The sequence below is a fragment of the Terrapene carolina genome, unplaced genomic scaffold, assembly GCF_002925995.2.
Source record: "Terrapene carolina triunguis isolate 2854851 unplaced genomic scaffold, T_m_triunguis-2.0 Scaffold18, whole genome shotgun sequence".
In the NCBI taxonomy this organism is placed as follows: domain Eukaryota; kingdom Metazoa; phylum Chordata; order Testudines; family Emydidae; genus Terrapene; species Terrapene triunguis.
Window position 1 is genome coordinate 15,193,556 of NW_020664369.1, and position 72,089 is coordinate 15,265,644.

Sequence of the window (72,089 nt, forward strand, 5' to 3'; positions counted from 1 at the left end):
GGGGTAACTGCCCCCACCCCAAAGGCATCCATCTCTCTCTCTCTCTCTCACCTAAGAAGACAAAGGAACCAGCCCTTTTATTTTGAGGGAGATAACATGATAATTTAGTCACCCCTCTGTCTGGGAACATGTGGTAAGGATTCTACCTTCAACCAAGTCTAGCTTGTTAAGTTTTAGCTGCTAGACAACATTCCATAACCATTTCCGACTTTAATACATTGTATTTACTTAAAATCTATCTCGTCGTAATTCAGAACACATGTTTTGGGGAAAATTCAGGACTGGGAATGTGTTGGAGCCACCCTGCAAGTAGTAACCAAAGGTGCTGGAAGCCAGAGTGTGACTGGAGTGTTGCTGACAGGCTGCTGGAAACAGAGCTCTGGGACTAGGGATGTAGCTGTATACAGACACTCAAGGTGTATGACCTGCATGCTGTTAGGCTGTTTGTGAGCAGCCCAGGTTGGGAGCTACAGCAGCAAAGCATTGTGAGGCACACAGAGTTATGGGGCAGGTAGTGACACAACCTCTCACTGGTCTGGATTGTATCCTGGAATGTGACAGACCCGATAAGAGTCTTCGTGTATGTTAAGGGCTGGTGGTCAATTGTTTTCCATGTATAATGAAGGTAGAGGAAGAAGTAATTGGCTTAATCTGCAGCACGGGAAATTTAGGTTAGATATTAGGAATAACTTTCTAAGTATAAGGATTGTTAAAGACTGGAATAGCTTCCACCGGAATTCCTGTCACTCGAGGTTTTTAAGAACAGGTTAGACACGCGTCCTTTGGGGATGGTCTAGGTGTATTTGATCCTGTCTCAGTGCAAGCGATGAACAAGATGACCTCTTGAGGTCCCTTCCAGCCCTATATATTTATGAGTCTATGATTATGATAGATGCAATAAGTGGGGGACAAAGTAACAGTCAGTATATTTTCATATTAAGGTACCCTCAGAAGTCTTATTATAATAAATAATAATAATCAAATGTTCTCTAGCTGTACATGTGTTATATATACTTATAAATCACTGTTATAGCAGGAGTCTCCAGATGGTGCTGGTACACATGGTTTTATAAGCTTTTTCCTAGCATGCAGGCATTGTTCAGTCTCAGAAGAAATGCTGAATTGTTGTTAGTTTTGTGATGTAGTCTATTTTTAGGGGTAGCTGTTGCAAGCAGCAAAGGTGTTTACTCTCCACCATAATCTCTCTAACTAGAGTGAATTCTTGAAGGAGTGTTGCTCCTGGGAAATCAGGCATTGCTATGTGGGATGAGATTCTGGAAAGAGGATTTTGCCTGTTTTCTGCTTGACTACCTCTGTTCACAGACTGGTATAAAATAAACAGTTTTCTCTAAAGAATAGACCCATACTCTGTGTCAATGATTTATCTTCCAATGGGAAGTCGACTTGCAAGGTCCCAGTGTTTGTTACTACTTGGCGGAAGATCAGTGATATATTAAAATGTAGCCTTCTCTCTCCTATGATTATTTACAGAAGAAGGAAAAGTTTCCTTACTGTGGTGCTTTTAAGCTGACTCACTTAGGCCTTAAATGGATGCCAATGAAATAGTGAACCCCAGGACTGAAATGGCACAGGTATGAAATTTTGTGTGGCACTTCATATATTTAAACAGTGAATTCAGATGCATTGAAACATATTATGAGGACATATGGATTTCTAGTGCATTTTTCATCTAAAATGTCTCTCATTATAGACATTTATCAGTTATCAAATACAATTGGGATTATTGTGTTGCTGTTGGTGTTCTCATTTTGTACTACCTGCCTGCTTCCTCCTTTCCTTTCACACATTTTGAAGGGCCCATGAGTTTACATTTAAACACTGAACAAAAGCTTCCCAGATAGACAGAAATTTGACCAGGTCACTGACCCTGGAACACTACTATCCTGCTGTCTAGAGTGGCTCAGAACCATGAGTGCCTATATCAGGGAAGACTTTCAGAAAACAGGGCAGACACCCCCAAACTGGTGGTGTGTTCTATAATTAGATTTCACCAAGCCAATAACAAATGTGAAGTCCTGGATCAATATACCAGTCTTACCATGGAGTCACAGACAGTCTTCTTGGACTCTCCAGTCTATCTTGCCACCCAAACAAACTAGACTTTGTGATAAAGGTCATTTACACTAAAAATCAATCACATTTAGGTTTCTCCCAGTCCCAAGAGACCAGTCAGTTACCCCAGATCAATGGGTACCTTACACGTAGAGCAAGGCTGGCAGACAATTCTATAGTAAACTAACTAAAGGATTATTAGGTAAGAAAAGGAAATGAGAGTTATTGAGAAGTTAAAACAGATAAAATATATGTACAGGTGAGTCACAGTCTATAATTCTATATGGTAGCAGAGATGTAGTAATCGGTCAATTTCCAAAAGTCTCTCAGGGCTTCCCAGAATACTTCTGGGGATCTCCATCTTCTCATTCAGTTATTACATCCTGTTAGAATCCAAACAGTCCAGAGATGAAGGGTCTTTCCCTGAATCCATACTTATAGCTTCTTTTCATAGAAAACTCAGGCTGACAGGGTCACTACCCGTGTGGGCTTTTCCTTTGATGAGGGAGAGTGAGGAATGCATTTTGAGTCTTTGACCTCTGATCATCACAAACAATGACCACTTGCTTTGAAATTAGCACTTTTCTCTTAAAGTTCTTCATTTGCATTCCACAATGCTTCTCTCTCATTTGATGGGTTATTTAGTTACAGGGATATATACAATGTAAATGTTTGCTACAACAGGATACAAGTGAAAACAATGCATACAACATCCCATTCACTTTCATGAAGTTTAAACACCAAATATTCTCTTATACATTTAACAATCACTTTGATCTATACTAATACACTAGTGAATTGGCCTGGCGCTTTGGCATGAGCTGGCACCTGGTCTGCCAGAATCACAACTACTTCTGGCTGTCTTCCCCTCAAAGTCAGCCTGGAAGATGAGCTTGCCAACAGTTGTCTACTTCCAGCATCCCTCCTGAAACTCTCTCAGAGATCCATTCCATCTCCTCCCCTCCCACAGCTCTCCAGTGGTTAAAGTAGATTGAAATAGGGTTGGGAAGGCAGTTGTGGGGGAGCACTGCTTACCCAAATTAAAGAGAAGAGGGAGAGCCCCCCTCATTTTAGCTGCATTTCCTTGCTCTTATTTGAACCCTTGCTTTCCTCCAATCACCCTAACATTCATTATCCTCTCTCCTCCTACTCTGCTCCTGCCCACTGTGCCTTACCCCTTTTTCTAGCAGCCAGAATGTGGAGGAGTGGAGACCCCTTCTCTCTTTCCAGCAACCAGGAGGGTATACAGATCTTTTCCAAATACTCTGCTTCAAGCAGTTGAATATAAATGTGGATGAATCCCCCACCCCATCCCTTCCCAACTGCTAGAAGCAGAATATGGGGCACTCTCCAAAACTTATGCAGCAAGGTCCCCTGACTTTTGTTGCATGCCAAGATTAGACCTGCACTAAATTGGAAAATAGACAATAATCTGAAATGTGTGGGGAAAATATATGCAGTAGTTTTCACTATAGTAAGTCTTAGAATGAATATAGTATGCGGCGATACTGCAAATAATGCATTTTTATAGCTTGTTTTCAGAATGACATTCTGTTAGTCTAATGCTGCCACAGAATTCCTGGTTTGCCTGAGAATTCAGCATCAGCATGCCACTTAATCAGGGACCACTTCACTGAATTTAGGTCCAGTCTGTTGCAATGTCTATAGTCTTTGCATATGTGTGTGGCTTAAACCTCCTTCCCCCTGCCCCAACTTACATTTAAAGAACATTATTAAGGCTGCTAAATCAGGCATTCAAAATTAGAAACACCAGAATTTAGACTAATAGATTCATGGGAGTTTTGTCATTGACTTCAATGGAATCGGGATTTCACACAATATTTTAAGGCCAGAAGGAACCATTACGAGATTCTAGTGGGGAGTCCTGCATAACACAGGCCATAGTATTTCATCTAGTAATTCCTGCATCCAGCCCATAATTTTTAGCTGAGCTAGTGCAAGTATTTTAGAAAGACATCCAGTCTTGATGACTTCAACTAATGGAGGATATATCTTTTCCATTGGTAAGTTGTTCCAATGCCTTCTTACCATTATTGTTAAAAAGATGTTTGCCTTATTTCTAGTCTAAATTCGCCTAGCTTCAGCTTCCAGCCATTGGATCTCATTAAGGTTGCCTGGTGATTAATGAATATATAAATAGACAAAAAAATCAAATAAAAATAAACAAATAACTAAATAAAATGTGTGCCCTGGAACCCCACGGTCAGTTTTCTAGTTAGGTTTAACAGCTTCTAAAATTCTTCTAACTCCATAAGCATAGTCATCCTCATCAATTCTGCAGAAATTTTGCACAAAATTAATTGTCTCAAAATGGATAGTTTTGGGTTCACCTTATTGTAATAGAGTGTTGCATTTTTCCCAAAAGGTAACACTCACATTGGCAAAGACATCTAATCTGCACTAATGAGATCTAACAAGGATAAGGCATATTTCTCTTTAGTTATTGTTTTGGCATTAGGCTGTTGTATTTATGTGACAAGCACAGATGCTTTTTGTTAATCAGTATGAAGGGTTAGTTCCATTAGAACACTGACACCCACTTATCACATGACTTATGGATGAAATAGCCATCTGTACATATCGGAAAGATAGAGATATTATTCCTTGTAAAATGCAGAACTATTAATTCATATATTTACAAGGGTCTGTTTTTATCCCTTTCCCCTGCATAATACCCTCCCCTCCAACCATAGATGGAACTATATTAATGCACTTACAGCTTCATCCTTTAGAAAATTCAAACACTAGTTTTTATTTGGTGGGAGGGATAGTAGGTTGGATTTCAATCAACCAGTCATTAGCATTAGAGTTGGTAAACTACATAATTTCATACTTATTTTTAAATTTTCAATCTAAAAGCATTACTGCTGAAGCCAAAATTGTATATTTCACTAGGGTCCTGAGATATGAGGATATTTTTTTACTAATTGTTGGTTTCTCCTGTAGTTTTAAGCCTGAACTGGTTTCTCAACCAAATCATGCAGGTGAATCAATTAAGAAATAATTTGAAGAGGTAAAACTTGATGAACAATATGTAGCATTAATTCATGAAGAACAGATCATGACATGCGAGCCCAAAGCCCAAACCTTTAATGCATATAGAATCCTAGTAGACAAGGAGGGAGGCAGTAGATTTAATATATTTAACATTTAGTAAATAGTATCTTTATGTGTGAGATTCTATTAGAGATTTTGAATGTGTTATTTGAGTATGAATCTGGTTGTAGAGATACAAAATCATCTAATGGCATAAAAAATCTCATTGAACATAAATAATTGTATTAAGGAGAATTATCAATCAGGGTACCAGAAGATCAGTCACAGAGGTCAGTAGTGGCCTCATTCACCAGACTAATATCATTAATTAATTTGAAGTTGAGGTACATTGTGCATTGATACAATTTGTTGATAGGTATATTGAGACCACAACTCAGTATAAATATCTAGGGAGATGACACCAAATTAGGACTGATTGTAATGGGAATAGAAGACAGCCAAAGATTGCAGAAAGATCCTTACAAACCTTACCAACTTATATATAGCGGGAAGTGGTGTTTAATATAAAGGAGTTTTTTGGTTGATCACCTCATTCTATCTCCTTCTTTTGATTGAAGAAGCAAAATTTGATTTTTATTCCTACTCTGAATCAAGAATAACCATGCTTAAATTGGCAGTATGGAGCTGGAAAGGTACAGTACGATTTGCCCCCTCCCCCAGAAAAAAACAAAAAACAAAAAACCAGAAGCAAACAAAAAACCAGAAGCAAACAATCTGAATGAGTCTGGACACTGAATTGCAGAAGTCTGGCTTGACATGCAAAATAATTACAACTGGCATGTAATTGATCAATTGATTTTGTTATAAGATGGGGCCCTCAGAGCACATGAATTAATTTAGATAAATACAAGGTAATAAATACACTTAGGAAAATATAATATCAAACAGAAGTACAAAATTAGCAAATGTGTAAGTTCTAATATGGAGAATAACTAATAGCATACCAGATCTCAGAGCATGATGCTGTTGCAAAATATGTGATTGCTGTATTGTGATGTGTATAAACAGTGGTACCATGCATAAGATCAAGGAATACAGCCTTGCTAACATTAAATATAGAGTGCTGTGCAAACTTTTGTGGTTCTCATTATAAAATAACATAAGCAAGAGAGAAAAGGGGTAACAAAAATGATAAAAGAAATGAAGTGTGTAACCTAAGCAAGCGATTGTAGCCCTTCCAGTATATACAACCTAGATAAAAGATGACAAACAAGAAAATATGTTGTATGTGTGTGGGGATACCATAAGTGTCTGTAAACTCTCAAAAGGAGGAAGGAATTATCTGAGGGATCAGATGTCAACGAGAAACCGCCTGAAATGAAAAGATGGTAAAAATGTAACCTAGAGATTTGGAATGATTCTCTAATTGTGAAGTCAATTAGACAATGGAGTAATTTGCCACTGCACTGGGGAACAACTCTAGAAATGTTCAAAATTAGATTGAAGGTATAAGAGAAAGTGACATCCTTAAGTCTACATGTGACCAATATGCTTAAATTGTTCCATCATTTTTGTTGAGTTTCACAGAAATCCCTCCAGTTTGTCACTACCAACTGGGTAATGCTGTGCTCTGACCCAAATAGAGTACTCCAGTTTTAATTGCACCAGAGCCATAGTCAGTCGAGAGGAGGGATGGTCTCATGGTTAAAACAATGACCTGGGACTAAGGAGAATGGGGTGTTCAGTTTCAGGCTCTACCTCTGATTACATGTGTGACCGAGGGCAAATCACGTAGTCTCTTTGTGCTTCAGTTCCTCATGTATAAAGTGGTGATCATAGTATTTCTTTTCTGCCACACTTTGTCTATCTATTCTATTTAGATTGTAAGCTCATTAGGCCAGGCAGTGTCTCTTCCTATGTATTTGTAAAATGTCTAGCACAATGGGTCCTCAATTGTTATCTAGAAGATGTTATAATGCAAATGAAATAATAGCATAGAAGGAGGGACTATTGCCTTTCTGTTTCATGACTTGATACCTTCATAAATACAATCCAAAATCAAGTGGAAAGCACTTACTAGCCACTGTTACTCTATTACTTCTTTCAGCATTAGTGCTGCCCAGATTTCTCCTTCCTATTAAGTACATGTGTTCTGAATGATTTTCCTCTGGATGTAGTTGGCTGCAGTTTTCTAAGTTGAATCCTCTTTTATTATTTTTTGCACTAACTGCTGGCAACAGCAAACACCAGTAATGACTATCAAAACAAATATATTATAGAGTCATAGATTCATAGAGTTTATGGCCAGAAGGGATCATTAGACCATCGACTTTGACTTCTTATATACCATGGCACATTAAATTTCACACATTTAACCCTGTAATGAATCCAATAATTTGTGTTTGACTAAAGCATAACTTCCAGAAAGGCATCCAATCTTGATATGAAGACAGAAAGAGATGAAGACACCACCACTTCCTTTGGTTGTTCTAATGGTTAATCACCCTCGCTATTAACATTTTTGCCTAATTTCTAATTTGAATTTATCTGGCTTCAGCTTCCAGTCATTGGAAAAAAATACAAAAAAAGAAATGTTACAAAACAAAAATATAATAATTATATATGTCTTCAATAATAAATATCTATAAAATAGTATTCTAGCCAGTATATGTACCAGGGGCATGCACAGATGCCAGAATGACTGAAAATAATGTGTCCTCTGTTTTATGGAAAAATACAAAAGCAATGGATCTATGCTTACGTAAAGCTGGAGTATGTAGTAGTGTATCAAGCCAAAAGAGCCATATCTGCTTACTTTGGTGAGAAAAAATAACTTGTACTGGAAGTTTCTCTTGCTGGCACTGCAAAGCCAGCACAGCTACAGAAGTGGCATTCTGTTCTGCGTCACTCGTTAAGAAAATTATTCTAGTTACAGAATGTTTATTATTCGTGTTTCTTGTTATACAGTCATTGACCACCAATGATCATTGGATTCTATCATGCCATTTTTAGAGTCACTAAACCTCCCTCTGGTTCAATTACCTTCAGAAATTCTCTTCTATTTATTCCCTTCATCATTTGGTATCTCATTCTCCATTTAACACTGCACAGTTTCCCTATTAGGCTAATAAACATATGACATCTGAAGGGGAAAAAAAAAACATTTTCTCCGTTCAGGGACATGATGTAAGCAAGGTGACTTGACTGTCTTCATTAAAATTGTACCCACTAACACAAAGACATCTGTATTTGGCCACAGATATTTATTTCCTTTCCTAAACCAGGACCATATTTCACATTTGCCTGGCAAAACCAATGTTATGGGAACAAATTGCTTAGGAAACTTTTCAATGTTCACTGGTGTTTCTGTGAAACACTTCTATATCTCTAGGGCCTGGTCCAAATCCTTTGAAGACAGTGTAAAAACTTTCATTGAGTTCAATGGTCTTTTTACCAATTGCATCTTTTAAAGCCCTATTTGTGTGTACATTCGTGTTAACTGCAAGCAGAAATTAGGAAAGTGTATGCCTATGTGTGTGTTTGTCTTTGTGTGTCTGAAGGCACTTGTTAGAAGAAGATCCAGTTAAACTACAAAAAAGGAGTTGGAACTGAGGGACCTGACTTGCCATTCCAAATCATATCATTGGTCCATCAAATGCAGTATCTTGCCTCTAGCAGCCATCAATATCTGAAGCTTCAGAGAAAGATAAAAACCCTCCAAAATGCAGCTGGCCAATTATGCACAGCTGTACATATGACAGAGAAATCCTTCCAGAGCCCTGCAAGGGCCTGTTTATCTCCTGGAATATGGTATTGTATTCACTGTATCTTAACACCCATAAATGCATATATTTCTGCTAGTTATAAAATTATCCAATTGTCTTGCAAACTGAGCTTCAGTATTTCATTGCATTAAATTCTATGATAATAATAGCTACTTTTTAGATAACACTTTTCATCAGTAGATCCCAAAGTGCCTTACAAAGGAGATCAGTATTGTTACTCCCATTTTACAGAAGGGAAAACTGAGGTACACTGATTTCCCAAAGTTACCTAGCAAGCCAGTATCAGAGCCAGGAGCAGAACTCAGGTCTCATTTCAATGTCCTAGTTTGGGACTGAGTCCCAGGCCTGTGTTCAATGTGCTACAACACATCAGTATTTCCATTTAGTTCTCCTAAATTTATGTATCAATTTATCAAGGCAATGGATCAGCATCCTCATTGTGCCACCTGCCAGTACCTGTCAGCACTCAGGGAAGCTAATGATCCAACCAGTGAGCCAAATTCCAAAAGCACCAGCTCAATGAATCACGGCACTGTCGTCACCAACAACCCCAACGTGCAGCCCAGTGACTTCTATGTCGTTGGTCCAGCTTTATGCATGTTACAACTCAATGTGGAGGGTTTGTCAGCTACCAACCATGATTTACTCAGCATTCTTGCTCATTGACATACTGTCAACATCATTTGCTTGAAAGAGACACACGTGGCAACTGCCAAAGCTGGGTGTTACAATATTTACAGCTTCGACCTGTTGTGCCATGTGGCACACCTGAAGCACGGCCGAGCCACATATGTTTGGTCCGATATTGCAGATGCCATTCAGCTGATGTCTATTGAATTCTGTGACACCATCCAGGTTGGTGGGTTCTGACTGGCAAATGTCTACAAGAATCCAAGCATGAGCTGGGACCAACAGGTTCTACCAAGCTGCCACACCCAGCTGTCTACGTTGGAGACTTCAATAGCCATCACACAGACTGGGGGTATAAGGAGTGTGATGTTCGTCCATCGTTATCGATGAAGATCTCAACAACTCATTCTTTCGATGACCGGGCTCTGTGCGTCCAGAGATGACTGATCAGTCCAATTCGGGCGTGGAATGTCCTTTCACACGTCGGGCAGACATATAATGGCACTGTCGATGGTATACGAGCAGCTCTGGACTTGCGCAGCTCACGCTTTTTTTCAGCCTCAGCAATACGCCTCGTCTCAGAGGTATTACTGCCTGTGTGAATGAGGCTGTGCCATGCTGAACGGTTCAGTGCGAAGGTTTCCCATGTGGCGGTGTTGATCTCGAAGGACTTCAAAGAGGTCTTCAGCATGTCCTGGAACTGCTTCTTTTGTCCTCCATGGGAACACTTTCCCTGAGTGAGTTCTCTGTAGAAGAGCTGTTTAGGAATGCGTTCATCTGACATTCTCACAACATGTCCGGCCCACCTGGTCTGGGCTCTCATCAGCAATGTGTAAACTGACGGCAGACTGGCTCTAGTAAGGACATCAGTATCAGGCACTTTGTCCTGCCATCTGATTTTTAAAAGCTTTCGCTGTTGGTGACTGGGAAGGCCTCAGATGTTTCACCGTCGTCCAGGACACGAGCCATCATACCGTGATGAAATTGATGTACCATTCATATAAATCTGTCTGGACAGCCAAATTTCGACATGATCCTCCACAGGCCCTGGCGACTGACAGAGTCAAATACTTGAGGTCCACAAAAGTTGTGTAGAGTTCACAATTCTGCTCTTGACATTTCTCCCGTACCTGACACACAGCGAAGATCATGTCAATAGTCCCACGTCCCTTGCGGAAGCCACACTGTGATTCTGGCAGTAAGCCGTTCTCCAGGTGAGTGATCAATTGGTTCAACAGAACCCGTGCAAGAACTTTCCCCGCTGTAGAAAGTAGTGAGATTCCACGGTGATTGTCGCATACTGGCGATTGCCCTTCCTCTTATAGAGGTGCAAGATGGACGCGTCTCTAAATTCTTGTGGAATGGTTCCCTGCTTCCAGAAGGACTGAAACAGCTCAGTGAGTTTCCGTAGCAGCACGGGTCCACCAACTTTTTACACCTCTGCTGGTATGGCATCTGACCCTGGGGCTTTGCCACTTGACAGCTGATTGATAGCTTTCTTCACTTCCTCCTCTTCTGGTGAAGCATCCATGGAGTCATTGACTGCAACCTGGGGCATCTTGTCAATGACCTCATCACTGATGACTGAGGGGCGATTGAGAATTGCTTCAAAGTATTCAGCCCATCTCTGGAGAATCTGCGTCTTCTCTGTAAGGAGCACAGTACCATCAGAGTTCAAGAGGGGAAAGCTCCCAGAAGACTGTGGACCATAGAGTGTGTTAAGGGCTTCATAAAACTGCTTATAGTCGTTCCTGTCCGCATATGTCTGTATTTCATCTGTTTTGGCGCTCAGCCACAATTCCCTCATTTTGCGCAGTCGGTTCTGTACTGTTCTGCGAGTGTTGATAAAGGCGGTCTTCTTTGCCGCTGAGGATGGATCGTTTTGATATGCACAATTCAGGCGGTGCTTCTCAGCAAGTAAGGCTTGGATTTCTGCATCATTTTCATCAAACCAGTCTTGCCGCCTGCATGTGGAGGGCCCCAATACCTTCGATGCAGCTGTATGGACAGTGTTGCGGAATCGCTCCGAGTCTTTCTCAGCGTCATCCTCAATACGAAGATCAGCAAGTTCATTCTCTAGGTCTTCCACTAGATTTTCAGTGATGCGGCTGTTCTTCAGCTTCGACACGTTGATCCTTTTGAAAGTCTTACAGCCTTGTGGTCATCTCTTCGGCATGATATGGAGCTTCATTTTGGATACTATGAGCCTATGATCCATCCAACAGTCAGCGCCACACATAGCTTTTGTAACCCTTCTCCTGATGATGACATAATCGATCAAATGCCTGTGCTTGGCACGGGGATGCATCCACGAAGTCCTGTTATGGGTAGGAAAGCGGAAGACCATATTGCTGATCAGAAGGTCATGTGCTGCTCAAGTTTTCAGCAGTAACAGACCATTGCTGTTACACTTTCCCACTCCATTTTTCCCGATGACTCCTTCCCAGGCTGCGGCATCGCATCCGACTCTTGGAGTGTGACACCAACAGTGATCAACATGCAGCCTGGGCATCTCGAAACGACTTCGCCCTTATCCATGATGCTAAGCAGAGAGGCACATTCCATTCTTCTAGATGGGATCATGACTACTCTCCTGACTTGTGCTGGGTCAGTTCAGTTCATGGCCATCCTCACCCTGCAACATGCCAACTCTTGGATAACTTTCCACGCAGCCAACACAGATCATCATTGATCCATATCCGGCTACAACTCCCAGTTGTCAAAACTTCCAAAAAGAAGCGGTCGAACTTCCGAAAGGTGGACAGGGAAAAATACCGGGAAGTGCTGGACAAGAGTGTGGTGACAGTACCAGCCCAGCATATCTCGGTAAATGAGACCTACCATCACTTCTGTAGTGCTATCTACAAAGCAGCTTGAAGAGCCATCCCATGCGGTTGCCACCCAGTGTACATCCCCTGTCTCGACGCGGAGAGCGCTGCCTTATTCAAGTGGTATGAGGCATCTGGTGACCCAGATGTTGCTTACCATCTGATCGAATCATTGGACACTGCTGGCCGAGCCAGATGGGAGGAGACGACCAAGAGGATGAGTTTTTCTCACCACAGCTGCAAGTTTTGGAGTCAGCGCTGACACCTTGGAGCAGCGCAGCAGCCACCTGCACTCTGCCGACCCTCAATGACACCCAACCAGGTAGCCGGACACCTACTTAAAGTGGTAAGAGCACCTTTGGAGAAAAGGGTGCGAAGACAAGTGAGGAACGAATAGTGTATATTTAAATGTGTACACCAGATCAGAAGCTGCCCAGAACCATTCACTGTAACAGAGCTGGAACAGACACTGGATAGCATCAAGTGCAGAACAGCTGCAGGCCATGACAATATATCTCCAAAATTCCTGAAAAAACTTGGCCCCCGTGCTTGACTTTGGTGTGTGAAATTCTTCACTGGGGTCATCAGTGAAGGCAGGCTACCAAAGATATGGCTCATGGCAAAAGTCATTGGCCTCCTAAAGCCTGGAAAGGACCCCAGTCAAGCATCAAGCTATCATCCCATAACATTATTGTTGGTGTGCTTCAAGGCACTGGAGCGCTTGGTCCTACAGTGCATATTATCCAACACGGAGAGAATTTTGAGCCCTGACCAAGCTGGCTCTCGCCGAGGCCATAGCATATGCGACCAAGTACTCACGCTGTCCCCATTTGTTTAAAATGGCTTCCAGAAAAACTTGAAAACAGGCGCTGTTTTCATTGATGTAACAGTGGCGTTCGATACGGTATGGCACACTGGCCTGCACGTGAAAGTATCATGGGTCCTGCTACCTTGGGTCACATGTGTCGTTGAACTGTTTCTCCTCAATAGGCAGTTCAGAGTCCATATGGGGGAGAAGACGAGTGCTTGGAGACGACAGAGCAATGGGTTACCCCAGGGCTCTGTGCTTTCGCCAACCCTGTTCAACCTTTACATCAATGACCTGCCAACAACAGAGTCATGAAAGTTCATTTACACAGATGACATCTGTCGCGATACCCAGGCCCAGACGTTTCACGAGCTTGATGCCACCTTAAACCGGGACATGATAAAGTTAGCTGACTACTGTAAGACTTGGCGCCTCCAGCCAAGCATCATAAAAACAGTCTCCAGTTTGTTCCATCTTAATCACGCCAGTGCAACCTGAGAACTTAATGTTTATCTGAATGGTCAGAAGGTGAAGCATGAAGTAGAACCGGTTTATCTAGGTGTGACCTTAGACCGCACACTGAGTTACCATGCCCACCTGAAGAAGACAGCAGATAAAGTTAAGATGCACAACAAACTTCTCAGCAAACTGACAGGTTCATCATGGGATGCCTGTGCTCCAACTTTGCGGACGTCAGCTCTTGCCACCTTGTGTTCAGTGGCAGAGTCCCGTGCACCAGTTTGGAGTCGATCGTCACATACCAAACTGGTGGATACGCAGTTACATGCTTCCATGTATATCATCTCCGGCACTCTGCATCCGACTCCACTCCCTTGGCTTCCAGGTCTGAGCAATACTGCTCCTTCTCATATCAGACGAGAGGCTGCCACTGGCAAGTTACTGGAAAAAGTATGTGCCAACTCAAGCCTGCCACTGCACAATGACCTTTTTAAACCACCAGCTGCATGTTTGCTATCACGTCACCCATTATCGTCTCATCCATCATGCCAGGATGTTAGGTTGGAAACACTCTGGCGAGAGGAATCGATATCTGTTATAATCCCCAACCAGTCCCTCATTGCCAATCCCACAATCTGCCCACCTGGTTTTGATCTGCCTCGTCACCCATGGTCCCTGTTGAACAGGTTCCGGACCAGGCAAGGTCTCTGTGTGCCAACCAGTATCGTTGGGGCCTTCATGACAGCCCTTTGCACAGGTGTGGTGCAACACAGATGATGACGCACATTGTCAATGAATGCCTGCTGACTATGTTCAGTGGTGGCCTAGAAGAATTGCATCACGCCACTGAAGATGCCATTGCTTGGCTAGATGACTATGCACATGCTAAATAAATAAGAAAATCAAGTGATCCTTTGCTCTTGTATTACAGATCAGTGAAACGGAGGAAGTGAACAATTTCCACTATACCCTCAATAATTCTAAATATCAATATCAAATATTCTTTAACTTACCTTTTTCCTACTTACTACCATAATTGTTTTTGTTTGTTGTTGTTGGGTTTTTTTGTATGTAAGACCCACAGTATATGTAGCTGTATTGGTTCCCCTTCTCTGGACCTTTCCAATCTCAGATATATCTGAAGGTCAGAGGAACATAACTGGACACAATACTTAAAAGCAGTTATCTGTTTTCTCTACTGGAAGAGTTATGAGTGATCAGAAGAAAGGCCCTTAGATTCAATTGGTGTTATTTGAAAATATAAGTTACTATTTGTACTCTTAATTTTGAACTCGGTGATACTCTCCCAAACACCAAAGTTAGCATTAGACTTATTCCCCTCTTCCCATTATTTTGATTCATATGTTGGAAATATTCAAAGGTTGAGCTAATCTAATACTGCTTGTGTCTGAATTTGATGTCAGCCTGATTGAGAGGAACAAAGAACAGGAAGGAACTGCTAGAGGTCTGTGTACTACCAGAACATACTATTTGAAGCAGTATTGTTATTCACAAACTTTTTGAAGTAACTGCTGTTGTACAGTGAAAAGGTAGAGAATTTTGGCCAGCATCATGACTTAATAACTTTTGAAGGACTTCTTAACATCAGAAGCAAGATAAAGAAGAGAGAGCTGGGCAGAAAGTCATGCAGCACAGAGCAGAAATGAAGAGGTAGGATTCAGAAGTCTTGATTAGACTTCAAAAGTGACCCTCGTGACAAAGAATTTAAAAAGGAAAGACAAAAATTGACCTGTAGGGAAGTGACCAAGACCTATTTTTATTTCTGAATGAAATCTGACTCATGGTTTAGAAATAAATTTTCCCTCCAGCATTACTAGTAGCTGTGTTTTTTTTATATCAACTGTACGTATGTTATCAGTTTAATAGGCACTGAGGTAATGATAACATTTCTGTTTTCATTGCATTCCTAAAGTTGTTCATTTCCTAAGCTGCTGAGTGTGTGGTTTCTTCAGTTTTTGCTAATTAACTTCTTCTGTTTCTCAACATTGCTTATAGTATCTTGATATAATTATCTCCAGCTACGCACCTGTCTAAACACAGTCATTAAATGCTAAGGTGTGTCGATAACTGTGCCTGATGGTTGAGGTGAGTTTCCGGCTTGGTGGCCACCAGTCAGAAGGAATCTCACACTATGCCACTAGGGAACCTAGTGGGGTATATGAATGACAGGTAATTCCTAGGGGAGTGAGGAGTGCACAATTAGTGCCATGAGAGAGTTTCTTGGAAGGGCCAATAATATTAGAGAGGATATTAGGATGCTGTTAGAGTAGGTCATTATAGGAAGAAAACCATTATGGATGCTCAGTGATTCATTTTGAAATAATAACAATAATAAAATAGGCTTCAAATTTCAAGCCCAATAGACATATTTCTAGGTCTATGCCTAGTTTTGTTTTTCAGCCATTTGGTGTAAGGGGGATGGTCTACTGGCAAAACGTTGTTCTTGGTCTCATTTTACATGTATTTGTATTAATCTATCCAAAGTTTAGAGCAAAATCTGAAAACAAATATAAATGCCTTTATAGAGTTAACGTGAAACCCCAAGATTGACAAGATGATTCATGGATGGGATAGTGATCTTTTACCTCCGCATTTTCATGTCAAATGCACCCTGAGTTGGTAGTGACTGGCAGTCATCACCATCTGATAGTTGTTTAGTGCCCTATGTGAAATGACTTAATTGGACTCAGGTCAGTTTCTAATAAGTGTCCACATCTCCAAAACTGTCATAACAAATAGCACTAATTAAACTAAAACTACCCTTTCACTAGACAAGGTGGTCACTTTAAGGCAGAGATGAGACACATGTTAATGCTAAGGAAATGTGCATAGTTACTCTCTCTGGTATACTTGCTCTATGGACAAAAAATTGACTATAATAATCCAGGGCTGCCAAATGAGCACCATACAAGCAAGAGTAGGAGAATTTGTAGCTACCCTTCATAAACATTTACAATGGTTTAAAACAGGGAACCTTTCCCAACGTTATCATGGGCAGTGTGGGTTGGAAATTCTGGCAGCTGAGGAAGAGACGTTGAATGGCGGTGATGTTCTGGTGGTATTGGAGTAGTTCTCAAGCTGAAGGGTCAATAGTTTTTAGCAGCGTTTTCAGGAAAATATAGATAGGATGTGTCAGGTAGGTAGGCATGTCACATGGGAATGGGGGAAGCATTTTTGACAGCTGGAGGAATCAAGTTAGGCGTGGTTATGTCTGACTATTGCTCGATAAACATGTATTTTCCTCTTCCTTTATGCATCAACTGTCCTTCCAACTTCTGCAATCATGCACTTCCTCCCTCTTTCCACCACAATCTCCTTTGCCCATAGTGAATCCTGGTGCCTCCCCATATCTACAAGGAGAAACTTGGATCTCAGCTGTGATAGTGCTCGGTTTCAGAAAGCAACTTCCTATTTAATTGTTGCATAGAATAGCATACATAGTCTCGGGTCTACTAAACTGTGATCTAGCACAAACTGGTAAGTGCTGGAATTGGGAGCCCTTCTACTTCACTGCATGTCAAAGCATGTAACTGTTCACTGGAGGACTTGGAAATTATACAGCTTCACTCCAAATAAATGTTCTAGGTTGTTTAGTTCACTGGATGAGACTTGCATGATTTCAAGACTAATGCAACTCAATTGATGAAAAGAAACATTCTACTATTATCAATTCCATTCCTGGAGGGATGGATAGGCCTATTTATAATACATTAATAAAGTAAACTGTAAAATGCAGAAAATATGTGGATATCTGACACCTTTTCAAGGTCAGCATAACTTTAATAATTGGAACCTTTGTCATTCTTTAGTCCTATGGTATATCTTCCATTGACAAACTCTGTTTGAATGTTACATAGCACAATTGGTTTCTTAAGAGCCATAAACTTATAATAAACAGGGTTAAATACATTGGTCCTGATTAATTCCACTGCCATTCATCTTGAAGTATCATTGACATCAGTGCAAAGTGAGTGTTAAGTACCTCCAAATCACAATTCTCCACTCACAGGCATGGTAGCTTAACACCCGCTGTGAATATGTGTAAATAACATAAGGTGCCAAACAAAAGTGAATCAGACCCATAGTAAACGAGAGAAAAGATCTGAACCAGGTTTTCCCACCTCTCAGGAGACTGCTCTAACCAGTGAGCTTATGAGATATTGTGATGTGGGGCCTTCCTCAATCTCTCCTGTTGAAGTTGTTTCAGTTTGTATAAATAAATAGTGACTGGAGCAGGAGAATGGGCCCCTGGGTCTCTCATGTCAGTGCCCTAACCACTGGACTACAGAGACATACATTCTGTCACTCTCATCCAATGATGCTTTATGTATTTATACCCAGTGTACTTAAAGAGTCACTGGGCTAGAGAATGAGCAAGAGAGAAAATGACTCTGTAACCTGGTGGTTAGGGCACCCACCGGGGTGATCCAAAGCTCAGGCCTCCTTCTTCAATCACTCTTTAATTATTTATCTAATTTGGAAGAACTTCAATAGGAGAGATTCAGGGAGCCCCACATCAGAATATCCCATTGTTCCCGGGTCTGAGAGGTGGAAAGCCCTTGTTCAAGTCCTTCCCCACTATGAAGTAGCGTGGGGGAATGGAACACAGGTCTCCCACATCTGAGATGAGTGCTCAAACCACTGGGCTAAAAGTTATAAGGCGGGCAGTTGTGCCATCACTTCCTCCTGTGGCAGCCAGATACTCAATGGGACCTGGTCCAGACGGGGCCTCTGAGCATGCCTACCAGATCAGGCTCCGTACACAAGTTAGGTGGCTGAATGCCTATCATCCTCATTTTTAAATTTCTCTGGGGCTTAGGCAAGAGATGGGCCTCTGGAAGCCTAGAGTGAAGCAGCAGTGCAAATGCCCAGTGGCAGAAATTCAGAAGGTTGGTTGGGAGTTTTGTGGAGTGCAGTGCAGCCTAAAACTGGGATTTAGGCTCCTCAACTAAGACTTAGGTGGCTAAATTTGGAGTTTGGTCACCTAAGTACCTTTGTGAAACCTTGCCATAAAGACTAATTGTCTGAGACTACACATTTCAGTTTCCCTATCCTTCATTTGTTTTACAACATACTGTTTGCTACCAGCAAAGTATCCAAGCCCTAACACTACACAGTTATTAAAATGACTCCATTATAAATAATGGAGCATTAGACAATCTTTGTACAGGGTTAAAGAAATTTTAAAGACCCATTTCTGTCTATTCTTACTCCAATGCAGTATTAATTACTTTAATAGGAGATGCAGCTATATAGGTAAGGGCAGAATTAAGCCCTAAGTATTTGTTTTAGTCCTGAATTTTTGCCCATACATTTGCTTTGAAAATGTTTGAGAGAGGAAACCCATTTCTTCCCACGTGGTTTCATGAACAGAGAACAGAGGCAGGCGCAAGAGGAGTAAATAGTCCCTTTCTGTCACTTATGCATCTCCAAATGGGAATTGTATTTGCTTCTTACAAATAAAGAGACTTGCAGTAATTGAAAGACCATTGTTTCTTTCTGATATAAAGATTACTAGACAGACTCAGTGGTCCATTTTGGCTGCTTGCAAAGCAGGCAAAAAATCAGTTTAATATCATAATTAAACTGGTTTGATGACGTGGTATTGATGGAGTGATGCAAAGTAGCCAGAGCAAACTAGTAATTTTAGCCCATGATGTTACAAGCTGCCTTTATGTACAGTACACTTTGCATAGAATTCTCTTTCCACTGTCATCCAAAGCCTTACCTGCAATATCGGCTATGATAAGGAGATACTAGCCTGTGTGGAAGCAGAGAAAAGGATAAAGGGAATTTGAACATACATATCTTAGTCTCTAGGAATAAAGCAAGAGTCAGGCTAACAAAGTCAGGCTGACAGTAACTCTAATAAATGCGAGACTTGAAGGTAGGGCCTGGGCAAGTGGAAAGCAAGTGGGAAAAAAAACTGTGAGGGGTTATTTTGACCTTGTGTTAGATAAGAATGGAATGCAGACTGTAGTAGAAAATTGCTGAGAAAAGTAAGATATCAGGAAGGAATATGTATAAACAAAATGCAGTTGTTGATCATTATTGCCTGTAACAAAAGGTATAAATCCTTGCCCTAATTGTTTATTTAATGGAGACCTGCTTCAGGAGGGGAAATCCCTGCCCGTGTGTACTCTCCCGTGCATATTGCAATTGCTCATAATAAAGCTGCCTCTGGCTTGTTGCTTCAAACTCAGAGTGAGGATATTGTTTTCTTTCACACCTGCTTTTCCACATCCTTTTCCTGTTCCAAACAGCATACAGCTGCATCTTGTGGTAAGGTGTCAGGTTCCTTTGATTTCTGCTGGGAATCCTCTGAAAAGAAATTAGGTTTTGTCTTCTGGAGATAAAAGGATTGATATATTTCCATTTTTTAAAAAAAATATTTGCCTAAATTACTGCACTATGGCAGATGCTGTAATATGAATGTGCCTGGAGAATAAAAGCAAAAGTTTTTTGTTTTCAGCTGTGCCTGTAGCTCTTAACATGTATTGTACATTCACTGGTCCTTAGAAGTGTCAGGTAGCTATTTGCTAGTCCTGCTCGCTCTCTCTCTCTTTCCAAACCCTTCATATTCAACACCAAATAAATAGGCCTGTTTATAAATATTTACCAGTCACCTGCACTTCATCACATTTCTGATGAGAAACTAAAGCAGGCCTGAGTTCTGATATCTTCACAACAGCCTTGCCCTGGTGTAATTCCACTCACTTCAGTGAATTACTTCTGCTTTACATTGGTGTAGTGAGGAGAGAATCAGACCCTTAGGTCCTCAAGAAGAGCCCTAGATTTGGCTAAGGTTTTGCATAGCGAAGCAAATGGGGGAGTTAAGGGACAACAAACCCACTGTTCTTATGAGGAGATGATGGTGGTAAGAGGTGATTTGGGGTTTACAGCTCCTTAATAAAAAGATTTGTTCTGCCACTTAGAAGGTAAAGTACCTCTGTTTATTGTATTACGTTTGGACACTGTTAGTCAAAAAAGGAAGTGAGGGCAACATCTTAACTGGAGGGATGCAGAGGGAGCTAGACAATCAGGAATTCTACCTAAGGAGCTTGTCAAATTACCTAAAAATTATTCTACCCTCTTTCAATGGCTCTCCTAAATAATTTGAGAACAGAGATGACATTTAAAAGCAGAGGAAAAGGTGGGCAGGAAGATCAGAGCAGAAAAGATGTATTTCTTGTGCTGCAATATAACACCATCATTTTTCTTAATTATTCTTGACATTTCACCTATTATTCTGAGAGCTCCCTCAGAGCATAGAGGGGGAAAAAAGTAAGTTGCTTTTTCAGAACAAAATGTGGAATAGGTGTTTTTTATTGTTGGCTTTTATACCTGGATCCTGCCCTTTGATATGCAGGGCTAGAGTGCCACCTATCATGTAAAATTAGCTATTGCACTTGCATACACAGTAGCGGGATTGTGTAAATTGTGCTCTGTGTATCAGAGAGCAGGATTGAACCCTTAGTCTAATAAGATAATTTTATGTCCATATTACAGGAGGAATATTGGAGACATGCTGAAGATGGGTACTTCATAACCAAAGTATTGACCCTTTAAACACTGAGAAAGCCCCTTAATTCGAGTTTTATCTCCAAAATATATAATGTGTGTATGTCTCTCTCTCTGTTCTTCTAATTTAATACATTCCTTTAATTAACAGAGCAAGACCAAGATTGTTGGAGAGTATTATGCCTTTATATTTAACTTTTAAAGTTCAATGGAAACTGCATTCATTAATTTCTACAGACGCTCTGGGGTGCTGCTGTAAGACAAAGTAAGAACAAAGATTAAGAAACTGTTCAGCTGAACCAGTGAGAAGGCGAAATGCAAGACTATGCAAAGGCACCTACAGTTTTCACAGGAAGGTAAATAAAAAAACCCACCAGTGGTATAAAATATTATCTTCTTAATAAGGATGCCTTCACTCCACTGCTTTTTGTATTTCTATACTTCAGTGACTCATGAATTATATGCAAAAAATAAATTGTTAGCCAAGAAAATTACACTAAAAGGGATAATCACTTTTTCCTAATAAAAAAAATCAGCCTGGTGTCTAATAAGGATTAAACAATTAAAAAAATATAGTCAGGAACTAACAAACTCACAAAAACCATAACAGCTAATTCCTCAATGTACAGCACATGCCACAGATTGCCTATGTCAGAAGCCATAATGCATTTTTACACTGATTTTTGTTATTTAGGCCATATTGCTCCCTCCATCACATGGGGGAGGGAAAGGACTGTAAAAGCTAGTGCATACAGATTAGGGGGCATACTCCCCACCTCCACGGGGATCTGAATCCATGGGAAGATTGGGAGCTCTTGCCTGAATCATTCTCCTGTCCCCCAAGACCAAAGGAGAATGAGTGCAATTCCATGAGTGCAAATTCACAGAGGCCCAGATCATCTCCTCCATTGGTAAAACCCAAGGAAGAAGACTCTGTGGAAGGAAATCGCTATGTTGAGCCTCTCATAGAAATTTCTTCTGTCATCCCATTGTGTGCAGAAGGAAGGATCTTCACTAGTTTCCCACCCTCCCATGCATTCCTCCCACTCCTCCCACACTCCTAGGGACTCCCTCTACCCACAGCAGTCTGAGACATAGGTGTCGGGAGGGGAGAAGGACTCTGTGGAAAAAGATAATACAGCCTTTGGTTATCAGCTCCATGTAACCCCTGCAAAGCTTCCCACCACAGTCAATCCACTGCTGCACACTTCCTCTTACTGCATCCCAACACCCACAGAGCTCTAGGGTTGGGAGCAGGGATGGTGGTGCTGTGTAGGTGGCAGAGCACACCTTCTGCCCAGGAGGGGGAGAGTCATACATGGATCTAAGGGCCACAGTCTGCACCACAGTGGGTATGTCTATACAGCCTGAAGAAGTATGTGTCCCAGCCCACATCAATAGACTTAGGCTAGCCGGACTTATGTTAGTGCTCTAAAAATATCTGTGAAGACAGTGCTTTGAAGTTGCGGGTTGGGCTGGAGCCCCACCCCTAGACTGCGGAGCCTGAGCTCCAGCCCAAGCCACAACTTCAAAGTGCTGTCTACACGGCTATGTTTAGAGTGCTAGTGTGAGCTCTGCTAACCCAAGTCTGTTGACCGCCTTCCTCCCCTTTTCCCAAAATTAATATTTACAAAACTCACCCTTGTAGTTCACATTTGAAATATTGCTTTGAAGATGAAAAGTTCTGTGAAGTGCTTAATGTTATTCTAGTATCATTTAAGATTTTTTAAAAAATATAACCAAAATGCAAAACAAATACGAAATAAGATAATATTGCTGACCAAACTCTTGATTGACCTGTGGATCAGTTGAATAGTTGGGAGTAGAGAACAGTGTCATTATGCCTGTATGCTAGTCATTTTATTTTTAAGCCTTTATGTTTAAAGGCTAATGTACATTTTTACAATTTTCTTTCCTCTAATGTGTTCATGGGCCCCAGAGGTAAGCAACGATATAAATTCCCAAATATATATATTTTTAGAAACAGTGTGTTGTTGTTGGAATCTAGGTTGTTACATCTACTATATTGAAAAATGTATTACACTGCATTTGATTTACCCAACCATCCACAATGGTTACTCTAATCTAAGGCCTATTTAAAGACATGTCAGGATATTATTACCACCGTATAAAGAATTAGCGAAACATGTACAGGCATATTGTGACCAGTTCTGTTGTCAACACTTTATGAAGAATGTTGACCAATTGGATAAGGTTCTGAAAAGAGATAAAAGAGCAATCTGAGATCTTGAAAACCTGCCTTACACAGAGAGACTAAAGAAACTCAATCTACACACATATCTGTCCTGCATATTAATAGTCATATGAAATATTAGATAACCAATTTTTAAAACCACACTGTGCAAATAAAAGAGGCAAAATTAAATTTTCTAAAATAAATCTCTTCTATGGTCTTGTTTGCTGCTTTTCCGTCCAGAACAAAATATGATAAATAAAATAGACTATAAAACAACCCTTTTCTAAATTGGAGTGTGTAACCAAAAGTGCTGACAGATACTGATCTCTGAGCCAAATTTTGTGCACCTCATGCCTGTGAGGACTTACACACAATGGTGAACACCACTAAAGTCAATGGAGTCTTTTGTTATCACTGCTACCCAAAACAGATAAAGGTAGCAAAATCAGATGCAGGGCTGATACAAATGGCACTGTTGTATTGTGATATGCATGAAGAGAAGAAGTTTTGTCTGATAGTTAGACATGACTGCAAATGTCATGAAATTATTCTGATTGTTTACCTTAGAAAGGAGATAAATAAAAGAGGATATGATAAAAGTATATAAAATAATATATGGTATAGACGAGAAAGATATGAGCATCTGTTCTCTCTGACTCAGAAGACAAGAACAAGGGAACACAGAAAGATGTCAAAGTCAAACGGATTGAAGGAAATACTTTTCACATGATGTGTGATTAAACTGTGGAACTCTCTGCCAGAGGATGATGTTGAAGCCAAGACCTTAGCAAGATTCAAAAAAGGGACAGATAACAATAATATCCACAGTTATAACAGTTAATGCTTACATAAAGCATACTTCAGAGCTTAAATCAATCTCTGACTATTAGGGATTTAGATGAGACCATTGTGGGGGGCAAATTATCTCTTATCTGCCTACTATGGTATTGCTACATCTTGCCCCTGAAGTATCTGGTGCTGGACACTGTCAGAGATAGGGTACTGGCCTAGATGGGCCATGGGTCCGATCCAGTCTGGCAATTCCTAAGTGTCTGTGTGTGTCCCATTCAGAGCTCTTCCACTGACATATTTTGAGAACCTGGGCAAGTCACAAACTCTTTGTGCCTCACCTTTCACCACATGTAAAGTGTAAGAATGATACCTCCTCACTTCAGCTAATGTGAAGCTTAATCCATGATTGAAAAGTACTTTGAAACCCTTGGTGGAAAATTTTATTGTTTAGAATCATCCTTAAAACACAATAAAGTAAACATAAATTTGGTTTGAGTAAACACACTTTTTGCAGAGTCATGACTCCATCCTAAATGACAACACAACAACAGTAACCATGGTGTGGCTCTAAAATAATCAGTTCCCTGGGATTTTCACTGCAGATTTGTTTTTAATTAGGTTTGTGCAATCTTGACATTAAAAAGAAAAATTCTAGCCATTGGTTTTGTTATTTTCCAATGTGATTGGATCTCTAAGGCTACTAGAATGGTAGGCCCATGCACAGTGATCCTCAGCCTGAAAAGTGTAAGGCCAGTGACTGCTAGAGGTAAAAAGTATCAGCTACCATAGTGTCAGACAGGTTGAGGATGCCCTTGGTCTGTGAATTCACCTAAAATAAAGAGGAAAATAACCTGCACTACATTTCTGTGGCTGTTTCAAATAAACTGACTACGTCCCTCTCCTCATTGGAATTGAGCTGTTTCATGCTGGGATCTGGTGCCTTTTTAATATACCAGCTTTTGAGTAAGTTTGATACACAGGGCTTCAGTCTTACTTTATATCTATGGGTATTCAGTGATACTTATCTCGTAAAAAGCACCTAAGGCTCTTGTACATAACGTGTCTAGGCTCACACGTCAGAGGGCAGACTCATATCCAAAATTGGCAGTTGCATGCAAAGTTAAACAAGCTGTAATACATGAGAATGAAGGAACCCTTATATCAGAGAATGTACATGCATGCTTTGTATACTGTGAAAAGTGAAGTGGCTACCACAGTTTTCCCTTTGTGTCCTTCAAAAGAAAATATCTCGATATGAATATTTTAAAAGAAAAAAAATGGCACAGAAGATTCATGGTCTACATTTAATGCTTGTATTTATATTTTTATTAATTTTTAAATGATTGGATTCCTTTTTTTTTTGGCAGTAAACCCTTATAACTTGAAGGTTTTTCACCTCAAGCAAAGTATTTCTGTTTGATTTATCTTCTGCACTCGTCTTGCTTTTAACAATATGAACTTTTTTTTCAGAGAAGTGCAAAGCTGTGTTTGACCCCACAGGGAAAAAGTTTTCTTTTTATGAAATGTGTACAAAGTCCTTAATAAGTTATGTCCCTCAGAGTTTTACTGTATATTATATCTTCAGTGACTATAGTTAAATTTCTGAGTCCCCAGATGCCAACATTTTAATAAAAACAAGACATTTTCAACAAAATGTCAGTAGCAAAGTGATCAAAGTGCTATGGGAGCAGTTTGGCAACAGTTTGAGCTTTGAATTTCCTAGTCACTTTCCAAAACATTCACTTAAAAAGCATTTATTGAAGCTGAACTGCCTTTATCAGCCTGATCAGAGCTCCATAAAGAGCATGCATGATTCAACTGCCTTTCCGAGCATTAAAAAAATATAACTTTGATATATGCTTCACAAGTGCAGCACAATAGTTTTCATGCTCACGTTTGTTAAGATTTAGTGCAGCCATTAAAGAACAGAAGGGCTCTTTGGTGGCAATCCTCAGACATACCAAATATCCCAAAGCACAACCTTCTACAAATCAGAGATTAAGGTACTGACAAAAATTTCCACTTGATTGCAGTTTTTCCTCTTAAACCTTATATCAGGAGTGACTATCTTTTAGATCAAATCTCTCAGGGAGGTGAATAGCTAGGGTATTTTTCCTCTTGGAGAAAAATATCAACTGAAAGATAAAAAGTGACATTTTATGTGCCTTGTCCAGAAGTTAGTCGATTTATTTAAAAAAAACCAACAACAACAAAACCCCCATCTTTGTGTGCCTGACCTATACACGATGTTTGTGGCATGTCTCTTGTCAAGTATTGATCACTTAAGACTTTACTGTTTGTCTACTGCAATGTAGCTAATAATCTCTTTTTATTTAGTTTTGTGGCTTTGAATTCTTATCATGGCCTGGCTGATTTCTCTGGGACCTATTAGATCTTCCTTTTGCTGTGTAAACGGGCTATGGAAATTAAGCCTGCTGAAGCACTTTTCCTGGGCAAACAGCCTTTGTTTTCCATCAGTTCATGTGTCAAGTGGTTTGCCTGCAGATAGGGTACATTTGGAAGCAGCAGATGCCATCAATCTTCATGACTTTCTGATACATGCCATTTCACCCCTACCTATTTCAATGGGAGAATGTTCGGGATGGTTGAGCAATCAAGCCATTCCCCTTGACTGACATAAAACCTTCTCATCCAGCTCACCTCAGCACTCTGGGGTCACTGTGGGGTACAACGTGAGAATGAGGCTTTCAATAGGAAAAACCTGCTTTCTTTAGTGTGTTTTCCAGCTCATCCCAGCATCTACTCAATAAACACCTTTGTAAAAATTCAGTGTTTTTTACTGCTTTTAATACCAGGATAAAAAGGTTTATTATATTTTATTTACTTAGTTTACTAAGGCGATTTTTGAACATATGTGAAATGTTAACATGACCATTATTCCTTCTCCTGCCTGAGGTCCTTGACTAATCTCCTGTGGAATTAAGAAGAGCAAGTCAAATGGAAAAATAAACAAACCACATTTATGGGGCCAATTATACATAACTCACCAGCACTATAGGATGACCTGCACAAAAAATAATAATAAATGTCTGCCTTTTTCAGTAAGAATAATAATACCTGCTCTATGCTGGAATAGTAAGTTCAGCTTTATAGTAGCTTTCCACCCCCACACCCCAGCAATATGCCCTACACTGATTCATTTTACATAGGTTGTATTATATTACAATACTAATTAATTGAACAATAGTGTTCAAGGGCCCTATTTGACATTAATTATACACAGGTGTCTGCACAGTTTGCAGGGCTATTCTCTTAACCCCAAACAATTTCAGTTAAGTCATGGAATCTACAGGTGCCTCACAGAAAATGTCTTGGGTCAGGGTGAATGATGGGGAGCATATACCAGACATTTAGCTCTGCAAACCATTAGCTATCATGAACGTTTGCACTATGGAAGAATCTAGAGACCCCAACTGACTCTGAGGTCACATTGTGCTAGACACTGTATAGACACATAGTGAGAAAAAGCCCCTGCACCTAAATGCTAACAATCTAAACAGGGGAGTCAGAAAAAAGGAGAGTTATTATCCCCATTTTAAAGCTGGGGAACTGAAGCAACTGATTCAGGGAATTGCCTGAGACCACACTAGAAGTCTGTGGCAGAGCCATAAACTGAACCCAGATCTCCTGAATTCCAGTCCATGTCCTTAACCACAAAACCATTGAAGTATATTTTCTCTTTTCAGTAGCCAATCAAATGTTCTGAATCCTAAATGAAGGAAGATAGGGGGCTGCTGCAAAGAATAAAACAAAATAAACAATAAGAAAAGCATATATATACATATAGATACACATATATATGCTTTTCTTATTTCTTATTGTGTGTGTATATATATATTAAGCATTGGAATGGGTTACCTAGGGAAGTGGTAGTATCTCCTTCCTTAGAGGTTTTTAAGGTCAGGCTTGACAAAGCCCTGGCTGGGATGATTTAGTTGGGAATTGGTCCTGCTTTGAGCAGGGGGTTGGACTAGATGACCTCCTGAGATCCCTTCTAACCCTGATATTCTATGATTCTAGCATTATATATATGTATATATAATCTATGAGGTATATACCGGTATATCATAGATAAGCAAGGGCAAGGATGGCTTTTTTTAAGCATAACTTTTTCCTATCTTCTAATCCCTATAGCCTGTTTCTTGATGTCTGACACCTGACTATTGCTTCCTTGATGCTTAACTTGTAACTGTTTCTGTCTTTTACTTAACTCCTGATGCTTGCGGTTTCATCTCCTGATACCTGAATAGCTGATGAAGAGTGTTTTTTGTTTTTTTTCCTGGCAGGGAAGGGTGAAACTGAAAAGTTTTGAGTTTCCTTTGGTTAGCAAGAAAAAGCAACAAATTAAAATGATAGCTGATGCCCACTTTATGGAACATAGATACCTGATGAGGATATTATAAATGTATGTTCTGCAGTATTATTACAGATTGCTTATTTGGTGCATTAACTAGTGAACATGGTACTTTACAATCATAAAGTTAAATAGGATCCCAGACCCAAGAAGCTGACTTTAGACAGACACAATACAAACAGCATCAGAATTAGAGTGGGAGGAGATCAAAAATGGAAGACTGAGCAAAAGAAGTACTTCCTATTAATACTTATTAAAGATACTGTAGCATAGAGAAGCCTGAACCAAAATCAGGGGGCCCGTTGTGCTAGGCGCTGCACATAGTAAGTGACAAGTAATGCCCTAAAATACTTTACAATCTAAATAAACAATGGAGATAAAAGGCCGGGGAAAGGGAGTATCATTCCCAAGGTCGGACACTGAGGCACAGAGCGAGTAAGTGATTTGCCCAAAGTCACAAAAGGAGTTTGTCACAGCTGAGACCTGAACAGAGATCTCCTAAGCCAGAGTATAGTTCCCTAACCAGGAGATCACTCTTCTTACTGGTTTTTAAAGAAAGATATATATGAGAAAAAGGAGTTTGTTAAATGGGTGGAAAGAGGAATGTTGCTTCACACTAAAGGCAGTACTACAAAAAGAATCAAAGGGAGATTGGGTGAAAGGAACGCAGGAAACATTAAAGACAGATAACTGAAAAGAGAGTAAGGCCTGGGTATAGGAAGAAACTAGACCAGAGATGTAGGCTGAGGCAATGTTGTGGAGACTTTAAATAGGAGAATGGTGAACATGAATTTGGCAAGGAAAGTAGTGAAGGGCCTGGAAGATGGGTAGTGGCAGGTTTGGATTTTCAGGAAATGAGGATGATTTTAGCTGGCACACTTTGACTAGAGTAGAAAAAGGAAAGGTAGGAAGGCTGGAGAAGAGGAGGTTAAAATAATGAAGGGAAGATACAACTAAGGCATGGACTAGGATTTTAGCGAGTAGGGCCATAAAGGGACAGAAAGATTTTTAGACTTAGTGTGGAAGAAAAAACTATACAACTTTGCAAGACCTAGCTTTGAGTATTATATGCCTTGAAATCCTATTATCAGAGTTCAAATACACATGAGATGATTTCAGTGTGTTTGTCTTGAAACTAAAGGCTTCTATGCATAGTAGTGTTGTCAATCAGACTCTGTCAGTCCACCTATATATATCAGTCTACACTCAACAGATGCACAATTCAAATTTTGAAGGGACACTGTCAGATTAAATAACTCTCTCTCGCTCTCTCTATGTGTCTTCCTGTAGTACACATAGTTCTAATAAAAACTGAAATAAATTTAGATTCAAATTTACTTTAACTATTTATGATATTTGGCTACTTGGGCAATAACCAAAGACTAGTCAGTTCCATTTTAGTTTCCAGCCAGTTTTCGGTCAATTTCACATTCCGGGTCTCTTGTACTAGCACTATAGTGCAAATCCCTGGTTTTAAATTGAATGTTTACTTTTAGAAATGTTTTATTAGAATTTAAAAATAAACAAAAAAAATATGAGAGCATTTCTACTGGTCTTAGATTTTGTTAAAACAAGTGTATTTTAGAACAATATTGACGGGACATGTAATGGGGTTTATAAATTTTACAAGTGTCCCTTTTTACATTTGTCTTGTTTGAGCCACCTTTGTATCCAACAGATGGAAAATTATTATTTAGTATTTGTATTCAGATAGCACTCGCGGGGGCCCTAATCATGGATAAATGTCCCTTGTGTTAGACCCCGTACAAACACAACAAATAGACAGTCCCTGCCTTGAAGACCTTGCAGTCCAAGTATAAGGTAAGATACAACAGGTGAATAAGACAGATGGGGATAGTGCAAGGAAATATGATACAGTACTGGTCAGCATGAAAAGCAGTGGCCACAGAACACCCACAGCCTAACCATTCTCAAGTTTTCTCTAGTCATCACAACAGAGAAGAGTTTTAAGGAGGGATGGGAAAGAAGACAATGAGGTGGCTATGTGAGTGTTTATAAGGAGCTCTTCCATACTTAACGGGTGGTGTGGGAGAAAGCATGAAGGTATTTGTTTGTAAATTTAACAAAGGGATGACGAAGGTGGGCATCATGGGCAGGATGGAGGTAGGAGCTGGCATCTCAGTAGAGTTTCAGAGATGATAGGTAGGGTGTGGCTAGGTCATGAAGGGCCTTAAAAGTGAAGACTCAGGGCAGGTCTACACTACAAATTTGCATTGGTGCAGCTATACTGCTGTCATGCTTCTGGTGTAGATGCTCTTAGCTGATTGGAGAGAGCTCTCCTGTCTTGGCTTAATAACTCCACCTCGGTGAGAGGCGGTAGCTATGTCAGTGGGAGAAGCAATCCCGTCAAAGTAGTGTAGTCTCCACAGAGGGTTATGGTCGGTATAACTGGTCACTCAAGGGTGTGGGTATTTCACAGCCCTGAGCAATGTAGTTATATTGAAGTAAGGGTGTAGTGTGGACCTGGCCTCGTAGTTTGTGTTTGATGTGGAGAATGAGGGGTATCCACTAGCTGGACGTAGAGAGAGAAATGACATGGTCGAAGATGCATCTTTATTCCACTGGTACAGTCCTCAGGGATTTGTATTCCACAGTAGTGAAAGGGTATGCAAAGGGAAATAAAGAATAAGAGATCAAGATTAGGCTCTGTGGTGCTGAATGGAAATCAAATTTCTGTTAAATAGGGCCCCAAGAAATCAATTGTAACCAGCAGTTTATGACCAGTGTTCTAACAGCTTGAGGCAAAGCCAAGGGCAGTTAAAACTCCAACAAATTAGTTGTTAACTGTGCTAATGACTGATTTTGTTGGGATTATTGCTATTATAAACAGTAATCAATCCAGGTTTACCACTGTGTCTCAGAAAAAGTTTTCAACAGAAACATTGTATGCCTGCGTCTCTGCACTTCAGATTCTAGTTAATATTACACAATGCTCAATTCCACCTTCACTTCCCAACAAAATATATGTACACAAATGACGTACACAAAACAATAGTTATTACTTCACAATACAATGTAGTTACGTGAGTTAACAAATCTGTAAACTGAGACAGCCAACAAGCTGTCATGATTTACAATAAAAACTTACAAGTTAAAGGGGGCAATTTATGAGTTAGATTCACGGGTTCAGTCTGCACGCTTTATGCCCCTCGCCACAGCTGTAAACCGGGTGTGACTGGCTGGCTAAACTGGATTGATGGTTGCTTTGTAGCAGGTAACTATGAATCCATCCCACTTTGTGCTGATGCTGTCCAGAAAACCTTATTACATGAGTAGTCCTTATTTACATATACGTGCATTATGCATTGTACACACCACCTAACCTCAGAAGTAGAATTCCTTGCAGAACTCCCTGGCAAGCAAAGGGAATGCACTAGCTGCTACATCCCAACAGAGGGAGTAGCAAACTGTCACTGCTGTGGTTGGGTTTCCTGCAAGGGTGGGTGGGAAAAGGGACAAGGCCCTAACTCTTCCCCATCTCTACTGGTATAATGTGCAATCTTGCCTGTAAATAAAAGTAACCCCTATGATTATTGGTTTGCAGCATTCACATCCAGGTATATGACAAATGTTTGTTTGTTTGTTTGTTTTTTTCCTGCTCCAAGGTTTATGATGCAGTAAAGCCAATATCAAGGATTTTTAAAATATTTTATACAGTGGGTCAGATTCTGGTATCAGTTGATACCAATTGAGTTACTCTGGATTTACACTGAGACTACAATCTGGGTTTGCACTTATTGTCATATTTAACTGATCACATGTCTGCATTCTAGATTAATTGTAAAGTCACTGATATGGATTAAATATTGAAATGTTAAGAATAAATGGAAAACAATAGCAATTATTGTAGAGATGCATGTGATGCCTTGTTCTAATTGGGTTTTTAAACTAATCCATATTAAAGCAAAATGATCAGCCTGGCACTTGGAATCTCTTACCAATTAAAATATGTTGTGAATTAAAGGGCACACAGGCTGTTGCAAATCAATATTAATCATGGTAAATACAAATTGATAATTTGTGTTAAACAAAACAAAAACAAAAACCTAAGTGAGCCACAATAACAAAGCAACAAAGCCCAATTTATACTTTACATGTATAAGTGAGGTTATATAATTTGGTGGAAGATGGTGGTTTATTTTATTTTTTTTAAGATAGAAAAATGTGGATTATGCCCATGACTCACAAACTGTGGAGGTTTTACATCCCTGGATTATGGAATGAACACTGCTGAGGTGTTAAATCATTTAGAACAAAGTAAAGAACATGGAACTAACAAGACTTGTACCAGACATCACTCTGACTTCTTTGCTTGTATGTTGCATCCCTTTCCCCCACCATTCATCTGTTTGCCTTTAAGATCCTGACCCTGCAATGAACTCCTCACCAGCAATCAACTCTATGGAGCCCAGTTGACTTTGATGGGCATTCAATGAGCATAGGGATGTGTCAACATGGAGTTCAAAGCAGGATTGGGACTTTGCGTGGGATTCATAAAAGGTATGTATCTGCCTAACTCCCATTAAATCACACCCTTTATGTATCTTTCAAACATTAACACACCTGAATAGTTTTGCTGAATCTATTGAGACCACTCACACGGGTACAGTTATTCAGGTTTGTGTTTGCAGAATTGGGACATTAGGTTATTATAAACTCTTTGGGTCAGGCACTGGGCCTTGCTATGTATCTGCTGTACCTGGCACATTTTAGATGTCGCTGCAATGTAAATAATACTTCACAACCAAAAATAATTTCATTTAACGTTAGTTAAGGTTGCTCTCATCAATGAATTAAACCATAAAACACTAGGAAATTTGAAGTAAAGGATTTAAAAGTTTCAAAGTCAAGCACTCTCATGTTAGGAAATGCCAGAATGAAGTTTGGCCGTGAAACCTTAATTCGGCCCCCTTGTGCATATGCGTTATGGTACACCCTTTATCCTGTAAGGTACTGTACCTCTTGTTGACATGGATGCCAGAGAGTTAAAGTGAATAGACCGTGCCCCTCCATCTGAAGTACTGGCTTGGTTTTGCTTCTGAAATATCAGTCATTACATATGTTTGGAGGATAGTCAGAATACTTTAACGTGCAAACTCTGCCTGTAGGTATTCCTGCACATTGTCTATTAACGCAAAGGAGACAATAGTGCATATGTCTTAGGGCAGAATTTGGCCTCCAGAATTCCTCTTCGTTCTGCACCTTTAAATAGCAGAACACACAAATTCTTGGAAGTGAAATAGAATTCTTAAGACAACTGCCCATACTCTTAATCTTCAACATTAATTTTATATACTTTCCCAATAAATTGTCTGTAAAGATATGTGAGCAGTTATTGAATTAGGCCAAGAAGCTATTTCTCAAAATAATCTTTTGTAAAATGAGAAATGATTTATCATAATCTAAAATATATCTACTACACTTATATTAAATTTTAAGTCATATTATATAGAACTCTGGGTAAGAACATGAGGCTAACTGCAATTATATAATTTTAATATTAATATAAATTGGCTATATTCTCCTCTGAGTTACATCAGTGTAAATCCAAAATAAGACCACTGAATATATTTTAGTCCAGATTTACCCCTGCTATATTGAAAGCAGAATCTGGCCTAATACATTGTAAAAATGCAAAGAATATGGCAAGGCTATTTTAATAAATGTGAAAAGGGGATGTTATTTGTGACTGTGAAATGTCATTAGAGCAAAAGTGCCTTGGAAGCTGAATTTTTCTATTTATCAATATAATATAATATAATATAATAAATAAAATTTCTTCAGAGATAGTCACAGTTAACCAATAACCTCTACCTACATAGAGGGAAGATCTTCCTTGGAGTGAAAAGACTGCTAGCACAGTCATACACCTCTCTTAATCAGAGGATTTCTGTTCTGAAATTATTTATGGTGGTTTTATGATATGCCCAATCAGCCACAAGGATATATATATAAAACCCTCATTTCATTTAGGCCGCCCGTGGGACCAAGACTCCAAAAGAGAAAAGCTGGTGCTTTAGCCACTTAATCGCTCATATCCTTTCCATTATCTAGCATTTTTTTCATAAAGAACTTCCTTAGCTTTCTTTTATTTAAGCTTCTAATTGAATCACTACTTACACAATACTGTTCAAATGAAATGAAAGGTCCCTACCAAATAAACCAGAGTTCAGTTGTTTGTAAGACTCACTCTCAATAGAATGTGAAGGAAATATGTCTAATTTCAAGTTGTTTTTTTCACCTTGAGAAATATGTTCAAACAATTTCATCATGCCTGAATATTTGTTTTTGATTGATTGATTTATATTTACTTAGAAGGCTGAAAACTTGCATTCTCTCTCTCTCCCTCTCTCTCTCTCTCTCTCTTTTTTTTTTTTTACAAGATATGAGCTTATTTTGTTAATTTTAGGGCATCAGTTTTCAGAGCTAAATTTCCCATAAACCTACTTTGTTTCTCTTTGCTTGGATTTCATCCAAATTGTTTTATGCAGTACTAATTCAAGCATCAAGTATGTTAAAATAATCTCAGCCTTGGAGATTGTCCACATAATTACCTGCAGTGCTCTCATTCTAACTGGAAAAACTAGCTTCAAATTTCTACTACAGTGGATTATCTTTAGGGTATTAAGAGTTTGGATGGCCCTTTCAAATTATAATTCTATGCCTGTGTTGTATTGACACTTTGAAATACTTGTTTTCCTTTTCCAACTGAAGATGTTTAGGCAAAAATAACTGATCAAAATATAGCCATTTCAAGTAAGACCGGCTAAGAAACAAAAAAAATGTGATGAAATTCAAGGTTTTAAAATTTGTTTTCCTTCCACACACACCAGAATGAATCTGAGACCTTTTCAGAGCAATAGTCCCCACCCCAGAATAGCCAATAGCCTGAATACGTAGCTGGGATTGAGGAGACCCTGGTTTAAGTTTCTACTCTGCCTAATTGGGTGAGTGCCCTAATCACCAGAATATAGAGCCAGTCTCTCAATCTCTCCTGTTGGAACTGTGTATAACAGGGATCGGCAACCTTTGGCACGTGGCCAGGGAAAGCTGTTGGTGGGCCCGGACAGTTTGTTTACCTGCAGCATCCGCAGGTTCTGCCGATCGCAGCTCCTACTGACTGTTGTTCGCCGTCCCGGGCCAATGGGGGCTGCGGGAAGTAGCGCGGGCCGAGGGATGTGTTGGCCGCCGCTTCCCGCAGCCCTCATTGGCCTGAGACGGTGAACGGTGGCCAGTGGGAGCTGCAATCGGCCGAACCTGCAGACGCTGCATGTAAACAAACTGTCCGGACCCGCCAGCGGCTTTCCCTGGCGGGCTGTGGGCCAAAGGTTGCCGATCCATGGTGTATAATGATTAAATATTCATTGGGCCAGAAAACAGACTGACTCTATTGTCTGGTGGTTAAAGCCCTGCCTGAATCAGACAGAGAAGGGATTTGAATATAGTTTTCCCATATCCCAGTTGCATGGCTTAGCCCCCTCCCCCCACTCCCCACCTCCAACCTCCTTTTACCCCCCAGAAATCTATCCTGGACTTGAGAAACATTCCAGATGAAAGTTTTGTCAAAACTGATCCAGCTCCATGAAAAGTTTCAGTTTTGATGATTTGGAATTTTCAGATGAAAAACTGTTTTACTGAAAAATTCCCAACCAGCTCTGCTTTCAACATACCACAATGTTCAGTATAGTTAAATGCCAACAGCTTAAATGAATTGCCTTACATAACTAGAGTACTGTCACATTTTGTCAGCAGAAAGTTGGGGTAGGGAGGAGTAGAAGTTGGGGAAAGAACAAGAAAAGGAAAGAGGATGGGATGAAAGGATAGTGTTTTAGATCCAATGCCACTGAAGTCAAACAAATTCATTAGGGATTAGGTCCACTGTCACACTATTTTTCATATTTATTATGTGTCACAGCGTGGCTGGCCCCAGTAAATGAAGTTTGTTCACCTTCCCTCTGTCAGAGCAAGTTCTCCCATTTAGCCAGTGAAGAGGGCAGGGCAGTACCTGGGGCTATAAAGGATCAGGGAGAGAGCTTGTGAGAGGGAGTCCCAAGGAGTCAGAACACACTGGTTTAGTCAGGAAGGGCAGGTGAGAACTGATAGAGACCAGGGAACTAGAGGAGTCCTGAAAAGTTCCAAAGGTGGTTCCTGGGAGAAGGCTGAAAGCAGGAGAATAGCAAGAGGGGTTTGCTGGCTGGTGCCCCCAAGCCAGGAAGAGAGAGGGGCTTGGAAAGGGCTGAAGGTAGGAGGAGCAGCATAGGAAGTTGCCTACTGGCTCTGAGCTGAAGCAGAAGCCAAGGGTGAGAGACAGCTGAAGGGAGGGGAGCAGCAGAAGATCTGACATGCTGATTATTCCAGGGTCAGAGAGATGGACCCAAAGAAACAGTGAGAGGGCCATGATGAATGAGGGATGCTCTTCTGGCAAGGATGTTCTCAATAGAGAGGTCTTGGGGGTTCTTGATGAGAAGAGCAGGGTTACCTTCCAATTGGAAGTGATGGGGTGGCTGCCCTGGTGCAAGGACAGCAGAGGACTGGCAGAGTGTCCAGTCATGGTTGAAAGTGCTGGTGTATGGTATGTGGGGCATTAAGAGAAGAGAGTCTTGGGTTTTAATGACTGCTTGGACTGGTGTGAGAAATAGTTTGTCTGCTTGAAACTTTTGTTATGGTTGGTTTGGTCTATGTTGAAATAAACCAGCCCCAAGGAGGGGTAGTTTTGAGACAAGAAAGCCTGAAGTGAAATTATCGGCTCACCTGACAGGGGAAACTGAGACAGCATGCCTGTTATGTTGCAGCTTGCTGCAGAGGGGCTCTCCAAGTAGCGCTACCCTATGACAATATGAAACTGTGAATTAGGGCCAAATTTTCAAAACCAGCTTTTAAACTTATTCCTAAAAATCAGCTAGTTAGATATTGAGATCCTGTTTGGATGAAATTCAGCCCAGTCTGAGACCAATGTAATCCTTCAGTACCACTTAATGCTCATCCATGCAAATTATTTTATTTGCAACAATAATCTTGAAAATGTGGGAACCCACAAGTACATTCTGTGGGCATATGTATCAATGGAAGCAGAACAATGAATATTGCTGGGGAAAGTTATTATAGGCTGTTGGACTTGATCATCACCTTGGGGGGAAATAATTGGCCACATCCAGATCAGTTCATAGCCCTTGTTTCAGGGCTGTGTTTATTGTTTAATACAAAAAAGGAAAACATAGTGTTGATCTTGTCTCATGTATTGTTTTAACTTGCTATAAATAGAATGACACTACTGGGTTATAATATTCATGGGGTGTAGCTCTTATTAGGTTTCATTATTCACAGGGCTACAATGGAGTGAAAACAGAAGGTAACAGTCCCATTCCCAACATCAGTTGTGGACTCCCTCTGGCAGCTTAGTGGTCAGGGTTTCCACCCAGCCTAAGGATGTCCGCAGGGCCTCCTGTTCCCTTGAAGTTCTCTTCTGCATCTCCTGCAACCTGGAGTTGCAGTTACAGGACAGTGTTCTTCCATTCCCCCCACCCCCACCCCCGTCCCATGGAGCTGGGGCCCTCATCTCTATAACGTAGCTGGTTGTCATTGCACACAATCTGACATTGCCCTCCTGGGTCAGATGATTCCCAGCAACTGCTTTCTGAGCTCCCTTTGCAACAGTGCTGGGTGCTCTCCAAGCCCTCTGCCACCGAAAAGGGGCAGAATGCTCCATTACAATTCCATATTAGGAGCTGGGATTGCTGCGGCTACAGTATTGCCAGCTGAATTATCTGCTGTGTGCAATGGAAACATGGAATATCTGGTGCATTGAGGGCCTTGCATGCCAGCCTAGGTACAAGGCAGATGTCTCTTAGGCCATGCACATAGTTCCATTGATTTCAATAGGTCTTCTTATGTGACTAAAGACTGATGGAATGGGCCTACGTTGGGTCTACCTTTGCAACCAGAAGGCCTAGAAACATTAAAGCTAGAAAATTTATAGACTTGAAAACAATTTTTATGGAACCATCAGATGTTGAGAACAGCTGATGTAGAATATTAACTGTGCAGAGGAAAGAAGTTTCCATGCTGCAGGCTGAATGAGATTGAGACTGAAATTTGTTGAGAATATAATGATTATTATAATTATTTATTGGTCTTTGTCTCTGTGCTTTATTTTGTTCTATGACATGTGACAAGAGACACAAAACCATAATTGTCAGAAATGTACAAATCTAGTTACTGCACGGTACATTGAAAAGAAAGGATGCACACATAATAATTCTGACACATGTCTAGGTTCAAATAATAAATTGGCTATGAAAGCAAAGATGTGAATTCAGTGAGCTGTGAAGATGTGTGTCTGTCTATAAATTTATTATGTATACCATTAAGCAGATAGTAGTTTGAGCAAATGAATAATGTCTTGTAAATCAGATAACTGAATCATCTATCTTCACAAAAGAAATTTGAAATACCATGCAAAGAAACACATTCTTTCACCAAAGCCATGGCCTATTTCAGTCAAAGAGTTTTAGTGTGAGAATAAAATAAACCACCGTGCATGCAAAGTGGGTGATTGCATGCACAATATGTGTCTTTCTCTATTGTGCAAAAGCAAACTACTTGTTTTACATGCAAAGTTATTTGTTTTCACCCACAAATGCACATTTTGCACAACCAACCCACTGTTTGTGCAACTGAGATTTTGTTGAACAACTAACCTAGGGCCTTATCCAGAAAGTTTCTGAGCTTCTCTTGTCAGCTGCTCAATATCTTCAACTCCAAGTGATGTCACTGCTACTCATCATCTCAGAGGATGAGTCCCTAAATCTGTAATAATATATGTGCATATATGGCTTGCTCCTACATCTGTTGAAGTCAATGGGTCTGTTGCTATTGACCATATTGGGTGAATGATGAGATCCATACTGTTTTGCATGGCTTCCAGCATTAGCAGTAATTACAGTACTGCTCCACAGAGGAAAGGATTGATGGACTAAACATACAAATTTGAAGAAGTGGAAAAACAAACAAACGTGGTAGATAGCATCATGCCAAAGCACCTCTTTTTTACATAAAAAACAAAATAGGCCACATGTCTACATGGTATGATGATGGATTGAGCTGCTACTCATACTCTGACCAGAAAGGTAATGTGTCAGGAGAAGTTACTCCTAAGAAACTCTATGGGCAAGATTGTGCCTTGAGGGCAAAGCCCTGCATTAGCAGGGCTGGAGATACATATTTCAGCAGGAAGCACCAAGATTTCTCCTAAATGACACAGCCAGAATTCTTCCTGGGATTCTCAGGGCATTGCTTGTAGCAGCAGCACATATTTTTTCACTGGGTACACCGTATACATTGACCTTTCCATCCTACAACTAAACATCTCTAATCACTGGTTTAAAAGGATGTAGGATCATAGACTCATTCTCACTCTGCTCCTTTGGAGAAGCTAGTGCCACTGCCAATGCCAGCATGCTGCAGTGACTTTGCTCTCCAGCCGTATTGTGGTGAGTCCTTGACCAAGAGATGGAGCACAGCATGGATGCACCTGGGGACAGAAATTAGGATACATAGGCAGTTTTCCAACGATTTAGTGCTTGTCTTTTCAACCTCACTTTCTTTTATTGCAGTTTTGTTGTGAGTCATCTGTACGTATTGTAAATGTAACAGCATTTACACCAGCTGAAGATGTGGCCCATTCAATCTAGCAAATGTAGAAAACCTACATGTACAATTATATTTAACTTCTTTGATTTAACTTTGATGAGCGTCTGTTACCTGGAAATGTCATGTTCAGTACAAGAGGGAAATCCTGGGTGATGATTAGCTGGAAATATTGTTGTGATGAGCAGTTTATCCTTAATATCCTCAGATTTTGCAACAGATTGAATGTACATCCTGATCAGCTGCAAATGAAATTAGATAAACCTATTGCTCACCGCTGATAAGCCAAATAACATGGGCAAATCTGGGCTTAATTTATTAGCTGATCAATAGTTTGCATTTGGCTTCTGCTCAGAGGAACATCAAAGTAAATTGCACAGCATATACCTGAAGCCCACCATAAGAAATCCTACTCTAGGATCGGGGATACCTGTTGCAATGGACCTGTCTGCCATCATCTCTGCTAATCCTTGCTGCACTAAGTACTTCCACGATGGGCAGCAGTTAATCCTTAGAATGTATGTAATTAAGCTTAGCTGCATATATTTCAGGGAATATCAAGAAATATTTCCCCCTGGGGCAAATAAATCAATATTTACCTTTGAGGATAATAAATCTTGATGTTCATCTCACACCGTTTAATATCTAACTCAGGGGTCGGCAACCTTTGGCATGCGGCTCGCCAGGGTAAGCACCCTGGCGGGCTGGGCTGGTTTGTTTACCTGCCGCATCTGCAGGTTCGGCCAATCGCGGCTCCCACTGGCTGCAGTTCGCCGTCCCAGGCCAATGAGGTCTGCAGGAAGCAGCATGGGCCAAGGGATGTGCTGGCCGCTGCTTCCCACCACCCCCATTGTCCTGCTGTAATGTCTCCCGTATAGCCACTCTATGCCAATGGGAGAGAGCTCTCCTGCCAGAATAATTAAACCACCCCCAATGAGCGGTGTTAGCTATGTTGCCAGGAGACACTTTCCCACCAACATAGTGCTGTACACACCAGCACTTTTGTCGGTGACACTTACGTCTCTCAGGGATGTGTTTTTTCACACCCCTGACTGACAAAAATTTTACCAACAAAAGTGCTAGTGGATACAAAGCCTTACTCACACTCATAGAATCATAGAATCATAGAATATCAGGGTTGGAAGGGACCTCAGGAGGTCATCTAGTCCAACCCCCTGCTCAAAGCAGGACCAATTCCCACTAGAAGACTAGTGGAGTTAATCTGAAAGGGTTGCAAAATTGGGCCCTCTGTCCATCAGTAGTGATATCTGTGAAAATAACCTTGTCAGTCCCAAGAAATAGATAACAGAGAGCGTGTGATCTTATTATCACCAGAAGTCCTAATTTAAAATTTTCAAACTTAGGTGCTTAAATTAGGCACCTCAAACCATACTTAGGTCCACCCCCCAACACATACCCCTAGAAAAAAGTAGCCTGATTTTCAAAGATCCTATGAACACTCATCTCACATTAACAGAAGTGGGAAATAATGGGTGCTTGCTTAGCACCTTTTATAATCAAGCCATTTTTAGTTAGGTGCCTAAAGGAAAGACTCAAGTGCCTAAAGTTAGGCACCTAAAGCTTGAGAATTTGGGCCTTGAAGGGATATTTTCAAATAGTAGCCTTTGCCTCTGACAGAGTTGCCTAAGATAGCAGGGGGCTGGGTTTGATGACCCAGGAATCCTACATTCCTAGTTCCTATGATTGTTTGTGCATTTAGGGCAGATTCTCAGGTAACAAACTGGCATAACTCCATTGACATCAATGGAGCCATATCAATTTACACCAGCTCAGGATCTATTCCCAAAGGTACAGTTTATATATACACACACACACACACACAATTTGTGTATACAAAAAGACTACATGCACACACAACCTCACCCAGTTTATTTAATGACCTTCATCTTTCTCCTCCCTTACAGATGAGGGAACTGTAATGTAATGAAAGCGAAGAAAAAGAAACCTGGGAATAAGGAAATAAATACAAAACACATTTGCTGAATAGATCCTTCTATTGCTCCACTACCCAGGCTAATGATGGATGCTATTGTGTACTTGAAAACACTGGGCGGGAATTAAAAAAAAATGTATGTTTTACACAAATTCTCATAGAACACACAAAAAATCCATGAGATTTTTTATTTGTTTGGGTTTTGGGGGGAGGTGGGGTGGGGGGAGGGAAATGTCTTCATATTGTAGTGAGAAATCTAGAAACTCTTTCAGCATTTTAGAAATTCTTCATTTTAATTGTGCATTTTGGAATATGATATTTCTGGTAAGGCCAGTAAAGAAGAAGAGTGCATCAGAAATTGTTCTTGCTGTTCAATTGAGTTGATTAAGCAAGGAAAATTGTGTTTACCTATAACCTCAACAACCTCAAAACCAAGGGAAAAAAACTCCTTTGAATATTTGTCTTAATTTATTGGTTTATTATTATTATGTAGGAAAATAACAATACATGATAATCACTTTATAAAAAAGAGTGCTCTTCTTCAGAAGAGAGTTTCATAGTCCCAGTCTTCTGTGCTGTCAGCTGATTTAACTGTAATCCTCATCATTAAGCATCTCTCCTGTAATTAAGTAGCTTCTCCAAACTGCTTGAAAATTAATAAACCAATATTTCTCAAATTATTTGCACCTAAAACCTATTAGATTCCAAGCAATTTCAGAAAGATAAAATGGTCACTTCCTAGATAAAATATGGCTTAATAGTGGAGTAGGGCTGATATTGTATCACATATTGTTCAGAAATTTCATGAGGGCAAGGATAGGATTGGGAACCCAGGCAGCAAATTAGATTGATGTGTTGTCCTCGATATACTGGCATTTTCATTTCTGAAGCCTACCGAGTCCAAAACAAAACCATTTTTTATAGTTGTTCAAAATCCCAAGAGAAATGAGTTCAGGTGGTCTCAGCCCAGTTTCTCATGTACAAGAGGACACATCAAAAAGCTGTCTTGGGTTGATAGTAATTCATCACTCTCAGCTGTGAAAAGCCATGGGATTATGAGCATAAAAAAAAAGTACTGCTAACAGCATTTTTTCCACCAGGTAGATCTCGCTAGCCTATGTTACATGAATATATGAGCAGAGCTAGCTACAGAGGAAATGAAGACCATGTCTCTGTGATTATCAGGCACTGTTCTTAATTGACCTTCCTTCCTCTATTCCTTGCCTGTGACAAAACCTCAATATAATGAGACAAAATCTCAAAAGGACTGTGGAAACTGGAGAGCAAGAACACAAAAAATAGAAACTATAATTTCCGAAAGGTCAGATATTGAAAAAATATAAATCATGGAAGAACACAGATGAAATGTTAAAAATGTAATCAAGCAGCATGTTCCTATGTATTTTGTAGTTCTTTCCATTTCTTAAAACAGCCTCAGGAAATTTAGGGCCCTTGAGAATGTCGCATCCTCAACAAGCCTTTTCCCTCTGGTTTATCTAGGAAGACAGAAAGGAGATTATTGATTTGATTATGTTCAAGTTAAAAGATTTCTCCAAGGAACGTCTATATTAAGAACAGTGTTCAGTTTTCTGCAGCGTCAGAAATACACTTCTGGAGATGCAGCAATGTCACACCAAGATGTGCAAAACTGTTTGCAGTGGCTGTTTTTTATCCCTGCTATTCCCTCAGTCCTCCAAGAGTAAGCACATTTCATGTAGCTCTGTTGGAAGGCGTGGGTTTCATCAGCACACTGACCAGAGTGAGAAAGCACTGCACCAGTCAAGATTTCCCAAAGCTGTGGGCCAAAACGACAGGGCACAACCAAATGTTATTAAAAGCCTTCATTAAAATGATTGCTGTGGGCTTTTGTAATAGGGTGCCTGCTTATTAGGTGAGATTTGTGAGCAGCATCTTACAGATATAATTACAGCTGGGAACTTCTAACTTACACCACTGTTTCAGGATCCCTTCATTTTGGGCACACAGGATATAAGCATAGGTGTAAGCATCCTACAGAGATAAGGTAGGATGGGGAGGAGATGAGGTAAAGAAGAAGAAGAATGCTCCAGATCCTTAAAAGTACTTCAGCACCTAACTCCCATAGAAGTTATGTGCCGAAGTACCTTTGATGATCTGGGCCAAAGTCCTTTAAAGCAAGAATATATGTTCCATTCAACTGACAATGTCATAATCAGTGTAGGGGGTGCAACAGTGACTTCCCATTAACTAACACAGAAATAGAGAGATGATTTTAACAGCAATTCATTATAGTATCTGCCTGAGAAGAATGAGCTCAACTAATAATGAAACAATGAATGTTTGTTACAGAGACAGAACACTGCAGCCAACCCTTGAAAGTGCTTATTCTGACAGCATGTGATGTTTAGAAACAGCACAATATAATCTTTGAAAGTATTTGAATATGTGTAAAATGAAGCAATTAATATCCGGTTCACTAAACATGCTTTTCAGTAACCAAGATGCAGGCAATCTTTCTAAATCATATATTTGAATTAAAAATTCAGGGTTGCTCAGTAGCTTATCAGCAAATAAGCTATTTCCCCAGTAGATAGGAAAGAAATTCTCAGACTTATTTTGCAAATAGATATTGAGAGAAAAGTAATTTTCACCCACAAGCACATAAGACGGGGTAAGTAATAATTATAATAAATTCACAGTGTCAGGTATACACCTCTCATGGCAATATCCATCAAGAGGAAACCTGCACATGCCAGTGTCACACTGTCTGGAGTGACTCATGACCATGAATGTGTATCTCAGGGCAGATTGTCAAAAGCAGGGCATTCACCCCAAACTGGTGCTATGTTCTATAATTAGATTTCACCAACCCAGTAACAAATGTGAACTCCTGGATCACTGTAACAGTCTCACCATGGAGTCACAGATAGTCCCCTTGGACTCTGTCTTGCAACCCATACAAACTGGACTTAGTGATAAATGGTCACTTACACCAAAAATCACAAAATATTTAGGTTGTTTCCAGTCCCAAGAGACCAGTCACTTGCCCCAGACTAACTGGTATCCTATATCTTATCCAAAGACAATACCTGTAGCCAATCCTGTAATCATCTAAAGTTTTTTGTATTTTTTTGATCGTTAACAATAACTCCCAAAGATGTGTGCACACACACACACACACAAGCACACAAAGTATGACATTTTTGAAAAAATTCACCCTGTTCTAGATATTAACCCTTATCTTTTGTCCTGCCAAACCCCTTACACAATTTCTTTCTTTTAACTCTGGCTGTACAGCCATTGTCCTAGTTATCCCTTGAACTTCCAGTGACACAACCTCCCTTACTCTCTGATTCAACCCCCCACTCACACACTGAGTAGTCCGATGCCCAAGGTATGAAAGCAGTTACCAAATTCAGGATAGTTTATCCAGATGGCAATTCACAATTTAGGTACTGACAGAACATAAGAATGGCCATATTGGGCCACACCAATGGTCCGTGTAGCCCAGGTCCATCTATCTTCTGACAGTGGCCGGTGCTAGATGCTTCATAGGAGTGAACAGAACAGGGCAATTTATCCAGTGATCCATCCCCTGTTGTCCAGTCTAAGCCTTTAGTTGTCAGAGGTTTAGGGACACCCAGAGCATGGGGTTGTGTCCCTGGTTATCTTGGCTAATAGCCATTGATGGACCTATCCTCCATGAACCTTTTAACCCAGTTATACTTTTGGCCTTCACAATATCCCCTGTCCAAATGGATGACTGCTGCTACTAAGCTGGGTGTCTCTCCACCCAAACTCAAGGGCCTTTTAATTTTCACTTTCACCACAGTCAGAAAGGGCCTGCTTCTGCTCCCAGTGGAATCAACAGCACAATGTTCATTATGAGTCTTGCCAAATCTCACAGTTTTATCATGGGTTTAGCAGTATTCTGTGTTTTTCCATTGAAGTTCTCCTGGAGTACTGCCAAATCTCAGCTTTGCTTTTTTAAAGAAAGATAAGTTTTTATCCCTCATTGTTGCAGAGAAAAGCTTCAAAACACAACCTGAAAGTGTGCAAACCAGAAAATAATAAAAAAAAATCAATATTCATTTTTAAATCTCATGATTCTGAGGGACCTGACTCATGATTTTTGAATGCTTGGGGTTGATAAAACTTCCTTAAGTGTTGTGGAAGCTGGAGCGGGCTTCCAGAAAAGAGGAAACTTGGATAATATGGGGAATAGGAGTACAGGAGAAAATAAAAAGAAAGAAAAAATTGAAGGGGAGTTCCTAAGGTCTTGCATTATTTTAGGCCCTGATTCTATCAAGGGATCTACATTGACAGACCATAATATTCATACAGAGATACATTGACTTCAAAGAGTCTTTATGTAGGTATAAGGAAACACTTACGTGGATCACTTTGCAGCACTGGGGCCTAAAACTATACAAGTAAAAATACACATTTAAAATAAGAAGATCATACCGGAGAGAGTATAAACAACTTAATAGCTTTTTTTTTTTGCTAGTGTTTTATTTATAAACCTTCCCACTACCAAGTCATGTACTTAGTAATAGGATAACTATACAAATATCAGTGTTGGCAATTGTATTTAAAATAGTATAAATACTTAAAAACATATATTTACAACACAGTTGTCTGTGATGTGTGATAGTGCAGTGATGATGTCAGGGTTCCGTCCCCAATCTGAACTCTGGGGTACAGATGTGGGGACCTGCATGAAAGACCCCCTAAGCTTATATTCCACCAGCTTAGGTTAAAAACTTCCCGAAGGCACAAATTCCTTTCCTTGTCCTTAGATGGTATTGCTGCCACTACCAAATGATTTAAACAAACATTCAGGGAGAGGCCACTTGGACCCCTATCTCCCCCAAAAATATCCCCCCAAACCCCTTCACCCCCTTTCCTGGGGAGGCTTCAGAATAATATACCAACCAATAAATTAACAAAGTGAGCACAGACCAAATCCCTGGTTTTTAGGACACTGAAAATCAATCAGGTTCTTAAAAAATAATTTTATTTAAAAAAAAAAGTGAAAGAATCACACCTGCAAAATCAGGATGGAAGATAACTTTACAGGGTAAATAAAAAGATTTAAAACACAGAGGTTTCCCCTCTGATTCTGCTTCCCAGTTACAAAACAGGAATAAAATTACCTCTTAGCTTAGGGAAAATTCACAAGCTAAAACAAAAGATAATCTAACGCATTTCCTTGCTTACTTACAATTTTTGTAATCTTAGATGCTCATTTCTGGTATGTTTTTAGGAGAAGTTTTTTCCTGCCCTGGTCCCTCTCTCTGTCCGAGAGGAAACAAACAAAGAGAGCACAAACAAAACCTCTCCCCCCCAGATTTGAAAGTATTTTCTTTTCCCATTGGTCCTTCTGGTCAGGTGCCAAGTAGGTTAATTGAACTGATTAACCCCTTACAGGTAAGGGCATTCTGTACCTCTGGCCAGGAGGGATTTTATATTACTGCATACATAAGGGTTGTTACCCTTCCCTTTATATTTATGACAGATGACATGTCTGGACTATAATTATGCCCCAGCCACAGACAAATCATTAGTTCCCAGTAACAGAATCATAGAAATGTAGGACTAGAAGGGACCTCAATAAGTTACCTACTCTAGTCCCCTGTACTGAGACCATCCCTAACAGGTGTTTGTCTAACCTGCTTTTAAAAACTGCCCGTGATGGAGACTCCACAATCCCCCTAAATCATTTGTTCCAATGCTTAACTTTCTTATAGTTAGGAAGTTTTTTGTCTAACCTAAATCTCCCTTGCTGTAACTTATGCACATTACTTCTAGTCCTGTCTTAGTGGTTAAGCAGAACAATTTATCACCCTCCTCTTTTAACAACATTTTACATACTGTTACCATGTCTATTCTCATTTTTCTCTTCTCCAGGCTAAATAAACCCAGTTTTTTTTCAATCTTTCCTCGTAGGTCATGTTTTCTAGATGTTTATTCATTTCTATTGCTGTTCTCTGGATGTTTTCCACATTTGTCCACATCTTTCCTGAAGTGCAGCAACCAGAACTGGACATAAGTCTCCAGTTGAGGCCTTGTCAGTGCTGAGTAGAGCGGAAGAATAATTTCTTCTACCTTGCTTATAATACTCCTATTATACATCCCAGATTTTTTTTTTTGCAAGAGTATTACATTGTTGACCCATATTTAGTTTGTGATCCACTATAACCTTCTGATCCTTTTCTGCAGTACTCCTTCTCATTTTGTATTTGTGAAATTGATTGTTTCTTCCTAAGTATAGTACTTTGCATTTGACCTTATTGAATTTAATCCTATTTAATTCAGGCCATTTCTCCCATTTCTCAGGATCATTTTTAATTCTAATCTTGTCCTTTAAAGCACTTGAAATCCCTTCCAGCTTGGTATTATCAGCAAACTTTATAAATGCACTCTCTATGCCATTAACCAAATAATTTATAAAGATATTGAATAAAACTGGACCCAGCACGGATCCCTGCAGGATCCCACTCAATATCTCCTTCCAGATCAATTGTGAACCATTGATAACTACTCTCTGAGTATGGTTTTCAGACAGTTGTGCACCCACCTTATAGTAGGTTCAACTAGGCTATATTTCTCTTGTTTGTTTTTGAGAAGCTCATCTGAGACAGTATCAAAAGCCTTAATAAAGTTGAGATATATGACATCTACCTCTTTCCTCCTATCCACAAGGCTTCTTACCCTATCAAAGAAAGATATTAGGTTGTCTTGACATGATTTGTTTTGACAAAACCATGTCGACTGTTACTTGTTACCTTATTTTCTTGTAGGTACTTACAAATGGATTTTTGAATTATTTGCTCCATTATCCTTCTGGGTACTGACATTAAGCTGACTGGTCTAGAATTACCTGGGTTGTCCTTTTTCCCCTTTTTACAGATAGGTAATATGTTTTCCCTTTTCTAGTCCTTTGGGATCTCTCCCGTCCTCCACAAGTTCTGAAAGCTAATCACTAATAGCTCAGAGATCTCTTCAGCCAGTTCCTTAACTATTCTAGATGTATTTCAACAGGCCCTTCTGACTTGACGACATTTAACTTGTCTAAGTAATTCGTAATTTGTTCTTTTCCTCATTAGCCTCAGATCCTATGCCATTTACACTGATATTCACTATGTCAGTCATCCAATCACTGCTAACTTTTTATGTGAAAACCAAAACAAAAGAGGCACTTAACACTTCAGCCATTGCTTCATTTTTTGTCTTTATCTTTTCCTCCTCGGTTAGTAATAGTACCCTGTCTCTCATATTCCTCTTGCTTCTAATGTATTTGTAAAATGGCTTCTTGTTACCCTTTATATCCCTAGAAAGTTTAACCTCATTTTGTCCCTTGGCCTTTCTAATTTTGTCCCTACGTGGTTATTATATGTGTGTGTGTGTGTGTGTGTGTGTGTATCTGTGTGTGTGTGTGAGAGAGAGAGAGAGAGCGAGAGAGAGAGAGACCCTTCTGCCAGATGGAGCAGGCAGCAACCAGGGCCAGGCTCAATATCTAGGGGTTCCTTTTCAACAATACAACACGGAACTGGCTTGAGCCCCCATCCAGGAACCTGGGAAAATTACACACCACCCCTGGTGCCTCTGAGAGGCAATACTTTCCCACTCACAAGCACAGAGTCTGAGCACAGAAAAGAAACTTTTAATGAAAGGAGAGAAGTCACCTGACATTAATTAGGGAAAATTCCGCAAGCAGGATTCATAAACATAAAACTGTGAGCAGGACACCCACCTCCAGAATTCATGGGGCAGAGTCTTCTTCCTCATGTTCTTGAGTTCTACAATAAAAAGTTCCTTTTCTGTGCCCCTCTCTGCCTCTCACCACACCCCACTCACAGTGGTTGTCCTTGGTCACAGAGGACCCAGGGTTCAGAGCTGCATCAGTGTGAGTTCACCTCCCACCAGGGGAAGAAGGCACCTTGCTTGCTCCACCATCTGAACACTTGCTCTTGCTGGCCACCCCGCCAGCCATGGTTCCTTTCTGTTGGCTGCCCTGTCAGCCATGGTTCATCTCTGGTAACCTCACTGCCCTGCCTGCTGCTGTTCCTGGTCACCCTGCCAGCTACTCCTGCCAGCTGACTGATTGCCACTTTGACCAGCCACCTGCCTCTCTGCTGTGACCTCTGTAGGTCAGTATCTTAGTAATTTTTAGCTCTCGGCAGGCTGGGCAGAAACCCTGCCCCAACACAAGTGATTTCAGCTCTTACTGAGTACTTGAAATAAGACTCCTAATGAAGCCTATTTAGCTCTATCTTTGAACAGTGGTAGGAACAGATTAAACTGGACTGTGGACTCTTAGGGAGAGTCCACACCTCCTGGCTGGGACACCAGTCCCCACCCCTCTTACTTTCACAGGGGTCTGGCATTCGAGACCCTGGCTTAACAAGGTCCTTTCAGCTCAGGGTGACCCCCTCATTAGGGACATATTAAGCACAGTTCTGCCCCACTTTATTCATACAATGAAGACAACAACATTGACAACAACATTTCACTACCCCTGCATTCAGTATGAATGTGATTTGTAACCCAGCACCAGCGAAAGTTGATCACTTTGAGTAACACAGCTCTGTCTGCTGTATATCTTGGCAGCGTAGGTGTTTTCCTGTAAATACAGTTTGCTCCTGAAGTCTCTCCCCGTCCCAGCTAGCTGTCTGAGGAGAGTTCATTCAGACACTGATTTTATATATATATATATGTAAATTCATCCTTTGTAATTTGACCTTGTTTCCACTTCTTGTATGACTCTTTTTTGAGTTTCAGGTAATTGAAGATCTCCTATCTTTCCTATACAATGGTATAGTTTGCTCTTGTGTCTCTAATAATATCTCTTTAAAAAACTGTCAACTCTCCTGAACTCTTTTTTCCCCCTTAGACTTGCTTCCCTTATCTACAAAGTTTCTGAGTTTGTTAAAGTTTGCCTTCTTGGAGTCCATTGTCTTTATTCTGCTGTTTTCCCTCCTACCATTCCTTGAATTATGAACTCGATCATTTCATGTTCACTTTCACCTAAATTGCCTTGCCCCTTCAGATTCTCAATTAGTTCCTCCCTGTTCACCAGAATCAAATCCAGATTAGCCTTTCCCTGAGTCACTTTCTCCACCTTCTGTAATAAAAGGTTGTCTGCAATACATTCCACAAACTTGTTGGACAATCTGTGCCCTGCTGTATTATTTTTCCAACAGATGTTTTGGTAGTTGAAGTCCCCCATCACTACCAAATCCTGTGTTTTGGATGATTTTGTTAGTTATTTAAAAAAAAAGTCTTATTCACCTCTTTTTCCTGGTTCGGTGGTCAACAGTAGACTCCTACCATGATATCACCCATGTGTTTTTACCCCTTTTATCCTTACCCAGAGACTTTCAACAGGTCTGGCTCCCACTTCTATCTTAACCTGAGTGCAAATGTAATTGATATCTTTTCGTGTGCTACTGTTTAATTGAAGCAGTGCCTAGTTGTAAATTTCTTTTTTCATTATTCTGTATTTCAGAGGTAAATGCTGGGAGGTGTGGATTTGCAAATGTTATTGATAGCATCAGTGTCATTGGCTGTATGAAACTGCCAATGGAATGGACACCCAGTGTTATAGAACAGACTTAGTTGTGATTGTGTTAACAAAAGAAAAAAACAAAACAAAAAACCAGTTGTCTCTTTTTCTCTACTTATTGCTATCAAAATACATTTGATCCTAACCTGTCCGTTAAAACAATGAATAACCCTGTACTGTAGTTTTGAGACTATGTGGACTGTGTCTTTCAAATGGTAGCTGGAAGCCAGACAGGATAGGGAGTGGGGAAGGTTCTATGCTGCAGTTCTTCATAGAAAGAGAAAGAGTGAGAGGGAGGCTTTAGAGGGAGGCTTTTTTCCCCTCATTCTAATAAAGTTCCATGTTCAGTGATAGAAGAAAGTGCCTGTCTGTCATCCTTTAACAGACATTCTTTAACCTCTACTTTTCATGAAATAATGTCAGAAGCTGACTTATATTAAACAGCATAACTAAGAGAAGAAAATACCAAACTTCAATCCTCAACCAGGCTTGTAGTTTGATAATTCTGCTGTTTGGTCTGAGTGGAGGAGCATTTAATCAGATACTGAACTGCAGCAAAGCTAACCACACATGCTGACAGAGACTCAGCTGGTGTAAATTCACACCTGACACATCGATCCTTTCCTCAGCCCATGACATCCAAGCAACACAACCCCAAACGCTGCTGCCCCAATGCAACACATACAGCTCTGTCCTGCTACAATTATAACTTATCACATCAACTCTCTTACATTGTCATTGGCTCTGTCTGTAAGTTAAAGAAAAAGACTCACACATTCTTTAAACACATTAAAACATAGATCTCTGGTCACAATGGGTATCCTCACTGAGGTAGTGATGCTGGCACTACCACTGGAGCTTGGGCTGCCAGCAATTGCTTAGTCTAATATTGTTTTAAAACAAAATGTTAGCAATCACCAGTACATTGGGGAGTGAGGGGTGGGGAATTTATCATTACAGAGCTATCAGTCTGGGCGAAGCATCTTAGTAGAAACTTTTGAATGTTTACGCTTTATTTGAAGAGTTTTATGCACTTTGGATTCAATAAAATAGATGAGATTGATAACTTCTCTTTAGCAGAAATCCCTACCACTCTGGTGTTCCATTCTTTCAGGCTCTGGCACCCCTGTGTATTATCTGCAACCTTCACAACAGACTCCCAAGTCACACTGCCTCAAAAGTCTCTCAGTAAACCAACTGGCACACGTTTACTGGCTTTACCCGCAGACTCGTCTTCTTGATCAATACGGTCTGTTCTCTCCTACAAAGAAAATGTGTAACCATAGCCACCTGCCAGAAAATTGCTTTGAAAGGGAATTGCTACTTTATTTTGTGTGTGTGTAATTTTTCCTCCACAATTCCTGCTCTCTTTCCATACTTCTGATGTCCCCTTGTTTCAAGTTTGTGCCTTACTCAACCCTGATTCTTAGCTTATTCCTCCTGAGCAATGTCACGTGCTAATGCACAGGAGCCTCTCCAATAGAGACTGCAAATATGCACCAGAGTGCTAAATTGTACTGCTGCTATCGGCAGTACACTTCACGCTTCAGGGCCAATTTTCATTCCAGAAGAAACAGATTGCTGATAAAACAGACTGATATGCAGGTAAACATACAAATTAGGGCACACAGTAAAAGTGGAGGCTAAACATATGAATCACCAAAAACAAACATTCCTGGTTAAACACATTATATTGTAGGGGCCTAGAATCTATATTAAAGCAGAACAAGTAATTACAAAGCTAAAAGGACAAATTTCTAAGGGCTCTGTGCTCCCCTCCACACAGCAAAGGGAAGCAGAGAAATAAGTGAAAGAAATAAGGGGAACCTACATAAGACCCTCCGTACCAACACTGTGGTTAGGGGTTTGTGGTTTATGGGTGAGAGGCAGAGCCAGGGAGAAGCTACTTTATACTCCACTTTGCCCAGGAACTCTTTGGAACTTTTTGGCTAGATAAGGCTAATGCCACTACAAGGTTTACTTTTTTGGGATGTGGGGTGGGGAGAGTTAGGCTACAGGAGTGACTAATGGCAGCCTGATTCCTAAGGATGTTGCCCGGAGGGAAAAGAAAACTTGGAGAACAGTGTGGAGGGACAAGCCTTCAAGAGGGTTTCCCTGAGATTGGTTGGGGCTTATTTTTTCTGTTGGAAAACTATGAATTGTGTTAGTCAAATACATATACTAAACAAAGTTAGAAAAATGAATATTACATATACATATATTATAGGGAACTATAAAGGAATTTTTGCATCTGCATGTGTCTCTGCTGATGCAGCACTCCAGAACTTAGCTAAAACAGCTTCAGGGTTGTATAAATCATGAAACCTGGTTTGTATCTCTTACTTTGGTCTGTATAAATTGCAGGGTGAAACAGTGTCATGAGGGAATTGTTAACGTCAGGTGCCCCCCCAAGACAAGCTACCAAGCAAAAGCCCAAGGCCAAAAAACAGACCAGTAAGATAAATATAACCGGAAGGAGCTGGTGGGATTAACAGCCGAGAACAGATGGTAGAAGTACACAGATAAAATTAAGTTTTAGTAGGATCATCAAAAATGTCTCCGTTTGTATTAGTTATTGTGATTTATGCATAAAAATGGGTAGTCAGGGGTTTAGCATGGATAAGTACACAGATGAGGTAACTTAATAACTGAGTCTGAGTAAAGTTACGGAATAGGGTATAAAATACAGTGATTGACAACAAGAAAGTGCAGAAGACCCATGGGAAGAACGAGTAGTGGAGTGCCAGGAGAGAGGGCGGGAGGACTGCGGGTAGAAGGGGTGGGGAGGGATCCACACTTGCTCTGGCTCTGGGCCCCACAAACCCGTAATCCACCTCTAGGAAGAATATAGCAGATACCAGATATTTGAAAAATGTCGCCTTCTCCCCAGGAGAGGTAACTTGAGTAATTATTTTCCCTGAAATTTCTCTTTTTGCATGTATATATAACTCAGAGGTGATAATAGCACTGACTTAAAACCTACAAAATAAAGGCTATAAGAAACAGTTTAAGCTTAAATTAGAGTGGATCTCATTTGTTATCCAATGTTTCCATGGAACCTTGGGGTCCATGGGGCTTAGGGACCTTTCCCTCACCCTGAGTAGGGAGCATTTGGTGGAAACTTTATGTTACAAACCTTTCAGAGGCTTTGGAGTCCATTTCCACTCTCCAAATTAGTTTTACCGCAGACATTGAGGATTTTCCCCTAACCTTATTCTGAGATTCTGTTTTCATCTATACACCAGGGTTTGCAGTGGCTAAACTCCTTTTGGGCCCGGCGGGCCTTGCACAGGCTAATACCTAGCTATTTACAGAATAGTTTATAAAAACAATTAACAGCTTGAGGGTTTTTCTTTCCCTCCCAAACTGCTCACTTCGACGGTTGGCTATTTGTTATTAGAGGGGTGTCATTAAACACCCTTTAGCACATGGTATTGTTGCTACTCCACTACTGCATAAGTGAAACTGTTGAAGTAAGGCAATGATGGACGATGAACAGTGGATAGCTGTATGAATTTTCAGACAAGTAATCATTCATGCCAAACATTTGTGAAACTTTTGAGAACATTTTAACGTCTGTACTGGTGGCCCTCTGTGTACTTTCAAACAATGAATGAATAATACGGCTCATAAATGACAGTGAAGTGAACTTGCCACATTTATCCATGGAACATTCAGAAAGCTTGTTTTGTGTAAGAGAAATTTCACTTAAGAAAATGTTCAAATAGAAAAGTTTGGAGTTTATGGGGGAAGAGGAGACATGACATGTTGGCATGTCGGTTTCTGTGTGTGTGTGTGTGTGTGTGTGTGTGTGCTACACATCTTCAGACAGCAGCAAGAAGATAGGGGTGATTCTGACAGCAATTAAAACTCTACAATACCAAGATAATGTTTTCAGTTATTTTATTTTGCTTTTTTGAAGCATGAAGCGTCAGATGGATGTGTTTTCCACAGGCTAGAAGACTCCACAGCAGAAGAGCTGTCTGTCTTCAGCCTTAGGTGTGGTGATGAAATGCCTAAAAAACAGGTGGCTTCCCAACATAGATACCAGTAACAAAGAGTTCTAGGAGTAAGTGTTGAATCTTGCCAGAGCCTACATTACCAAGGTCTTTAGAAACCAAAAAGGCAAGCTTAAAGTCAATTCACCATTGTACAATGAGACAATTTAAAGAATATATAGTCACTGCTGCTCCATCCTGTTAGCATGTATGTTGCTGCAATCTGCACCAGCTGTAAGTGGCATAGAAACTGTACTGAGAGCCCTGTTAAGAGTCAATTACGATAACTGAGCCTCACAGTCATGAAATATGTATTGTTGTGAAGGATAAATAAGTGGGCAGCCTGATCAAACCACTCAGCTGGAAAAAAAGAACCCAAACCATTGCCAGATTGTGTCTAATCCATGGCTTTTCAGAGAAAAGGGTGTGGCTACAAATAACACCAAGGTTTTTAGCCTGACTCACTGCTTCTAAATTTGCCCTCTCAATAAGAGGGGATACCAAAGAACAAAGTGCCTCCTCATATTAATGATCCTTATCCTCCTATAAAGCTACTGACACATTCAGTTCAAGTATAAAAGTGTCTTCTAAACAGCTGACACAACCAGGCTAAGGACTATCCTAGCAAACTTCCTAGGCAGAGGGTCCATGGGAGCACGATTAGCATCCTACCTTTATCCACAACTTGCCAACACTCAGATCTATTAGGCTGTAGAATATTCCACCACAGGAAGTAGTGAAAGCCCCACCACTTAGGACATTTTCAACTAGACTGGACAATGAACTGGGGAAGTGTTTTGTCGGAGAAATCTTGCTCTGGCAGGGGAACAGGCTGAATGTCCTAATACAGTAGGTCTTTTCCATCCATTGTGTGATCTTATCAATTGATTTGTCCCACCAGCAGTTGGCTTTAAAAGACATCATCAGTTTAAAAAAAATCACACTTCTTCAGAAATATTTTTACCTACTACTGACACCTAGAATTAATATAACTGACCACATTTTCTCTATAGGCAGTTTCACTAATCATTATAAGCATTTCCCCTTGTTGTTTGTGTGAATCTTTCACATTGCAACTGGGGAGAGCAAAACTATTGTAAAACTAGGAAGAGGTAATAACAGGGAACTGTGGGCAAGCATGCTACCGTAAGCTACTTTTAACTCATTTTCTGAAAGGGTTAGATTTCAAGTTGTCACTGTCCCTTTAAATTAAACACAGCCTGTGGTAGTAGTCCCTTTTCTAATTTCACAGATGTAACTGCACTTTAAAGTGCATTTCCACCACTCTCTCAAAGGAGATCATTTAGGCCTTGATATTCCTTTCACTAAATACATTTTCATATCTTAGACATAGCTAATACTACTAGATACTATTAATATATTAATGCCTTTTTACAATATTTTCTCTATGGTTGGGTCGTTCATAGATATTGCAGTTCTGACACTCCTGGTTTATTCCCCCTCTTATTTTGGCCATGTACCAAAAGTATATCTTCTAACAAATGCTTTCCTTGGCCCTTTTCCAAAAGAATTCACACTATTTCTTTTCTTCCTTTGTCAGACTCTTCTCTTTAATTTTATTGGTACCGAAGGTTTAGAATAACCTGCCTTACAGCAATTGTTTCATTTTGTTCTTCGACCCAGATACATATCAACTCTATTGTTTCTTTCTAAAATTTTGGAGCCCATTCTCCAAAATTTGCAGAATGGAAGATTTCATACAGATAATCTCCTTGCTTCTAGTAGCATCTCCCACAATTCTGAGGCATCTGGGCTACTCTTCTCCACACTGCAGCTCAATGGAGGTGGTCCAAAGTTGCAGCACTGTGTGAGCTGGCCAGTCACATCTGCTTGTTGCCAGATGAGTTATTCTAAAGCTGTGCAGAACTCCTAGAAAGATAAACGTAAGTTAAATGGGATCACAATAACAACGTCTATGCATAACTGGCATATGGCCTGCGTAACAATGGTCTAACAACAAGAAAATCTCTGACCCTTTGGCATAATGCCATCCAGGCTGGGTAGAATTGTGGGAGACACTGCTAGCAGAAAGGAGATTATCACTAAGACATCTTCCATTCTGCAGCTCAGCCACTCCCACAATTCTGATACATCTGGGAAGTAGTGAGTAGAATTCGGGATGGTAAGGTAAGAAACTCAGGAATAAAAGGAAAAAGGAAAAAAAAGAAAGAAAGAAAGAGCACCCTCAGCCCTCCAGACTGGCATTGGTAGTAGGGATGAGAGGATCTGGAAAGCATAGGGGCAGGCTTTTGTGGACATTTCCATCGACAGTCCACCACTCTCGGGAGCTGAGTACCTGGACTGACATTCTCACTTGGTCTTTTGTGAGTTCTGGGGAGTGGTTCCACACTCTCAGAAGAAAGGGTTGAGGCACCTGATGTGAGACCTTGCCCACAGAGTGATTCCTGTTCAAGAGTCCAGAAGGCCAAGAAGCTGAAGACACTGTGCTATAGTTTGGAGTAAAGTAATAAGATCCTGGATCTCCTGGAAAATTTTGTGTGATGGATACATTTTTGCTATCAGGTCCACTCCCAGGTGAGAGATGCTGGTTGAAAGATTCAGGGAGCTCTTTTTGAAGTTGCTGATGAAGTCATGAACTCTTGGGAGATCCAGAATCCAAGGTGTAGCTTTGAGTCACAGTTTCAGGGTTAACTGCACTTTTACCCACTGACCCCAGGTCTCGAGGGCAACTTCTCAAGGTTTCCAGCTCCCAGCCAACACCTCTCCTGGGCAGGGACCTGTGTCTCACTCCCTCCTGACCAGGAGTTTAAAGGTTGCACAGCTCCTTGATCTAGAGTGTGATATCCCAAACAAGTCAGACTGGCTAAAAGGCCACTGTGCTTTGTGCCTGTGCTTTGCTTTCTCTGTGTGGTCTATGACTAGTGTATTGCCAGCAGTTACAAGTTACCAACAGCACTTTCTAAGCAAACACACTTATTCTTCAGGTAAAAGCATTAGAGAAAAGATATAAAAACAATACATGTTCCTGTATTATACTAAAAGCTCACCTGAGGTCACCCATTGGTCTTGTGGGACCCTAGAAGGCTAAAGTCTTTCAACCCTTCCACAAGAATTGGCCCCACCCTTGGACAAAAAGTCTGGCCTGTCTGCTGGATCAGGAAGAAGAGCCGTGAGCTAGTTTAAACTTGGGCTGTTTATCCAAAAGGGCTTTTTTATTGGTCTCTGGAGAACCACAGTACTGAACTAATACATGTGAGCATCCTAGGAAGTGGTACCTCCTTGGAGGTGTTATAACCTGAGCAACTTGCCTTAATCATACCTTACTGTTTTATCTTCCAAAGAAGAAGTGGTAACCCTCCCCTAGTGGAGTTCATGCAATCCCTGGCCCGCAATGATACATAAACCATTCATATGTTTAATAAAATATAGTCTCTCAAAAATATTGCAGGAAGTTGCCCTATCTGCCACACTTTGTGCACCTCAGCTTGGGATGGGGCTCTGATCAGAATGTTATTGAGGAAGTGGTATAGGTGGAAACCTGCAGTGTAAGCCTGGCTATGAACACTACCATCACCTTTGTAAAGACCTTGGGAGCTGAGGAAAATCTGAAGGAGACAGTTCAGTATGGTAATGCTTCTTGCCATAAATGAATCTCAGGAGTCTGTGGTGACATGGCATTATGGCAATGTGGAGATAGGCATCTTCCAGATCCACTGATGTCAGGAAGTGTCCTTGAGATAAGGAGGACACAACTGAGGCTAAAGTTTGCATGGAAAATGTTGTCTTATTCATCCATCTGTTGAACTTGACGATAGCTCTGATCCCTCTGCCCCTGTTCCCATGCTTTTCTGGACAATAAAGAAGATAAGTAAAACCCATAGAATCTCTCTTCTGGGGGCACACTTTCTAATAATCCTATTTCCAGAAGATGAGAAATTTCATTCTGGATCATTTCACATTTTGTGGCATCATTGGAAATGGAAGACTGGATGAAGAAAGGATGAGGTGGAGCCCTCATCTTGAGTGAGTACCCCTGGCTCACTATCTCCCTCCCCCACTTGTCTGTTGTGGATGTACACTGCTCTTCTGTGAAGTGGGAAATTTTATCTCCTAGCTTTAGCTCTGGTAATTGCACATTTGATCATAGTCTGAAGGTGGTTTTGGAGGCTGCAGAACTGCCACTGTCTGGACTTTCCCCAAGAAACTTCAATTCCTGGGCTTACCCTTGGAGAATCTGCTGTCCCTTCATTGGTACTTCTGCGAGGAAGATGGACAAAAGAAATATCTCTGTCTGAATGTAGGTTTGTATTTTCTCCTAAAGGCACTTTTATGAGGCTGGGAGGAACTGCCTGTTTTCCTACACCATTTTGTCCAGCTTTTCCCCAAATAGGATGGAGCCTGTACATTTTCCTGAGAATAGATCCTGTTTAGAATGAGAATCCACCTTCCAAGGGTAGAGCCAAACATGGCAACTGGCCACTGAGAAGGATGCCCTGGCTCTGGCTGAAAACCTCATTGCATCAACTGCAGCATCAGCTACAAATACTGGTGCAAAGGAGATTTTTTTTTTAAGAGTAAGGCTGAAATTAGGATGATCCCTGTCCCTTAGGACTCTGAGATCCTCCAGCCAGGAGAAAGATACTCCGACAAAACATGTTGTCATTCCTTTAGGTAACTGAAGAGGCCTCAATATCTTTGCTGAGAGTGGCATCCACTTTTCTATCTGTCTGGTCCTTAGGGTAGAATTCCCCTTCTGAGGGGATAACTATGTCCCTTGCTAGGGATGCAACAGCAGCAGCAGCAGCAGCCTTTGGGACCTCAGGAATAGAATTCTTGGCTCTTGTAGCCTGTAGAAGTGCAGGTCATTTTTTGCGGATATGTTTGTCAGGCTTGTCCCACTCCTCTCTGATCATATCCTCAAAGAAAGAGTGCAGTGGAATTGCAGCCTCAAGATTTTGAGGGAAGGAATTTGCTTTGAGGCTTACTGTCAGGAGCCTGTACATACTGGATATATATATGGTGGATACAACCTTTCCCTACATAGCCTCAAACTTTTCATGGGGAAAGAAACATTGTTGAGTCTTCCCCTGATCCTGATCAGATTCAGAGCTCCATAAGGGATGATGAGGAGAAGGAAGAGTCAGAGAGCACATGCCTCCTGGTTTTTTTTTTTTTTTCTGTTTTCTCTGCCCCTTTTTGCTCAGGTATTGGTTCCTTTGCCGTTTTAGCCCACCTTACCAGTGAAGGCACCTTGCTGTGGCTCTAGAGAGTTTTATGTCTGATTCCTCACCTGCAGAGTCCCAGTCCCCTAGATCAGGGGAGAGGGATTTATTGCCCAAATCCTCCAGATTGAATCGGGAGGAAGTGAGGCTGTTTATGAGCCCTGCTTCTTTACGAAGGGCATTTAGATTGGGGTGTGTGGAGCTGTCAGTCCTGAAAGCTTGTTCTCTTTAGAGTCCAGAAGCACCCTGGGACTTACGCTGTGGGCCAGATGGATGTGGTTCTCCTTGTCCTTCAAGCTTCTCCCTGCTCTGTTCTGCGGCTCTAGGTCTGGTTTTCCCATGTTGGAGCCATGGCTGCTTGGGCAGGTAGGGGACCCCATGTGCCTGTTGAGAGTGGATATCTAAGCCCTAATGGAGGTTGTCTGGGTGTAGGCAGGGCACAACTTTCCACCTGCTGAGCCTGTGAAAGCTGCCACACAAATAGAGCACCATTTGGACTTGGCTGTTCTGCCATGCCTGGGAGGGAGGCAGAGGAGCTGGCAGGTATCATAGGACTGGGGCTTGGGTGGCTGTGCCTAATGGTCAGCGCAGGAGTCAGGCCTGGTGGGTAGAACAGGAATCAGTAGCCAGGAATCAGAGCCCAGGATAAAAGCTGGAGTTAGGGGCCAGATACCAGAGCCTAGGGTCACAGCCAGAGTGCTGTGGGTCTGAACTGGGTAATCTGGAGTGTAGCAAGGCAGGGGCCAAGGAAGGAGAAGGGCTGCGTGAAAGGCAGGAGCAGGATTGGGAACAAGCAGCCATAGGGGTTATCAGAGCTAAGGGCAAATGCTTTGAGCAGCCACTGCTGTTGCTGCAGCAGGTCCGCTGTCACTTCCAACTAATCAGGTGGCATAGCCAACCAGGCAGCCTAGTATAGGCCAGGTGTGTTTGTGAGGTTGCCCAGAGACTGGCTCTAGTGCAGGACCTCATTCCTCACAGCAGGGAGATGCTGCAGCGGCAGTTCCTGGTGAACTAACCACCAAGCTGCTAAAATTTGACCCAAGGAGGAGGAGGAAGGGTTAAGAAAAAGATCCTGCTTGCTACTGCATGAAAATAGAAAAGCAAACAGGGGAACAAGAGAAAGTAGAAGTAGCTAAACCATGGGCTGACTGCTGGCGTGGAAGCAGAGAATATGTCGGCAAGCAGGAACAGTGGGGTCTGGCCAGTGCAAAGGTTGCTGCAATTTTAGACCATGTCCAGGAGCTGCAGTGTGGAAAGCAGCAGCCCACATGTCTCACAATTTTGGGAGATGCTAGGCTGCAGAAAATAAGTCAATAACTTTCTTTTGACATCTTCTTTCTTTCCACAATGGAAACCTAAAAAATGTGCTGCAATCTGGACTCGGTGTTACAGTCCTGGGCAGTTCTAAAGAGAGAGATACTCCGCCAATTATCATTCAGTACAAATCTGCTAATTTTCCTCTATCATTGGTGTCTCTACTAGTGCACAGATTGTCAGTGCTTAAGATGAGTGAATAAGTGCTGAAAACATACATGCTCTCTATATTGCTTCTAGTGACACCACTTTTTAGTAACTTTTTTTATATTTACATAGTTTCCATGTTGTTATAATTAATATAGCTGAATGAATTATATCTGGGGTGTCATTTGTGGTTCCTGCTACCACACTAATTGGATTCCATGAGTCTCCACTGGTCAATTACTTTTTCCTTATGTCAACTTCCAAAAGTCTAAGACAAGTGATTCCCTAAATCTGTATCCCCCATTGTCCAATCAGTGCAAGCAGGGCCTCTGAGCTGCCATAATAGTGAAAAAGCACTCTTGGAGTTGAGACAGAAAGATGGCCCAAAATATTTTATAAAATATTGTGTATCTCTTTTTTCTTCCTTTCTGAGGGTCAGAGGAAAAAGTAGTGGAACAAATTATTCAGTCAGCATAAGATCTCAGGTTCATTTCAGATACAATCAACAAAGTTAGTCACATTCTGAATGCTTCCATGTTTTTCTTTGAATAAGCAGTGAACCCAGTTGGTATCAAATACAGTATTATAGATCCAAAGCTTTTTGATACCTAACACTGGTAACATTAATAGACTATGTTTGAAAAAACAGCACATTTCCTCAATCTTTCATAAGCCATTTAAGACTCATTTTATCATCCTACAGTTTAATAAACTGTATAACTTTAAATAAAGCTTTAATAAAGAATTAAGCCTTTGTGTGAATTCACCCTTTGAAATTCTTACCAGAAAGCCAACATCCATTAACCATTGTATGAATTAGGTGACTGCTGTGGTAGAGAACAAGCCATTAGGAATTTGCTCATTGCAAATGCAATATGCATGGTAACTGGAGTAGTCTTATTTTTGTTCTTATTGACATGAGCTGGCTACTGTAGGTTCACAGCAGGCCAAATCCTGCAGTTCTCACTCAGGCAAAAGAATCATTGAAACCACTCAGTGTTTTGCCTGAGTGAGGACTACAGGGTTTTATACAGCAGCAGCATTATTTAGTTTAAATAGGCTAAATTTTGGACTGAGATATATGTGCACAACTACTGTTGATGAGTGTGTGGGAGTTGCATATCTGAGGTCAGAATTTGGCCCTAAGACTCCATTTTTTAGAAATCCAGGTAATTCTCTCCCACAGAGTTCAGTCACAGATGCTTAAATTTCTTTCTGATCAAATTTATCAGAGTTAAGTAGCTTGAATTCATGGAAGCAAACTGGTCACAGACTACATATGATCTCCAGGCTTGGGCAGTGCTTCAACAAAGGTTTTGTTTTATGTTTTATGCTCGTTGGTTCTTCTACTTAGAATACAGCTAGATGTGGTGCTTTGTTTGCCAATGTGCCTTGTAGAGCTGCAGCAAGGCATTCTACTAAAATAGGATGCAGTCAAAGGATTATTCAAGTGCATCTGGACTCATTTTTAACTACCTCTCACTTTCTGAAAAAACATACAATTTTGTGTTAACATTAGGTGTTTAAGATTTCTTTCGTCTGACAGGTAGCCATTTACCCCCCTATGCAGGTAGTTTCATTTATCTTTAGCTAGGGCCGGCCAAGTAGCAGCAAAGGTATTAGAGAACAGTTGGAGGGAAGGAAAACAGCCCTATGATCCACTCAGTGAGGAGTAAGGTGCATCCTTTTCATCCAGAATCCAGGTGGGCAGGGAAGAACTCCCTCTCCCAAAGATAGGAGACAGGGTGGAAAGGCAGGATGATTGCATGGAGAGCATTCCTGAGGAGGATCATACTGAGATGAGTGAATCCCCCATCTTGAGGGAGTGAGGGAGACACATGTACCCCACCTGACTCTCTTCACTCCTAGCAGAAGATAAGAGACACCGTGAGGAGGTAGAGAATGCCACTGCATGGTGCCAGTGCATGAACACCCTCATTTTCTTCAAGTCACTACCGTCTGAGTCATTATCAGTTTCTTCTCTTATGAAGGAGGTGACCCTGCTTCCTGATAGTGCATGTAACTTCTTGAGCAGAGGGCAAAGGTCCTACCTCTGATAAAAGAGACACAGAAGAGCCTCAGTGGTAGGTTCAATGAGCAGCATCTGAAGCTATCAGTAACATACATATAGAGTATTTAAAACAAGAAGTCTGACTCTGTCCTCACTTGTTATGTCAACAGAGGACCCACAGCACTGGAGTTACAGCTTCACTCTGAGCCAGATTTATACACAAATACATAGACAGATCAACATTTTTTATTCCAAACTTTGGTGAAAATGGTTTATTATTTTGAAACTGAACATTGCTGCTGAAAAATGTGTGTTTTTAAATTCTGATTTTTGACTCCCCCACCTCCCACTCCCCAAAAATTCAAAAATGTTCATTTTTTAAAATGATTTTTCCTTCAAGTTTTTGGTTCTACCCCTTTTTTTATTCTTCGCTCCCTTTCTTCTTTTTTTTTTCATTTTGGTAGTGGAAACAGGAAGGGGAAATATGAAAAACTGGAAACCTAAAACATGTTCAAAAATGTTTTGTTTTTTGTTTTGCAGAATGGTCAGGCATTTTTTAAATGTTTGGATTTTTTTTTTCAAAATCACAAAATAGACTTTTCTTTAAACCAGCTCTGTGTAGGACATCAGCCTTGGCTTTCCCAAAGAAAGACTGATCTTGTTACATGTATGGGACCTGGTCTTGCAAACATAAATGAGAATTTACTCCCTACCATGGGAAGTCCTGCTGCAGTCAGGGAGTAAACACTGCCCTCCAATGTGTTTGGACAAATGATTTTGAGGATCACTCTCAAAAGGTTATTTTTGTTCAATGACTGTAGGCTGTTCCCCCTGTTGGCTGAAGAGAAAAAGGGAAATACCTGCCAAGTGCAATACCTGTGCACTTGTGACACTAGTTAATCTCTCAGGCCTACATTCTCACTCAATAAGCGAATGCAAGCCAGGATGGGCTTCTGGTTGTACACTGAAGAGTTCCGTTTAAAACTCATTGTACCTTTTTAAATTAGGCTCATCAGCATAAATACTAGAGGATGTCCCCATGGTCTGATGCTTTAGGGGACCACCAGAAGAGCATTATTCTTTTGGGAAATGATGGTATTAAAGGGCCATTGAGCCCTAATTGCCTTCCTACCCAGCAGACATTCGGTTCAGGGTGGATAATTAGTTTCCTGTATGTCCATCCTACGGATTGTTCCCAGAATAGCATAAGTGCTGTGAGCATGCCAGGCCTCATCACATTAAAGGAAAATTAAAGAGCAATGAAAGGATGAAAATTAAAATTACACAGGACAGTCATGTCTTGTCACCCTCTTTGTAAGTGCCATAACCATAATGAGTAATATCAGTGGCTTTACAAGTTTCTTACCATTACTCTTCTGTCTTCTTTGCCAGTGGTACTAATTTATACTAATTATCAGTTTCATGTCAGACTTTTTATTAGATCTCTTCCACCTTCATTTCCTCTCGTTTAATGGACTTCTGAAAGAAAGTAAAGTTAAAAACTTGAACTATTTCATATTCTTTGATATCTGATGAGAGTTTAAATATTCGTAAGTTATATACTCAAAAGCAAGGCAGCAACTAGAAACATAACAAAGATTCTTTCCTTCTAATGGTGCTGCTTATTAAAATTAACATCCCAAAATGCACTGACTGGGGAGAGATGCTGATGACAGAAGCATTTTATATTTAGAGTACCTACAGATGTATTGTCCTTTCTGCTTCCTCCTTATGTTATGAAGGAAAGGGATTGTAACTATGTTTTTTTCCCCATGCATTCTCTTACAAAAAATAACACACTGCATTGAATGTATTTCTGGAACAGTTTTAGCTGGAAGTTTCCTGCACTTTGCGGAGATGTGCAGGTTGTATTCAGATTTTTCCGGTCTGGGATTTGCAATCCTTTTGCTTTTAATGGTGGGTACGTAGTAATTAGAACTGTGCAGCTTTTTGTGCAAAACTCGGTGGGATCTATTTACACCGGGTGGATGGGATTGTTTTAATCCGGCTCCCAGTGAAATGATGGATGAGGGTGAAGAGCCTGTGTTCCTTTTGGATCTTATGATTTCCACACCAGATCAGGGTGGTGGTCTGTGCAAAAATGTTTTGATTTTTTTTTTTTTGATCCATGTGTCTTTAATAATTTTTCTCTGAGGTTTGTGCTTGAACAAAACCAAAATCTGAAAGTGAAAATCCACTAAAACTATTGGATTCTACTGGGTTTCATGTTAAAACCATCTGAAACATTTAATTGTTCATGTGATGTGTCTGAATGTCAAGTAGTAGGAAAACACAAAACAGGAAGGTTTCATGTGGTTGGGGGTTTTACTGCAGGCATGTTGCACAACTTTACTAGTATTTATTAATTATGTATTTCTATCCATAGATACCTCTGATTTGTTCCCATTCCAATCATGCTGTGCAGAGATATCATTTCTAAAAGTACCACCTTCTACTTTAAGTACTGGAATGGAATGCTAAATATGACCGGTGGGATAAATTTAGGAGTAAGTACAGTGTATGCTTAGCTATGAGTGTTAGAAGACCACAGGCCTTTCAACAAGAGGTCTCTGATCTGCTCGAATATGTCCATTCCCCAGTATTGTCGGTGTGGTATCCGGTTATACTGTTTGTATGTAGAAGGGATTGGCAACCTTTGGCACGCGGCCCATCAGGGAAATCCGCTGGCAGGCTGGGACGGTTTGTTTACCTGCAGCATCCGCAGGTTCAATCGATTGGGTGTCAATCACTTAAATACCTTTGAGGATGTGGCCTAAGCTGTGCCCCTTTCCTGTACATTTCACTCCCGTCTAGCTCTGTTAGCTCCCAGGTTAGCTTGCTGGCTTCTGAGGACCCCATCCTTAGGCACCAAAATAGAGTGCATGGGGAGCTTGAATCAGGGGTGAGGATTCCACTAGGGGTAGGTACGGAAACTTTTGCGTATCTGGACCTAAGTGACTTAGTTAAAGTAACAGAACAAGTTTGTATAGCATAAAGTCTCGATACAGAAATTCCCCAATTCACTAGGCCAGTCTTCATTTCTATAGTGTACTCTCCCCATGTGAAGATACCCCAAACTTTCAGTAAGTGCGCTTGCTAAATCTCTACTTCTTGTCTTTGGCAGACTGTCCACTGTCCACAAGGAATCATATGTGGGGTACACTGGAATTGCTAAGGAATAAGAAATGTATTGATACTGATTATGGTGACGTTATGGTTGTGATGGCCAAGGGAATTACATTCTGTCTGACACTTCAAGCAAAGACAGCCAACAAACACCTGGGGGATAAAACTATTCACATGCACTTTATGAACTTTTTTCTAGCCACGTTATATGTCAGAAGGTTATCTATTTTAATTAACATTAATTCAGATTCAAAGGGACTTTTGTAGGGATGATATGTTATGTGAGAGGAAATGAAAAACAAACCAGCTGTCTAGGGAAGCATATTTCCATTTAATATTGAATAAAAGGGACATCAGATGGCAGAGGGGATATTGGTCTCAGTGCTTATTGTATGACCTCTGCTTGATTAGAAGTCACCAGGTAATAGTGGATGTTCACACTGAAAAAATCAAAGAGAACTGACAGAATAATGGAAAGGGTTCCCTTAAACAAAATGCAGGGTCTCTCCCTCTGAGAATCTGTAATGCTAAGACAAATAGGGAGAGAACTTGTTAGCCTGGGACACACTATTATACAGACCTTAGAATGAAACTAATTTGATACCAATTACATATCTTTAAGTCAGTTTCTCTTGATATTCCAATAAGCATTGCTTTTCTTTAAGATGCTTTTGGGCTGAGAGTGATAGTGGAGGATCCTCTGCAGACCATTTTCACAGACAAAGAAAATGAACTTTTGAGCACTGATGAGAGGCAGACGATGAGCTCTGCTCCAGAGGCAACTGTCCTAGAGCACTTGGTCAAGTGCCCAGGCCAGAATACTATATATTCTCATACGGTGCTACTGACAAGCTGATCACATGGAGAGAGCCTGGAGTGGTGAGGAGTGGCAGCAATAGGGAATTGCCTTTCTCAGATGTTTTTGACACTCTGATTCAAGGAGTTTCCCACTGACTTGACTATATTCAGGAACTCTAGGTATAATAAAACCACAGAAGGCCTGGACTGACTTGTGAGGTCTCTCTGTAATTGATTCCACCATCCAAAAGGCAGCCTCAGGACAAGAATGACATCTGCAGAGCCAAAGAAATCTGTAAGGATTATGTTCTGTGGGAATTATGCAGAGGCTTGTCTGTGTTCTCTTACCTGTTGTTAACTTGCTCTGTTTACATGCTGACAATTAATATATAAAGGGGAAGGAAAACTGTATCATTCAAACTGCATAGAATGAAATGATCAGAGGAAATAGCAAAGGCTGAGAAAACAAATGCGACAGTCAGATGAACATGACCAGAAGAGCAACCAACTAGCTGGAGAAAGCAACAAAGAAGAAAACCAAGAACAAGCCAGACCAAGATGGATTCATGCCCATGATTCAGAATCAAGCTGTCAAGTATATTTAAAGAAAATTCCTGGAGGAAAATTGTTTCAAGGGCCTACTTTGTAGAAATACAGTGTTGTTGAATTACAAAAAGGCCCTCTCATATTCCTACTGAATGAAATGAATGGAATGAAAGAGTTTGTTATCTTTTTTAAAGGAATATTCAGGGGTTTTTTTTGTTTTTGTTTTTGTTTTTAAAGGGAATGTAGTGTTATAAAATGTGCCAGGCTGTGACAGCCCTGGAGACTGAAATCCTTCACTTATCAACACAAGCACACAGATCTGCAGAGTAACTTCCCCCATGATGGCATCCCACCCATGTATCTTAACCTCAACCCAGATGGGTTACAGCTAATAGTGAGAAGGTAGTTAAGTCTTCATGTTAGTCTTCATAATTTTAGTAGACTGCTAATTAGTGGCTGTTGTGTTTTGGGTTTTTTTGGTGTGTGTGATGTGCGTACTTGTCCACAGGGATTTGGCTAATACTACCAAATTATATTTCCCCTACAGTAGGCAGCCAAACAGCTGTCAGATGGTAACAATTTTCAGTCATTGCCACTCTCAGCTGGACTCAATCTGGTGATGACCTAGAGGTGAGAGTCTCAATAGCTTGACCTCTGTACCACCTGATCCCTCACAGCAGTCTTATTCTTCCTGAGTATTTTTCTGAAATACATGGTTGGCAGTAAGTTTGTGCAAGGCAACCAGAAAGATAAACAAAATAGGGAAGCACAGTAATGAGGAAGCAAACCAGAATATTGCCAATTTATAATCAGAGTTGTGCAAAATATTCACTGAGATATTGAAAAGACTTAAGATTTGACTCTCTACATCTTCACTGATCTTCCATGAAAATGCAGAACTTGGTGCAAAATTTTCACATACAATGAAAACTTCATCAAAATTGGGTACATATTTTTACATTACAAATATTTTCAGTTCACCTTTTCTTGTTAGAAGCAAGGTTAGTTATGATTTGTCCTTTGTTTGAAGTCACATGGTATTGTTTATACTCCACAATTGGCTGTATCTACCTCACATACTCAGGAAAGTCAGCAGAGGCCATTTTAGCTTTTTTTCTCAGGGCCATATAGATGTTGGATGGCAGAGGATGTATGTCTAAAAGATACAAGGACTGGAGTGTGAAACAACTTTGTTATCTACCAGTGATTCTAGCTGGAGATAGCAGGCCAAGATAAAATCATTGATAAGAAAAAAAAGGTAAAAGAAATACAAAAAGGAAGAAAATTCTTGAAGAGGACATCTTCTTAAGGACAAATTCTACAGTTAGTTAAACCCATCAATGGCATTATTCCAGTTCGACACTGAGTTACGTGAGAGCACAACATGAGTACAGTATTCAAAGAATTACATGACTGAGAAACATTTCAAGCACTGCAAAGATCAGTAGAAATGAATTTTGCATTGTTTCTATGACCTAGTGGAAACAAAATCACTTTTTAAAATGTTTTATCTCACTAGCTGTGTCATGCCTCTGATAATTAAAAGATATTATATTTCTGTAGTCCCTCCCACCAAGTTGTGGCTTAAACCTGCTTTCCAGTGCTAGTTACTTGGACTGGCTTTGCCTCTTTCCTCTCATGGATTGGGTGCTCGGTTCCTTTTAGTGATGCCTGGTGCTTCCACCTATGGTGACTCCTCACTGTGACTGAGACACAAGGGATGCGTAGCTTAGGAAAGTGAATAACTGCTGGCAGGGAATATGAAACCCAGGACACAAGAAACAATAAAATACCTCTATATAATTCCCAGCGAAGAAACGACACACCCCAAAATAACAATACACCAAAAGGGGACTTTACTGGGAGCAGGAAAATAGGATCTGGGGAAGGAAAGGAACAGGGTTAACTAATAAGTACTAAATATCAACAAATTTCCCACCCCACTTCCCATCCCCCCAGCTCATTCCCTGGAACCTTCCCAGGCAGAGGGTATGCCGAGTATGAGTCCTGAGATAAGTGCTGCAGTGCTGTGAATGTTGGCCGATTTAAACAAAAAAGGTCTGGAGTCTGGGAGGTCTCAGCTGGATCTTGGTAGCTAGCACTGCATCAGATCTCTGCCACATTGGAAGCTGGACTCTACAGGGCTGGAACTGCCTGACCCATGCACCAGATACCACAGCAATTCAAGAGTTCTTCTAGTCCATTCTGTCTCCAGTGCTGACTCCAAGCATGCTGGGAAATGGTGTGAGAGGGCTCTAGTAGCCATTATTGTAATAGTTCATAGGATTGGACACACTAGAGACTCAGGTTTCAGAGTGGTAGCCGTGTTAGTCTATATCAGCAAAAAGAACGAGGAGTACTTGTGGCACCTTAGAGACTAACAAATTTATTTGGACATAAGCTTTCATGGGCTAAAACCCACTTCATCGGATGCATGCAGTGGAAAATACAGTAGGAAGATATATATACACAGAGAACATGAAAAAATGGATGTTGCCATACCAACTCTAACGAGACTAATCAATGGGTTATTATCAGCAGGAGAGGAAAAAAAAACGTTTGTAGTGATAAGGATGGCCCATTTCAAACAGTTGAAAAGAAGGTGTGAGTAACAGTAGGGGAAAAATTAGCATGGGGAAATAGTTTTTACTTTGTGTAATGACCCATCCACTCCCAGTCTTTATGCAAGCCTAATTTAATGGTGTCCAGTTTGCAAATTAATTCCAGTTCTGCAGTTTCTCGTTGGAGTCTGTTTTTGAAGTTTTGTTGTTGAAGAATTGTGACTTTTAGGTCTATAATTGAGTGACCAGGGAGGTTGAAGTGTTCTCCGACTGGTTTTTGAATGTTATAATTCTTGGCGTCTGATTTGTGTCTCAGCATTCCAGGACCTGGAAACTCCAAGTGGGGGTTGTGACAGAGTCCCCAGGATATAACCCGAAACTGTAGAACCGCTGTGTACCCTTAACTCTCCAGCTTGGGTAGTCTCTCACAATACTATGCCAGTGACAAGCAGCCAACCCCTTCAGATACTCAGATCACTCAGCCATCAGCATGTGGAGACTCACACCCAGTGAAATTGCATGAATGCTCTCTAAGCCATTCTTGAATCATACAGAGAGGCAATAGCAAATCACTCCATACTCCCGCTTGCACCCAAGAAATATACTATCTTACATTGCTCAAAACTCCCTTGGACAGTGCAAGCTCATTAATTGGTTCTCCACTCCAACAAAGAGTAGTGGACGTGCAACAGCCCTTGTTAACCTG